At 42.1% G+C, this 72,089-nt stretch overlaps 1 protein-coding gene across 1 annotated transcript; it reads right to left on the bottom strand.

Annotated features, from left to right (window-relative positions):
* Positions 1-19,531: 19,531 nt before the first annotated feature.
* KBTBD2 (kelch repeat and BTB domain containing 2) lies at positions 19,532-66,739 on the bottom strand. Its single transcript, XM_075826950.1, has 4 exons — positions 66,352-66,739; positions 26,980-27,517; positions 24,112-24,277; positions 19,532-22,709 (listed from the first exon to the last, which is right to left on the bottom strand). The coding sequence occupies exons 2-4, from the start codon at positions 27,147-27,149 to the stop codon at positions 21,177-21,179; spliced, it is 1,869 nt and encodes a 622-aa protein (XP_075683065.1). The 5' UTR covers positions 27,150-27,517; positions 66,352-66,739; the 3' UTR covers positions 19,532-21,176.
* Between the last annotated feature and the right edge of the window lie 5,350 nt (positions 66,740-72,089).

Raw genomic sequence — 72,089 nt, 5'->3', positions numbered from 1 at the left:
GGCCCCATACAGCCAAGATGTCTGGGCCCCCTCCAATACCGGGGGTAGAGAACGGAAAGTGTGGTGCCCATGTTTGTACGTTATACGTGTTTACCGATTTTGGTGCAGACGTCAATTACAGTGAACGAAACCATGGAGCAGGCAGTGACCAGTTAATGTCCTGGATTTTGTTCAGTTTAGACAAAATGTACCCAACTGTAAGGCATATAGTGGGATATGTCGCCCGGTGAGTGGAGCTTTCCCAGGGCTGGAGTCCCCGGGCAAATCTTCTACTAGCACTCTGCCCAGGATCTCTGGGGCTGTTCCTCACGTCCATATATGTAAGGCTTCCCACACACGAGCATGTTCGGTCCGTGAGATACGAACCGTATGTCGCCAGTATTTCCATGACCGAACACAGTGCATGGGGCAGGGCTCCTAGCATTATGTTTTTTTTAAAACTTTTTTTATTGAACATTTTTTACCAAACAATTATATTTGTGGGGAAAACAGAAGGAAAGATGGGAGGAGGTACAATGTAATACAATCAGCAGTCCAGAGGATCAGTTAGATTTCCAGTAAACACAAATTACACATCATCAAGAGATTGACTTCAATGGTCAAGCAGGATAAGTAGATGGGAGGGGGGCGGGGAAGGGAGGGAAAGAAAGAAAAGAAAACGAAATAAATTTAAATTTTTATCTCGCTGTGCTTATGAAGGAAACCATGCAGATGAAACACTCACATTTGTTTTAAATTGTAAGCAATTCCCCACCCCATTGAATTTGAAAAAGAAAAACATAAAATCAGGGATGTCTGCGGGAACCAGCACACCGCACACATCCACGCCAAACAAAACCCATTGTAGCTATAAGGGGACAGGGGAGAAATAAGAAGGACATGAAGAAGAAGAAGAAGAAGAAGAAGAAGAAGAAGCATGGCTCTCGCCGACACCAGACAACTACCGGGATCCTGACTACATCTTACACGGGTGCATTCCCCAGGAGAACCTGTTCGTGGAACCAGACCGTTGGTTCAAAGCATTTCTGTATTTGTATTCTAATGTTTTGTGGGAGTAATGCAATGAATGTTTCCCATGTGTCAAACAATTGTTGGACCTGTAATTCCTTATGGAGAGAGGCCTCTACCCAGTCCATTTTCAATAGATAGGATAATTTATCCAAGAATAATTTGAAAGGTGGGGGCTGATTAGCAAGCCAGGTTTGTAATATGGCTTTCGTCCCCGCCGCCGCCACATAATGCAACAATTTGAGTGCCCCGGGGGAACACCCGTGAACTTCAGGGTCCACGTACCCAAACATCGCCCACAGTATCGTATCAGGGACAAAATTAGTGAGGTGAGTAGTAGTGAATGTTCGTATGCGAGACCAAAATGTACGAATGTGCGGGCACAACCACAAACAATGGTAGAGATTGGCTGCAGGTGCTTGACAATTGAAGCAACACGACGATTCATAGATACCAATCTTATACCCCACACTCGGAGTCAAATACGACTTGTGGGTAATCTTAAGTCGCATTTCCAGAAAACGGGCAGAGGGAAGAAGTGTATGTGCCTGCTCTAGATCTGCCAGTATCGTGGTAGGAGTTAGAGTCTGATCGTCACCCTTCCATTTAGTTAAAGGAGTATGGGATTGTGAGTAATCAAGGGGAACATGAAGGAATTGGTAGTTTCTAGAGATTTGGCCCTTTGAGGAGTTGGGACTGGCAAATTTTAGGCGCAAATAAGGATTCCATTCCAGGTCTGGCAGTTGCGGTAAAACCTTTTTTATATAACTGTCGACTTGAAGAAAACTAAAGTGATCGATGGGTAACTCGGGATATTTATAGCGGAGTTCTGAAAGTGTAAGAGCCCCACGTTCGTCCTTATGTACAAGCTGTTTTAGGGAGGGGATTCCCAACGTGTGCCATCTATGGAAAATTGCCCGTGGATTACCATCCTGAAAATGATTATTACAGATTAGTGGCAAGTGGAGAGATAACAGAGGAGAAAGCTGGTGATGTCGCCTGATTTTCTGCCAGGCTTTCCAAGTGGAAAAAGTAGCGGGTTAGCTCTAGTCTCTACAGATAATCCCTCATATGGTAGGTGCAGGAGTCCCGACAAAGCCCGTCCAGAAAATAATCTGGAATCCAGAGTGTACGAGGTATAATGAGAGGTGTTCCGAAGCCAGTCCGAGACATAACGGAACAAGGCCACCAGGTTGTACTGCCTAATGTCGGGGAAATTAATGCCCCCATTGGCTCTTGGTTGTTGTAAAATCTGGTAGGCTATGCGGGATCTCTCCCACACACACAAAATGTCCTGTATAAGTAGTTAATGCGTTTTTCATCTTTAGGGGTGAGATATGTTGGAAGGGTATGGAAAATATATAGAAGACGAGGGAACTCCGTCATCTTAAGAAGATTGGGCTTCCCTAGGTATGAAAGGGTGAAGTGTTTCCAATTTGAGAGAGTCTTTTCTAATTCCTCTATATAACGTGTAATATTAAGTCTGTAGAGTTTAGCAGGGTGTCTGGAGATTTGGACTCCTAATTATTTGATTGCCTGAGTGTTCCATCTAAATGGAAAGGCAACCGCCCAAAGGGGTTTAGAAGGCCCTCTCAACAATAATGTTTCTGTCTTGTCCCTATTAAGATAGTATCCCGATAAATCGGCCCACTCGGTTTAGTTCTTCAAGAAGGGGATTTAGTGTCCGCTTGGGGTCTGTAACAACTAACAGGATATCATCCGCAAAAGCGGCTACTTTTAGTTCCAGGTCTTGTACAGTAAGGCCCTGAAAAGTTGAGGTCTTAGAATGGTGACGCAGTAAGGGATCTATGGAAAGATTAAACAGAAGGGGGGACAGGGGGGCATCCCTGCTTGGTGCCTCTAAAAATATCTATATGGGTAGAGTTATGCCCATTGACCGCCACACAGGTCGCAGCCCCCACACGAAGGGACTGGATGAATTCGGTAAAAATAGAACCCACCCCCGTACGGACCAGCACCTCATCCAAAAACAGCCATGTCACAATATCAAACGCCTTCTCGGTGTCGAGACTCAACATAGTCACCGGCTGCGCGGGATCCTGTGCCGCGACCGTAGCGGCTATTGCAGATCTGATATTTTTTATACAAGTCCTACCTCGCGTAAAACCCGTTTGAGCATTAGACAAAAGATCAGGAAGGAAGCATTGCAACCTATCTGCCAGTATTCTGGCCAGCAGCTTGTAGTCGTGGTTAAGTAACGGGATAGGACGGTACGATTGAGTCAGAGAAAGATCTTTATGTGGTTTGGGTAAAAGCACTGTGCACTATTCTGTGAAACGGTCAATGCACATGGAGTACAAAAACGCGTCATTATATAAATTAGTCAAAACAGGAATCCGCTGCGGCGCCAAGATTTTATCGTATTCTGATGAAAATCCGTCTGGACCCTGAGTCTTCCCATTAGAGGCTGTCAAAATAGCTCGCCTCACCTCTTCTTCCCGAATCTCTGCATTCAATAAAGCTTGTTGCTCTACAGAGAGGGAAGGCAATTCAACCCTGTCCAGAAAGAAGTTAATGTCTGGAGGAGAGGCCAGGGGCCGCTCTATAAAGATCTTCATAGTAAGCGATAAATGTTTGCTATTTCTGTTGAGTCAGTAGAGACAATTCCTGTAAGGGGATTACGTAGGGACAAAATAGGTTTGTAGGGATGCTTTTGTTTCGCGAGGGTTGCGAGTAGCTTACCGGTTTTATTCCCCATCTGTAAAACCTGTTATCCGTAGATTTAACCTGCCAATGTGATTCAGAATGGATAAAAGCATCTAACAAATGTTTTGCAGTTTAACAAGTCTGTTGGTTGAGTGGGGTAGCATCATCTATGCAAATTCTCTGGGCCACTAGTAGATCCTTGTATAGGGCATCAAAACGGGCTTTCCGTATTCTCCCCTTACGAGACAGATATCCTATAATCTGCCCTCTCATCACTGCCTTGGACGTCGCCCACGAGAGCGGTATATTGTCCACATGGGGGGAGTTATCCAGATAGTTGCCCCAGTGCAGGCAGAGATAGTTTGAATTCCTCAGATTCTGCCAAGTAAGCGGGAAACCGCCATATTCTAGTTTTTGGTCAGGAGTGTGAGATTGATAGTGTCATAATGATCTGAGCATGATCCGATATGGTGATGGGGTGAATCCGGGAGGAAGAGTGGGAGTCGAACAAGGACGTTGAAATTAGAAAATAATCTATGCGCGAGAATGAATTATGAGCAACCGAGTGGCATGTGTATTCACGTGCTCCCTCATCCAGCACCTTCCAGGGATCGCATACATTGAGCAAATCCATGACGAGAGCAAGAGAGGAAGCGGCAGCTTGAGACTGAGGGGTAGGAGGGGACCTATCCACGGCGGGACATTGCACCAGGTTGAAATTGCCCCCGATAATTAGGCTATATCTAGGGAGACCCAATATTAGTTGAAGAATTTCTGGATAAAATTCCTGTTGGTCATGATTGGGAGCATAGATATTGACCAACAAATAAGGGACATCAGCTATCTTTACATGTAAAATGAGGTATATACCCTGTGTGTCATTGATTGAACTTTCCAGTGTGTAGCACAAGCCCTTTCTAAAAAGGATCGCCACCCCCCTTAAAGAGGAAGAATGCGATGTTGAGTAGCAATCAGATAACCAAGGGGCCATCAATCTGCTCTGTGTGCCCGATCTCCAATGAATCTCTTGTAAAAATTGAATATTGGGCGAGAGCCGTTTAAGGTGATTAAGCACCTTCTTCCTCTTCAAGTGTGTATTCAAGCCATCCACATTCCAGGAGAGGAATCGGATATGGGGAGAAATGCGATATGTGTCAGGAGGGTGCGTATGTTGGGTACTCATCGTGTCACAAAGCTGTATCAAAGTCAGATTACAAAACATCCGGCTGCACCCCACGGTCCCAGCAAGCCGTGTGCCCAGCCTAATCCCAGTGGAGTGTGTAGCGGCAAGAACCATGCCCACAGTCGTCTGCAAGAGAAAGGAGATTAGCACAACCGAGAATAGTAAATACAAAATAAATATGTAAACAACGTCGATGGCGAACACGGGTTGGGTAACAACATATTTGCCATCAAAGAGGTAGAACAGCTATAAGTAAAAAAAAATTAAACTAGAAGAATGAGTGTTCCTGTCATACAGTATACTGCAGATGGGGGCAAAAGCTTTGCGTTTCTGAGCGACCACTGCCGAGCAGTCCTGGAAGATTAGGATCTTAGAGTCATGGATTAGTTGTTCACTCTGTTGTCTGTAGGCCCTTAGGACTTTCTCCTTTATCGCCCAGTGAAAATATTTGGCAATCACCGGACGAGGTCTATTATCCCCCGCATTTCACCCAGCTCTGAGAGGGCCCAGTCTGTGTTCCCGTTCTATCATGAGTGAGTCACCGCCAAGCTCAATGTTCAGAGCAGTAGGGAGGTCTTTACAAAGATAATCCAGCAGTTGTTCACTAGTCACCTTTTCCGGGATGCCCACAAAACGCAAGTTGTTGCGTCTATCCCGATTCTCCAAGTCGTCCAGCTTGTCTCTTAGTTCTTGATTAGAGGCTTGGATTTGCCGAACATTTTCCTCCATTGCGGACATCGAGGTGTCTGTCATTACAACCCTCGTTTTCAAGTCCACAATCTTTTGGGAATGCGATGAAAGTTGTGCCACAGCTGCATTAATAGAAGTGTGCAATACCTCCAGTCTTTTGTCAAAAAGGGGCAACAATATTTTAGAGACCTCTTGACCTACCAGGGTGGCTTGGTGGTTGTCCATCTCGCCGCTATGCTGCGGACTGTATTGTGGAGACAACCTTGGTGGTGTAATGTCCACTCCCAGTGACAACTCTGGCAAAAACTGCGGCCGTGATGAAGAAGCTTCGGCAGACAAGGATTTGGGAACCGGTTTGTTCCCTTTGGTGCTGCTTTTGGACTTTTGCATGTCGAGAGGACGGGAGGAGTCAGATGACTGAGAAAGCTGGAATCGGGTGGGTCTTCCTTCTGTATGTTTCGTTAGGAATTTGTCTGACACAATCCCCAAACCTTGGGGAGGAGTGAGTGCGCCTAAGGAGCGCTAAAAGGTGCAATCAGATGGCTATGATGGGGAAGCAATTCAGTGATGCGTCACATATTCATTATGGCATTAGAAACATAGTGCTGCGATCCTAAGCATGTGAAATCATGGTGAATACAGGAGGGCCGCCCTAAACCCCCAGCCAGTTGTAGTAAGAAAAACAAACATACGTGCAGTAGCGTCCCACGTTTTTAGTCACAGGCCTGTCCAGCCTCTGTGCGTCACTTTAAATCGAGAGCCTAGAATACCTTGGCACGAATATAGTATAGACCACAAGAAGTAGGCAGAGGTGAAACTCACTGCAGCACAAGCTGACGCAGGGGTGAAACAGTTGAAATGGCGGGACACCGCAAAACGCACACGCTCATCTGAATCCGGCCTAACCGTTAAGTTCCCCCTCCCACAAGAAAAATTAATAATGAATCCCTTCCCCCACACATAGCATTGACAGCCAAGTCCCATCCTCCCCCACAAAAACGTTTTACACTATATCCCCTCCCCCACATATAGCATTTACAGTTAAGTTCCACCTCCCCCACAAAAACGATTTGTAAACGATCCCCTCCACCACACATTACAGTTTCTTACGCTTACCTGTCCTGGAGGAATCTTCAGCCTGGTACAAGTTGCAGGCAGGAGAGCAGTGTGTCACTGCTTCACTCCAGCTCTTTCTTCTTCCTCCGTCCTCCCTGTCTGGTGGGCGGCTCCCCTCACACAGAGCTTCTGTTTCCTGCTCGTGCAGCATCTTCCTCTCAGGGCCCCAGCGTATGTACTTCATAGTAAAGAACAGCCTGTTACATTGCAGGTTCCGTACCCTTCTCCAAGTAACTAACGCTGGGGCAATCAAGGAAAATGTTTAAAGCAGCGGACGGGCCCCTTACTTTCATCATATTGGCCGGGCCCCTGACTGGAATACCAGCAGTACTGCCCTGATGGCGGCCCTGACTATACCCAGTTCATAGAAAGTGTAAAGGGAAGTGTTCCTATTTAATGTGTATATATGATATATATATAATACAAATAATGTCTCATGAGCCAGGGCTGTAGAAACACAGCCCTGGTCATGAATACGGTTGTAAACAAAGCCGGACAATTAGCATTGCCCTGCTTTGTTTGGAAACGATGGAGACAGGAGATAGTTTGATCTCCTGTCTCATCTCCCGCACGCACGGACGGTCGCACGCGAGATTATGCGCGAGCGCTCATGAGTCGGCTAGTGATACATTATCACCATGCCGACCCATGCTAGCCGGGGGCGAGCGACACTCGTCCCCTGCTGCAAGCGTACCGGCAGGGTTAAATAGCCCTGCATCGGTACGCTCAGCAGCTGAAGACCACCTCACCACTCCACCAACGAGGAGCAGCTGGGACCTGCCTGCCTCCCACACCACCAACGTCAGATCACCTGTCCTGCGGTCTCCTGTCCTGCAGACCTGCTCCTGCTCCCCTGTACCACCAAACGCGAAGTATCATAGTGTAGCCACGGCTACACTTTACCTCTCCCTCTCTGCCCTGAGTTAACCCCTTGCTGTAAGCTTGCTGTCCCTGAGTAACCCTTGGTGCCCTGAATCCCTGTTGACCCTTGCTGCCCTGAGTTAACCCTTGCTTTGCCCTGAGTCCCTAAGTTAACCCTTGTTGCCCTAAAGTTAACCCATTGCTGCCCTGAGTTAACCGTTACTACCCCTTGCAGTCCCTGAGTTAATCCCTTGCTGACCAGCGCATCCCCTCTTGTATCCCTGGTTTAACCCCTTGCTGACCAGCACATCCACTGTTGTATCCCTGGTTAACCCTTGAAACATTTAACCCTTCCCACTGTTGACCCTTACCTGATTATTAACACTTAGTGTACAAGGACAGTTATATTAGGAGGGAGTGGGACAGAGATAGTGAGCGTGTGAGTTACAAGTAACTTATGTGTACTGTAATGTAACTTCTATGTATGTTTAGGTAAGTGGGTGGCGGTATAAATTAGGATTGTGATACCGTGTTTATACTGTACTGTGATTAGTTACTGTATTTTATATATGAGTGATTACTGTATGTTAATAAATATTACCTTTATAATGCGGTCTTATTCCCTTGAGTAGCAGCAAAACAATTAGATCAACGTTAGTATAAGGAAAAGGTAGGGAAACTAGGCATAACCCTAGTGACCCTGATTATAAAGGAGGTAGTAATAGTGGGGGATACGAGTAAGTAAAATCCGCAATTACCCCAGTCCTTTTACAGAAAGGATGTCCTTTTGTTGGAAAAAATACAAAAGAGCAACAAAGCTAATAAGGAGCATGGAGAATCTAAGTTATGAGGAAAAATTAAAAAAATAATTAAATCTATTTATCCTTGAAAAGAGACTAAGGGGGGACATGATTAACTTATATAAATATATTAATGGTACATATGAAAAATATGGCGAAATCCTTTTCCATGTAAAACACCCTCAAAAAACAAGGGGCCACTCCCTCCGTCTGGAGAAAAAAGGTTCAATCTGCAGAGGCGACAAGCCTTCTTTACTGTGAGAACTGTGTATCTATGGAATAGCCTACCACAGGAGCTTGCCACAGCAGATAGCTTTAAAAAAAAAAAAAAGGCTTAGATAATTTCCTAGAACGAAAAAATATCAGCTAATGTCAGTGTAGAAATTTTGTTTCATCCCTTCCCTTTTCCCATCCCTTGGTTGAACTTGAAGGTATTTTTTTTCGACCGTACTATGTAACGTATATTTATAAATTATACATGGAACAGAAGGAGAAAAAGCACCACAACATTTGTAAAGCAATTTCTCCCGATTGCGGCAATACCCCAATTGTGGTAATAAACTGCTGTTTGGACCCAAAGCTGGGCTCAAAAGGGAAGGAGCAATTTTTGCCTTTTGGAGCTCAAATTTAGCTGGGATGATCTTCGGTGCCATGTTGCCACATTTGCATAAACATTTTTTCCAATAAAAAAGTTGTTTTTCATTTTCACAAGGGACAGAGGAGAAAAAGCACCCCAACATTTGTAAAGCAATTTCTCCCGAGTACGGCAATACTCCACATGTTATCATAAATGTTTATCATTAGAAATTTATTAACTCTTTCAGGACTGATCCATTTTTTTCCATTTTTGTTTTTCACTCTCCAGCTTCCAAGAGCCATAACTTTTTTTTTTTTTTTTTACCATCAATAGAGTGGTGTGAGGGCTTATTTTCTGCGGGAGGAGTTGTAGTTTCTATTGACAGGATCTAAACTACCATATAATGTACTGGGAAACTGAAAAAAAACAAATAGCTCTTTGCACGCTGAATTTTTTAAAAACGGATTGCTATATTGTTTTTTGGGTTACGTTTTTATGACTTTCACTGTGCGGTAAAAAAAAAAAAAGACAACTTAACCTTATTCTGCGTCTCAATATAATTACGGTCATACCAAATTTATATAGGTTTTTTTTTTTTGATTTTACTACTTTACAAACAAAAATATTTGTTAAAAAAAATAATAATTGTTCTATTTCACCACATTCCGAAAGCCAGAACAGTTTTCATTTTGTGGTCGATTGAGTGGTGTGAGGTCTTGTTTTCAGCGAGGTGAGCTGTAGTTTTTATTGATACAATTTTTTGGTACATACAACTTTTTGATCATTTTTATTCCATTTTTTGCCAAGCAAGGTGATTAAAAACAAGCAATTCTGATAATATTTTTGATTCTTTTTTCACAGTATTCACCGTGGGCTATAAATGACAATTTTACTTTATTCTGTGGGTCGATACGATTACAGCATACTTTATGTATATAGTTTTCTTTATGTTTTGCTGCATTTGCACAATAAAATATATTTTTTTTTTTTTGCACCTGTACACCAGTCCAGCAAAATCTGTGCTCTAAAAGCCAAATGGCACTCCTTCCATTTTGGGCTCGGCCATGTGGCCAAACAGCAGTTTAGGGCCACACATGGGGTATTGCCATACTCGGGAGAAATTGGGTAACAGATTGTGTGGTGTTGATTCTATTACCCCTTGTGAAAATAAAAAAATTGGGTGCAAAACGACATTTTTGGAAAAAAAAAAATTCTTCAATCTATAAAACACCTGTGGGATCAAAATGCTCACTACACCCCTAGATGAATGCTCTGAGGGCTATAGTTTCCAAAATGGAGTCACTTCTCAGGGGCTCTGCAAATGCGACATAGCGCCCAAAAACCAATCAAGCAAAATCTACATGCAAAATAGCACAACTGCCATTCTGAGCCCTGCCGGGTGTCCAAACCGCAGTTTATGACCACATGTGGGGTATTGCTGTACTCGAGAAATTTCTTTACAACTGTTGGGGTGCTTTTTCTCCTTTATTCCTTGTAAAAATGAAAAAAAAAATTTACGTTTTAGTTGAAACAATGTAGGTTTTCATTTTCACTGCCGAATTCCAATAAATTCAGCAAATATACAGTGGGGTCAAAATGCTCACTATACTGCTAGATAAATTCCATGAGGGGTGTACTTCCCCAGATGTCACTTTTGCGGGGTTTGAACTGTTTTGGCCCCTCAGGGGCTTTGCAAATGTGACATGGCGCCGCAAACCATTCCAGCAAAACTTGAGCTCCAAAAGTCAAATGGTGCTCTTTCCTTTCTAAGCCCTGCGTCCAAACATCAGGTTACCACCACATATGGGGTATTGGTGTGCTCAGAAGAGCTTGCTTTACAAATGGTGTTTTTCTCCTTTATCTATTGTGAAAATGAAAAAATACGAGCGCTAAAACTACATTTCATTAGAAAAAAAAACTTGATTTAATTCCACAGCAGAATTCCAGTAAATTCTGCAAAAATGTGGGGTCAAAACGCTAACCCCTAGAAATATTCCTTGAGGGGTAGTTTCCAAAATGGGGTCACTTTTGGGGGGTTTCCACGGTTTTGGCCCCTCCAGGGCACTGAAAACTATTCTAGCAAAATCTGCTCTCCAAAATCAAAATTGCGCTCCTTCCCTTGTGAGCCCTGCCGTGTGTCCAAACAGCAGTTTATTACCACATATGGGTCATTGCCGTAATCGGGAGAAGATGATTTACAAATGTTGGGGTGCTTTTTCTCATTTATTCCTTGTAAAGATTTCAACGTTTTTATCAGAAAAAAACCAATTTACATTTTTACAGACGAATTCCAAAAAGTTTAGCAAAAAAACAAACTGTGGGGTCAAAATGCTAACTATACCACTAGATAAATTTCTTGAGGGGTGTAGTTTCCAAAATTGGGTCAGATTTTGGTGGGTTTTCACTGTTTTGGCACCACAAGACCTCTTCAAAACCTGACATGGTGCCTAAAATATATTCTAACAAATAAAAATAAAAAAAGGGAGGCCCCAAAATCTGCTATAGGTACTCCTTTGCTTTTGAGGCGGATGCTTCAGCCCATTAGGACACTAGGGCCACATGTGAGATATTTCTAAAAACTGCAGAATCTGGGCAATAAATATTGAGTTGCGTTTCTCTGGTAAATATTTGTGGTAAATAAAAAAAAAAAATGTATTACCAATGAATTTTTACAAAAAGTGTGTAAATATATACATCTTTAATTCCTGTGAAACGCCTAAAGGGTTAAGAAAATTTCTGAATGCTGTTTTGAATACTTTGATGGGTGCATTTTTTTTTAAATGGGGTGATTTATGGGGACTTTGTAATATATAAGGCCCTCAAAGCCACCTCAGACTGAACAGGTCCCTGAAAAAATAGCCTTTTGAAATTTTCTTTAAAATATGAGAAATTGCTGCTAAAGTTCTAAGCCTTGTAACGTCCTAGAAAAATAAGAGGACGTTCAAAAAAACGATGCAAACGAAGTAGACATATGGTAAATGTTAACCAGTAACTATTTTGTGTGGTATTACGATCTGTCTTACAAGCAAATAAACTTAAATGTAGAAAAATGCAAATTTTCACTGAATTTTGCGGTCTACCAAATTTTACCACTAACATAAAGCACATTATGTCACGAGAAAACAATCTCAGAATCGCTTGGATACATAAAAGCATTCCAAAGTTGTTACCACAAAGTGAAACGTGTGAGATTTGAAAACATTGGCTGTGTCCTTAAGGGGTTAAGGGATATGAAAAAAAAAAAATTAGGACAGTAATTGTACCTGAAAATTGGAGGGAACAAGCATGGAAAAGGGTTCATCAGATTCCATATGCCTTTATGCAGAAATATGGAAAGGATTTCTCATTACACTGCCCAAATTTAGATTTATATACAGCTATACTATATAATAGGACTGTCCATTTATAAATAATTTTTAGCAAGACACATGTAAATTGGTCAACAAGATATCAGGGTTAAATCCAATAGGGGATCCATGGCTATGTATTCTCCATACTCATTGTACACAAAATGGCAATATAGAAATTTAGCATTTTAATAATGTGAATTTACATTTGATATTATTGGCTGCAAAAAAAGCTTGCTTGAATTTATTTCCGATAGAGATTTTAAAAAATACAGAGATTTCTTAGTAGATGGAAGGAACTATTAAAGGAGATGTTCTCTACAGAATAAAATCAATACAATTTTTAGATATTAAATAACAATAGTATCTATGTGGTTTTGATGGCAACCTGGTGAGCATTCGGAAATGTCCATCACTTTTGGGTTGTCACGACTACTAGCCAAGCTTCTGGGGTGCCATGTTAGAGGACAACTCTTAAGCAAAAGAGTATCACTAAAAATCACCCGATCTCAGTGGTATGGGCTTTTAAAAAAAATCTCTTCCCAACACCAGTTTTTGTCTAGACATTTTTCTGTCCATTAACCATCATTCATTGCAGCTACCATAAAGTATCCACATCCTGCTGCACAGTCTATATAAAAACGCAGTAAGGAAGTATGTGCCTCCAAGAAGGTGGCCGCAGGGAGTTTAAAATATTAAACTAGTTAAAATAAACATAATTTACTACAAACTTAGGCTACATTCAGATCAGAGCGTCCGATCTGCGCGCGCATCACTTTTCCAACATTTCGTGTCCGTGTGTGTCAGCGTACATCAGTGTGCTTTGCGTGTGGCATGCATTTTTTCACGTCTGTGCAAGCAGTTTAAAAAAAATAAATAATTGTTTCTCTGCTTTTCTATGTAACAGATGCTGGAAACACGGACAGCACACGGATCTCATCCTTGTGCTGTCCTTGGTTTTCACACCCAGAGAGACTTCAATGGGCGACTAGGTGCACAAAAAAGCACTAATATAGGACATGCAGCGAGTGTCACGCAATGGACACTTGCTGTGTGAAAACTCACACGTCTGAATAGCCCCATTGGAATGAATGTGTCATGTGTGCTGTGAGTTAGTTCAACGCACAGCACACGGATGATCATTACGCTCGTCTGAATGAGCCCTTAGGCTTCATTCACATCTGCGTCAGGGTTCCGTTCATGGGTTCCATCAGACCTTTTTTTTTGTTCCATCTTATTCAAGAACCTTTCAGAAGAAAACTGGACTGTCTAAAAATATGATAAACCCCTTGAAGGAAACCTTGTGGGGTCTACTTGTGTGAATGAAGTCATTTATGGGGTGATTCTAATGTTTCAGCAGCATTACACCCCCAGAAAACAGTATGCTGCTATAAAATCAAATGCAAAATTCCTGGACCGAAAAGGCCAAAAAGCCTCCTTTTATGCCAAGCCCTGGCACATGCCCGCACAGTGAATAAAGCACACATATTTGGTATCCCCATGCACGGGAGAAGTGGAAGAATGTAAAAGGAGATTAATTTTGTCTGTGGTCTATACAGTGTGTGAAAAATGCTATCATAAACTGGCGCAATTGCAAAATTCTTGCATTTTTTTCCAATTTTGCCCACTTTAGAGAAAAAAATTAAAATTATGTATACTGACAAATGCCACTAAAACAAAGCCCTATCTGTCCTTTAAAAAGAGGGTAAAATTCAAAGATTATCTTTATTCACCTGCAGAGTTCTAGTCATCTAAAGCAAAATTTTCTCTGGTCATTTAGCTGTAAAACAGCCTAGTCCTTAACCGGTTAAATATCACATCCTTCCTGTTTGCTTCCCCCAGAAACTGCTAAGGTAAGCCCAGTCAAGTGGGATAGGCAAGTGAGAAGCACATGACCACGCCTTTCTTCTGACAGACTACATTTCCGAGCCTGCCTTAATGGTCAATACTCAATAAAGGAGCCCTCTACTAGCTATACACAAGACAGGTGATAAAGCATGGAGTATTGGAATGAAAGGGGTGTCAAAACTCTGATATACTTTGAAGCTTACTGAATCGAGCCAATTGTCTCTTGTGAGAGTGCCACACCGGGAAATGCAATCTCCTGACAGTGACGGACACAAAAGGGGGTAAGAGAGTATATCTGTAAAGGCTTGGCTAACAAATTCAGGGTGGTCATGTCCATCGGTGACCAAGAATATAAAACAAGGCTGCCATTAGGATGAGGTAGGTACATATCTCCAAAACATAAATATTCAACTCCTTCCTGCCACAGCCATTTTTTCACTTTCGTTTCTTCCACCCCATATGCCAAAAGCCATAACTTTATTTTTCAGTCGATATAGACCTATGAAGGCTTGTTTTTTGTGGAACGAGTTGTAGATTTTCACAGCACCATTTATTGCAACATATAATGAACAGATGTAGCCATCTTTATCTAGACTTAACGCATTAAATACACAGTAGCAAGAAACGTTAACTTGACTTGACTTTAATGGCTTTTGTTGTATGATATCACGCTGCAGCAAGTTATCGGAGTTAAGATAAACTTGGCTACATCTGTAGTGGGAAACTGGAAAAAAAAAATCTTTGTGGGGTGCAATAGGAAAAAAAACAGACTCCTCAATGTTTTTTTTTTTTTTTTTTGGGGGAATTCGTTTTTACGGTGTTCACCATGCGGTAAAAACGGCATCTTAACTTTATTCTGCGGGTCAAACAGATTACGGCGATACCAAAACTAATATAGTTTTTTTTTTTTATGTATTACTACTTTTACAAGGAAAAAAAAAACGGATAACTAAAAACAAAATTTGTGTTTTTTCACCATATGCTGAGGGGCATAACTTTTTTTTCTGTTGATTGAGCAGTATGCGGGCTTATTTTTTGTGGGGCGAGCTGTAGTTTCTATTGGTTCCATTGCGGGGGCACATGATACACTTTGATCACTTTTTAGTCGGAGAAGCAGTGACCAAAAAACAGCGACTCTGGCCGTTTCATTTTTCACGGCGTTCACAGTGCCAATTAAATAATGATATATTGTAATAGTTTGGACTTTCACAGACGAGGCGATGCCAGTATTTCTTTTTTTGTTTTTTTAAACTTTGATTGGGTGGGATTTTTAAAAAAAATATATTTAAAGGAAAACAAAAAAAGCCTTATTTAACTTTTTTTTTTCATTTGTCCCCCTAGGGGACTTGAACCAGTGATCGTTGCTTGATATACTGCCATACTAATGTATGGCAGTATATCGTTATTCTGACAGTCACCTATGCAGCCCTTCATAGGAGCACAAAGATTAAATGTTTCATGGGGCCGCCGTGTTTCTAACGACTTAGATGCCGCAGTCGCTATTGACCGCGGCATCTAAGGGGTTAAACATGCGGGATCCTGCTTGTTACACTGAAGTGTCGGCTGAAGTTCAGCCCTTTTCCACGGGGGCCAGGGTGTGACAGGGGAGCTGCATAAAAGGTGTGTTGCTATCCTGTATTATCTATGCCTCCAGCAGTACAATACACAGGTCATAAAACCCCCTCCCAGCACCGAAGCTTTTCAGGATGTACACACATCTTCAGTGAATAACTTAAAGGCATGGTGTCGCCCCAAAAACATGTTTTTTTTTTAAAATGTAAACATTTAGTGTGTCGGTGATAAAACATTGTTCAAATTTTTTTTATTTTTTTCGCGAGTCAGGAAATATTATAAATTTTTTCAAATTTATAATACTACCCATTTTTGGTCACTAGATGGAGCTGTTTGGAGCTAGTTCCCAAAATTGCAGCATTGCAACATTGGGTTAAAAGCTATCGCTCTAGTGAGCGCTCAGCATCCCCCCCCTCCTTTATCCTGGCTAGTGCCGGGATAAACGAGGGGTTTGAAAGGTTTAACCTCCTACACTGTGTGTCGCCATTTTTTGAGGTAACCCACAGTGTAGTAGGTTTACATGCAGTAGTAAACACACACAAACACTAACATACATTGAAATCGCTTACCTGCTCCTGCCGCCGCGGCCCGTCCGCTCCCTTTGCTGCCGCTGTTCCATGTGCACTTGGAAGCCGCGACCGGAAGTAGTAATATTACTGTCCGGCCGCGACTTCCGGTCCACAGGAAAATGGCGCCGGACGGCGCCAATTTCGAATAGGACTGTGTGGGAGCGGCGCATGCGCAGTTCCCACACAGACGCCGTACACGGCAGTCAATGGGACGGGAGCCGTTCGCAGTCCCTATGGGACTGTGGCTGCCGTATTCCATGTCTGTGTGTGTCGTTAATCGACACACACAGAAATGGAACAAAAAATGGCAGCCCCCATAGGGAAGAAAAAGTGTGAAAACAAGAAACAGTAAAACACAAACACACAAATGAAAATAAACGTTTATATTAAGGCACTAACATCTTTAACATATAAATAAAATATTTGTGATGACACTGTTCCTTTAAAGACTACGTAAACCTTTGGGGTGATTTTTTTTTAATTGAAAATTAATTTAGTCAATAAAATCACTGCTGTAATTTACTTATTTAAAAAGAAAAAAAAACAAAATTACCGTATTTTTACTTCTGCAACATCTATGCATCACAGTACATCGAAGCTGCAGAAATCCGTTCTGACGCGAATCAGTCAGTGAGCTGTACGGATGGCTCAGCTGACACCGGTTCCCGTGTTGCCCTGAATGATTTTCTAAGCACAGTTTTGATTGTCAAAGGAGATCCACGGATTCAGTTCAGAACTCAGAAGCTGCAGAAGTGAAACTAAAAATTTGTTTTAATAAAAACTCAATTAAAAGTGATTTAAATAACTAAATAAAATTTTATTTTAAAAAAACAAAAACATAAAAATTAAGATGTCCCTAAAAAGATTTACATAACCTTTAACCCACTGGCGACATGTGACATAACTGTACGTCAAGGGGTATTATTGAGCTGGCTCGTGGATATGCTACAGCCAGGAATTAGAGTTCTCTCTAAGATCCCAGGCCGTTGCAGTTAGGCATCTAACCACTTAGATGGTGCGGTCTATAGCAAGTGGGCGGTCCCCGCTTCTTCCCATTGGCCACAAGGCAATTATGGGGTGCGGATGGTTGTCATGGCAGCCTGGCGGCCTCGTGAAGTTGATTATAGAAGTTGAATGAAAGGATTATACACTGCAACACATAAGTATCCAATGATCGCTTGTTCAAGTCCCCAAAACATACCTTAAATTAAGAAAAAAAAAATGTACAAAAGAAACTAAAGTTAAAAAATCCCGTTTCCTATTTTAATGTATAAAAACAAGACAAAAACATAATTGATATTGCCGTGTCCATAAAAAACGATTCTAATATGTCACTAGAACAGTAGGCACCGTAGAACAAATAAACTTGCATGCACCCCAAAATAGTACCATTATAAATTACAGCTTTTATATAAATTGGGTATGGCCGTAGTTGTATTGAACCGCAGTATAACTTTAACATGTCATTTCTACCGCACGGTGAACACCCAAAAAAACAAAAAACTGAGGAATTACTGTTTTTTCCCCGATTCTACCCCAGAATTGTTTTTCAGCTTCCTAGTGCATTATATGGTACATTAAATAGAGCCAATACAACCTACAACTCTTGTCGCAAAAAAACAAAACAAAAAAAACACGTCCCAACTATAAAAAGGTCCTTCTCAATGAATTAGAAGATCAACAAAAGGTTACGTTTATTTCAGTAATTAAATTCAAAGAGTGAAACGCATGTTATATAGATTTATTACACAGAGTGATCTATTTTCAGCATTTTTTTTCTTTTAAATGTTGAAGATTATTGCTAACAGTTAGTGAAAACTCAAAATTTAGTCTCTCAGAAAATTAGAATATTGGGTAAAAGTTGAAGATCGTAGACTCATGGTGTCAGACTCTAATCAGCTTAACACCACAAAAGACCTGCAAATGTTTCCTAAGCCTTTAAATTGTCCAGTCTGGTTCAGTAGGCTACACAATCACGGGGAAGACTGCTGACTTGACAGTTGTCCAGAAGAGTCATTTACACTCTCCACAAGGAGGGTAAGCCACAAACGGAAATCACTAAAGAAGCTGACTGTTCACAGAGTGCTGTATCCAAGCATATTAATGGAAAGTTTAGAGGGAGGAAAAAGCGTGGTAGAAAAAGGTGCACAAGCAACTGGGATAACCGCAGCCTTGAAAGGATTGTCAAGAAAAGGCCATTCAAGAATCTAGGGAAGATTCACAAGGAGTGGACTGCGGCTGGAGTCCGTGCTTCAAGAGCCATCACACACAGACGTATCCAGGACATGGGCTACAACTCTCACATTCCTTCTGTCAAGCCACTCATGACCCAGAGGCAATGTCAGAAGCGTCTTACCTGGGCTAAGGAGAAGAAGAACTGGTCTGCTGCTCAGTGGTCCAAAGTCCTGTTTTCAGATAAAAGTAAACTTTGCATTTAATTTGGAAATCTCGGTCCTAGAGTCTGGAGGAAGAGTGGAGAGGCACTCAATCCAAGTTGCTTGCAGTCCAGTGTGAAGTTTCCAGTCAGTGATGGTTTGGGGAGCCGTGTCATCTGCTTAGTACCTGCCCACACTGCCAAAAGTACCAATACCTGGTTTAATAACCACAGTATCGCTGTGCTTGATTGGCCAGCAAACTCACCTGACAAACCCTATAGAGAATCTATGGGGTATTGTCAAGATGAAGATGAGTCACCAGACCCAACAATGCAGGCGAGCTGAAGGTCGCTATCAAAGCTTCCATAACACATCAGCAGTGCCATAGGCTGATCGTCTCCATGCCACGCCGCATTGATGCAGTAATTCAAGCAAAAGGAGCCCCGACCAAGTATTGAGGGCATATACTGGACATACTTTTCAGTAGGCCTACATGTCTGTATTAAAAATAATTTTTGAAATTGGGCTTCTATGTTATTCTAATTTTGAGACACAAAATTTTAGGTTTTCATTAACAATTAGCTATAATCATCACCATTAAAAGAAAAAAATGCTGGAAATAGATCACTGTGTGTAATGAATCTATATAATATAGGAGTTTCACTTTTTGAATTGAATTACTGAAATAAATTAACTTTTTGATGATATGCTAATTCATTGAGAAGGACCTGTACTACTAAAAAAAACTGAGGCTTATTACTATAATACTTAGTATAACCTACCTATTTTGGGTACGTTTATAAATCATTAGTTTGTGGATTGATGACCAAATACTGTAATGAAACCGTAAAAAGTAAAATATGAAGCATGTTACAAAGTATAGAAAACGATGCTTATTTATACAAAATCACAACACAATTTATTTTAATATTTTTTAATAAATTAAGGTCATTCAAAATACAGTGCCAGAACATGATGCAGCTGAACATGCTAGTAGGGTTTGTCATGAAGCACCTGTGCTCATGTTGAGTTGGCGATGGTGCCCCTCTACTGATAGTGGTTCCTGGGATTGATAGTAATGCCAGAGCAGCACAAGGGCATCTGCTCTCTCCTGCACTTAAGAGTGCCGAGTAAGTAATTCCTGAACAGTTCTTTTCCCTTCCCCAGAAAAATAAAAAAAATAAAAAATAGGGTATACTAATACACAATCACACTACAGTAAATGCTTGTTAAGTTAAAAATTATATGAGACCTGGTATCAACACAATGTACAAATGTGGGAAGGGAAAGAAAGACAGCAGCAGTTTTTTTGAATGAGCGAGCTCACATCACTAGAGGGTGAGCGCTCCATTTGTTTAATCCCTTTACTGCTAAGTTGCCGTAAAAGGGTTAATGCTCCACAGGGACCCGTACTATGAGGGGCTGGTAATTAAGTTGGATGCCCAGTTATGCCAGAAAGAACGTTACAAGGCCATATTGGAAGACCTGTATTCTACAACAGAAAGGTACAGGTTATTGACAACAGAAACACATGCTCCTTGCACAGCCTGACTGAGCCTGCAGTCATTTTATGGACCTGTGTTACCAAGTGAAACACTACATTTCCGCAGCAGGAAAGTTTGAATTTTGCAAAAAAATATATTTCTATGTATATGTGCATATATATATATATATATATATATATATATATATATACACACATACACATACATACACACTAGGTTACGTGTTAAGTGGGACTTTGATGATAAATCACTCTGTAAAAAATAAACGTTTGCAGGTTATATGCACATTTCATTGACCACTTCCAAGTCAAGCTTGCTCTGGATCATTATTTTATATCACACGCTTTAAGTTTGTTACATAGCACGGAGAGAAAACAAAGCTTGAGATATGTTCTTTCTGGAGATGAGATCACGCCACTAGAGTTATTCCTCTTTTAGGAGTAAATATTACGTACTGGAAAAGCTATTTATACAGTAGTAAGTGTATGGAGGAGGCAATCTTGAGGTTTCATGAACGCAAAAAGTCTGATTTAAGTAAGCACATTTATCCCTGGAGAGATAGATACATAATAGATCAGGTCACACTGCACATATTGTATAATCCAGCACACATCTAGATAGCTAACTAAAAAGAAACATTGATAATGGAAGATTTTTTCAGAAAGCATCTATACTTACAATCCCATTAATTGTGTCTGGATCTAAAAACTTGCACTTGTCATTTTTTACAATGAAGGAAGGACAGAGGAAGGAAAAACATTGCAGGGATACAATTTAAATGTTTTGGTAAACTGAATGAGAAGGCTGAAATATATATATATAAAAAAAAAAAAAAAAAAAAAAAGTTTTCTTTTCCCATTAGCTGGTCAAATATTTCTGATAATGGAAGCATATCTCCCTATATAAATTCATTAAAGATTACAAATGTTACGTAGGAAATAAAAATAACGTTTGAATAGTAAGCAATGCAAACTTATTTCTCCAAGCCCACTTTACGTAGTTCTAAGGTATTGTCATTGCGGAAATAGCCATGCATACAGTCTCTTGCTTGCAAATAGCTATACTGGGGGTAATGTAACCATGTTTCCATCAAGTTCAAAGTCATCTGAGCCATCTTGTGAAAAAACATGTGTTAGAGGTTTCCATGGAGATACTTCTAGACATGATGGGTAGAGCTTTCCTACAGTGCATCGAAACTCTTTTCCTAAATCCCAAAGAACACGCTCTGATATCTGCTGGCGCAGAAACCACTGGTCAAGGTCCACATCATATTGATAAATGGCATATTTTGCTTTTTCATTCATGTGAGTCTCTCTGATAAACACACACAAGGAATTAGAGATTACCACTGCTCGAACACAGGGATCAGCATATCGTTTGGCGGGAATATTGGCTGCCATGTACCATTCGTTCTTATGCACATCGTAGACTTCAACTGCAACGGAAGAGCCATCCAAAGTGCTGGATGGTAGTCTTACTCCAGAGTTGTTATCTGTTTGCAGGCCTCCGAGGTAGAAGATTTTGCCAGCAAAGGCTGCAGCAGATGCAAAACATCTACTGGTTTGCCTCTGTGCCATCTCTACCCAGATACCAGACCGAGGAATGAAACAATACGTCAGATTATAGGCCATTACATAAATGCAATCGTGTACAACAACAGCAACACTCCACTGAAATGCACTTGGAAGAGGGCTCACCATTGTCCACTCATCCTTCTCACAGTCATATCTTTCAACGGTTCTTCGATTGAGTTCTCCACCTACACTATCTCCTCCTATTGCATAAATGTAGCCATCACACCACACCAAAGGCGGCTTTGCACGGGCACACAACATGGGGGTCTTTGGAATCCAAGTATTCTGCTGGGCATCAAACCAGTAAAAACTATTGACAGTCCTGAAAGCAGCCGGGAATTTACCAGGCTTGTTGTGATTGCTTTTGGCATTCTTTAAGGGCACTTGCCCTCCAGCAATATAAATATCATTATCAGGGGACACGACAGCCCCCACTTTAAGTAGCTCAGAGGGTGGATTGCAAAGCTTGTAAACCTTCTCTGCCTGAGGACTGTAACAGATTGTGGAGTAACAACCTGGATTTTCCAGAGCAGCTTCCATTATTATAATAGTCTCCTCTTTCGTCATGCCAAGCCTTGGTTTAAAGAATTTGGGCATTGATTTGTAAAGTCCTTGAACTACTACAGATTTATCATTTGGTGGCAAGCCTTGGAACCATTCTCGTTGAATAACTTCCGATAGAGCATCAATACGTAGGTGGCTTAGAACGGTGGACAAGTATTGTGAGCGTGACACGGTGTTGTAATCTAGCCATGACATTGCAGCCTCTCTAACAGTTTCTTCCTTTTCCACATTCAGATTGTCACTGCTTACAAGATCTATCAAAAGTTCACTCGATAGCTGCATAAACGCATCCTGGCGATATACACTAGTAAACTTGTGCTCTACCATCCTTTTGGCGCTCTGCTTCAACTCTTCACAGCTGAACAGATCAGCAAAACTCATCAGCCGAACACAGTTTTTGGCATTGACTTTTTTAATTAAATATTCTCTACAGAGTTGCAACACATCATCCACCTGTAAAACAAAATGACATGAAGTTAAATTTAGCTTAGAATTAACAAAAAATAATAATTATAATATATATATATATAAAATGTATAGACATTGAGGCAGATTTATCAATGTATTTACACCAGTTTTCTGAAATAAATACATTGAACGATATGTAATTTGGTCTGAACACCATACAGATCAAGCCGCTATGACCCTTTTTCCAACAAGTACGAATGTGTCAGGAAACTTGGCTGCGAATCATACACATTTTTAGACAAATTTCTAACTACAAAATTGAGAAACACCACAAGGGCCAATTGATCAATCTGGCGCCTTTTGCTCTGGGGAAGAGACTGGCGCTTCATTCTATCATTATTTAATAAGGAGTCTCCCCTAATGTCGGTCTCATTTTCCTGCACTTAAACATAAGATCTTACTACTTAAAGGGAACCTGTCACCAGCATTTCACTTATTGAACTTTACTTATCCCTCACTGGCCGCTGCTATCAAAAGTTCATTACCGTTCTCCCCTCTCCTAAACTCCACCACCGACTGTAAATAACAGTCCGCAAACATTTTGCGCCTTTTATCGTAATAATCCGGTGTCCCTTTGTACGCACACATCAGAGGAGGACATCCACGCACAAGCGCAGTATTTTGTGTGCTGGGGGAAGGCGAGGAGCTGTCAATCAAATGTTAGGAGGTGAAGTAAACTCGGAAAGACTTGAGGAATGAAGATATGACTCTTTTCAAAAGAAGATTTGACTCTTTTATGCTCATTAGCATACGGTGTGGGAACACTAAAAAACTGAATACTAAAGCTACAGAGTCGACTAAGAAGACAATTATAGGTTATATAGAAATTATTTTTCACCCACTACCACCAGGTATTGCTGGTTTAATAGGTGAAATGCTGCTGACAGGTTCCCTTTAAAGGGGTTTTCCAGCTTCTGACAACTGATTACCTATCCACCGGATAGGTCATCAGTACATAATCTGCAGGGGTCCGACACCCGGGCCCCGCACAGATCCGCTGGTCCGGTGCCTCCGTGCACCGGACATACAAGCCCGAAGCAGTTAGCTCTGGCCACGGAATAGCGGCCGAGCTGCAGCTCTGCTCCTATTCAAGTGAATAGGAGCAGACCTGCAGTTGTGCAGCATGGCCGCTATGCGTCGTACGGAGCCAACTGCTTCCAGGCTCCGTCCATAGCATTATGAGCCACAACATCCGGTGCCCGCAGGCCATCGGAGAGGCTTATCGGTACGGGGTCTGGGTGTCCGACCCACACCGATGACATACTGATGACCTATCCGGTGGATAGGTCATCAGTTGTCAAAAATTGGACAACCCCTTTAATGGCAATTTAACAAGTTATTTTTGAAAAGTCTATTAAAATCAGAATATAAAAAAAGTATTGTTTACCTGTAAGAAGCACGCAGTCTCATATAGTTGCTCAACAGTGCTTTCATTTATTGCCAAATTACCCGTGTATGCATATGTTATAATAATCTGCAAAGAAGCTGCATCTACGTTTCTCAAATGTACATGTGTTTGCTTACTTTCACTCAGTCCACTCATAAACATTGCCCTGCAAAGAAGAAAAAAAAAAAAAGTCAAAACGGTGAGCAGATCGTAGGCATTCAAATCAGAACAACCAGATAGAATATAGAAAAAAGTCCATTAATGTACATGAAAAATTAGAAAACCGTGGGTTACAGATAATTTAGGATTTTACCTACACCGCATCCATGATGGAGTCAAACAAGTTGTACTTTTACATCTTTTAGGGGTCGTGCAAGAGCTGGGGTAGCATAGTGACTTTACAGGCAGCTCAATGTTTCCAAAGAAATCCGGCATAGAACATCTTCCGTAACATTTTTCCCTCCTAGGTAATTACGGAGGTTGCCGTGATTTTACAAGGTCTTAAGGGCGACTGTCACCCTAACCCTGTGTAATTCTAAATAAATACGTTGCAGCTTGTGCTGAAGTATATCATGAAAAAAATACACAATTCCTTCCAGCTGCTGCAAAAGTTCAATGAACACATTAACCCCTTAGTGACCACCAATACGCCTTTTCACGTGAGTCACTAATGGGCTTTAGGCTAGGCTGACGCCTTTTCACGTCAGCCTAGTCTAAGTCCTGCACGGGTCTCCCGTGCAGGCAGGAGCCGGGGCTCTGCTGTCTGATGACAGCTGAGCTCCTGCTCCAACGCCCGCGATCGAAGTTTACTTCGATCGCGGCCGTTTAACCCGTTAAATGCCGCCGTCAATAGCGACCGCGGCATTTAACTTTGTTTACAAAGGGAGTGCGCTCCCTCTGTCACCCATCGGCGGCCCGCGAATGCAATCGCGGGTCTCCGATGGGGTGTCATGGCAGCCGGGGGCTTGATAAAAGCCCCCAGGTCTGCCCTGGACATATGCCTGTTAGGACGCGCCGGAGGCACGTCCTAACAGATTGCCTGTCAGATTTACACTGACAGGCAATAATGCTCTGGTATACGAAGTATACCAAAGCATTATAGCAGCGATCGGATGATCCCCTAGTGGGACTAATAAAATAAATCAAAGTGAAATAAAGATTATTAATAAAAAGTACAGTAAAAAAATAAATAAAATCATTTTTTTCCATAAAAAGTGGTTTTATTTAGTAAAAGTGTAAAAAAAAAAAAAAAAAGTACACATATGTGGTATTGCCGCGACCGTAATGACTCCATTATTAAAGTTAATATGTCATTTAAACCGCAAGGTGAACACCGTAAAAAAAAAAACGCAAAAAACCATGGCAAAATTGCAATTTTTTTCCATTGCCCCCCAAAAAAGTCATAATAAAAATCAATAAGTCCCATGCACCCCAAAACAGTACGTCTTGTCCCGCAGAAAACAAGCCCAAAAAATCACTACATTGATGGAAAAATAAAAAAATTACGGCTCTTGCAAAGCGATGATGCAAAAACAAATAATTTTAGTTCAAGTGTTTTTATTGTGCAAAAGTCGTAAAACATAAAAAAAACCTCTACATATGTGGTATCGTCGTAATCGTACCGACCCATAGAATAAAGGTAACATGTTATTTACGTCGCACAGTGAACGGCGTCAATATAAAAACGTTTTTGTTATAATCCCCCCCAAAAAGGTTAATAAAAGTTAATATAAAAATTATATGTACCCAAAAATGGTGCTATTAAAAAGCACAACTAATCCCGCAAAAAACAAGTCCTCATACAGCTATGTAGACGAAAAAATAAAAACGTTATAGCACTTTGAATGCGACTATAGAAAAACGAATAAAATAGCTTGGTCATTAAGGCCTAAAATGGGCTGGTCACTAAGGGGTTAATAGGAGACAGGAGAAGCCTAGGAGACAGAGGCCGCACTTGGTCATGTTTTCTTCGTTTTATGACCAATGTCGTTTATGACCAATAGGCAGTTCTTGCTGTGATATCACAGCAAGAAAGAAAGAAAAAAAAAAAAGACTCAAGTATGCTCTAAAAGAACACTACATATGTTGAATCACAGATTTATTCATGAATCTGTCACTAGAGAGACCCTTTCATATTATTGCAGGTACCCTAAAAAAGTTAAACTAGTGTGTCCCATTAGGCAAAACTAAGAATAACCGTATGCTAAGGTGGCAACTAAACATAATCCTGGTACTCCTAACAAGTCTAAGGCCGGGTTCTAACGGGTCGGAAACGCTGCTTAAAAGTGAAGCAGCGTGTCTGACCTGGAACCCTCAGTTCATTCAGTCCGAAAAATCGCACCACACTGTGGAGTGGTATTTAGATTGGAAATTTCCGCTACGGAAGAAAGCGCTCATACTTACCCCCTTTGTCTTCTCTGCGCGTAGACCGGCCTCCAACGATGACGTTGCAGGCCATGTGACGCTGCAGCCTGTGATTGGTTGCAGCGGTCACATCGGATGAAACCTCATGCCAGGAGGCCAGACTGCAGGAAGGAGAGGGTTCTACTGTATCTAGAGGAATTCTTTAAAAAAAATATATATATATATATATATATATATATATATATATATAGAAGAATGGAAGCAACCAGACTAGCAGGAAAACAGTGTCCCTTCACGTCCTGGTGCTAGCCATAATCAGAAGGGTGGGGACTTCTTTACTTGCACATAGTATTGTGGGAAGATATCGGAGGTAGCAAGCTGCCTCCCAGGGTCCGTCCCTTTTCATACTGCTTTTTACAGATAGGATAAAAGGATATTTAGCCCGTAATACTTATTTATTTTTAACTTTCACATTCCTTAAAGCAACATGTAAACCCCACATACCTGAAATAGGAGCTGCATGTAGCAAGAACCATTTTGTGACATGGAAATTCAGTGCCTTCAACAATTAACACTATGTCCGTTAGCAACTGCTGTTCATAGAACAATTTCAGCTGTTCCAATAAGGAGACCGCATATTCAGTATTGATCTGCCTTTCGTCCTGGGTGGACATGACTGCATTCCATTAATAGCTACAATGATCCAAAAAGCAAAATTTATAACGGTATGTAGTAAAAAAAAAAAAAAAAAAAAAAAAAAAAAAAATACAGCGGGGTGAAAAAAAATTAAAAAATAATCAATGCTTCATAGGTATTGGCTATTTAAATACAAAAACAATTGTTAGCAGCTTTTATAAGAGTCAGCAGTGTGATAAACACAGCTTAAAAAAAATTGATCCTAAGAATGTCAGACTTCATAATGGTCGTAAAATCTGTTAGAGACCCAGGTGTAAAATCCAGTGCCAGTTTTAGAGTAGATCCATTAGAGCGTAGACCGCATGACAGCGGTTTGACGGAAACAAAACGGCAACATTTTCTGAGCCTAGAATAAAAAAAGTTTAATACCATTTATTATAATACAATTGCCAATGATAGGACAGAATAACTTGCTCAATACCCTGCCATACCTTAGCCAGAGTAGACAGCTGCTGCAAAGATCCTCTCACTTTGGAAGGATTGGTCCAACTATCTATTACACGGTCACTAATTAATGCTACAAGCAACGTGGACAAGCGTTGACAGATTCTCCCAGGAGTAACAGCAGGTCACCTAGGATACCAGAAGGCTCACTAGAAGGGCACATTCAGACATGGCAGAATTTTTCTGCGGCAAATATTGGTGCAGATTCGCGGCAGTTACGCAACGAATCTGCAACAGCATTTGCATATTTGACAGGTAATTCAGACGCTGCGGATATCACAGCGGACTTGCCGCAGATTTCAGTTTTTGCATTGCATTGAAATTCCGCTGCTTCACTGCAACAAAATGTGCACGCTGTGGAGTGAAAATTCTGCACCGCAGGCTAAATTCCGCACAATTATTTTATGGACCGTCCGCAGCGGAATTCAACCACCATTCCACCACGTCTGAATGTGCCATAAGAGGGGCTGTCTACATTTGAAGGGTTTGTCCATCAGGTCACCTTTTTTTTTGTTAATTTACTTTTATCGAAAATTACAGGGAATAGCAGGATAATTTACTGCACTCTAAATAGTTTTTTTTGTGTGCATTCAGCTTTAATAGTACATGAAATGTACTGAAAAAAACAAAAACCAAAACCGATAAGTTATACATGTGAGAATAAGGGTATGTTCACACGGCCTAATTACGGACGTAAATCGGGCGTTTTTGCCCCGAATTACGCCCGAAAATAGCGCCTCAATAGCGCTGACAAACATCTGCCCATTGAAAGCAATGGGCAGACGTTTGTCTGTTCACATGAGGCGTATATTTACGCGCCGCTGTCAAATGACGGCGCGTAAATAGACGCCCGCGTAGAAGAAGTGACCTGTCACTTCTTTGGCCGTAATTGGAGCCGCTATTCATTGACTCCAATGAATAGCAGCGCTAATTACGGCCGTAATTGACGCGGCGTTCAAGCGCCTGCACATGCCGGTACGGCTGAAATTACGGGGATGTTTTCAGGCTGAAACATCCCCGTAATTTCAGCCGTTACGGACCCCCGCCGTGTGAACATACCCTAATAATAATTTACATAGCACCAACATATTCCGTAGCGCTTTAGAATTGGATGTCAAAATTAATTAATTCTACGTAGAAATAAAAAGGAAAACAGTCAGTGTACTATTCACCATAACCAGGAATAGGGGGAAACATAACAAAATTTAAACCGTAAATCCAGGCAAAATCTGGAATGTCAGAGTTCGGCATTGGACCGTCTCTCAGCTGGCATTGCAAAGATCTCCTGAGTCTTTCTGCCAAGCCACCGCCAGGCAAAATTGAAGTAATAAGCCACCCAGAAGTTTGCATTGGAAAGCCCCCTCTCTGTAGGGAAGAAGAGAATACAGCAGAGGTAGCATTTGTTATGCAGACTGCCAGGTGGCTCAAGAACTTAATCTAAAGAAGTCTACAAAAGATGAATTAAATTTTACATTTAGCCAGTTGCCTTTTTTTCAGAAAAGCAAAAAAAGGACAGATGGACGGTACACGCAATACCGACAGCATATGCACTCACGATATGACGACATGTGTGGAATGTCATCAGCATTCAAGGTATCACACGAAGCAATGACTGCAACAAGATCCTACATGGATTTGCTTAGCCTGGAATTACCCTTTGCCAAAAGATGAGGGATAATCTCAAAGTAACGTGACACTCTTACGAGGAAACATTGAAATAAATACAGACATTGCCATATCACATGAACTCAGCACAAAAGGGTTTTACTTGTAGAGTTTCCCACTCAGAATCATTGACACCGTATATATGGTTTTAGCAGTGCATTTTCCCGTCAGAGACAATTAAAGGGTAACTAAACGTTTGACAAACATCTGACATGTCATAGTGACATGTCAGAAGTTTGGATTGATGTGGGTTCAAGCACTGGGACCACCACCAATCGCTAGAACGAAGCGGCAGAAGCGCTCATGAGCGCACAGCCATTTCGTTTCGGCTTTTTACGGAAACTTTCTATTGACCCCGTACTCCGGATATATTGACTTCCAGAAAAGCCGAACAAACACGAAGCGGCTGAGCGCTCGCACGAGCCTATCTGCCGCTTCGTTTTAGCGATTGGTGCTCGGACCCCCACCAATCAAAACTTCTGATACGTCACTGACATGTCAGAAGTTTGTCAAACGTTTAATTACCCTTTAACTCAGTCTATTCTATTTACATTTGCCATGCATATACAGTTGGGCCCAGAAGTATTTGGACAGTGACAAAATATTAATTTAGCCTCTGTACACCTTTTAGCCTCTTGTTTTTTGCAGGACGAGTTGTAGTTTCATGGCACCATTTATTGTACAAGTAAAGCTAGGGAAAAATTATTGTGTGTGGTGAAATAAAAATAAAAAAAGTTTTCCGATTGTTTCTTGGGTTTTATTTTGACGATGTTCACAATGCGGTAAAAACACCACGTTAACTTTATTCTGCGGGTCAATACAATTAACCCCAAAAAATATATTTTACTACTTTTACAAAGAAAAAATAAAATAAAACTTGTTAAAAATCAATATATATATTTGGTAGATTTTCGCCCTATTTTGAAACCCATAACTTTTTATTTTTCTGTTGAATGAGTGGCATGTTGGCTTTGTTTTTGCAGGGCGAGCTGTAATTTTTATTTCTACCATTTTAGGGTGCATGTAACTTTTTATCCCATTTTTGTGAGACACAAAAAAACAGCAATTCTAGTGTGTTTGTCTTCTTTTTATTACAGCATGTACCGTGCGGGTTAAATATACTTGATTATTCTTCTCATTACTTTTGGAGAAGAAAAAAAAAAAACACCAACACACACACACAATTTCAAGGATAGAAGTGTTAGGCCTCATGCACACGGCCTCATGTGCAAGGCCGTGATTTTCGGGTCGGCCGGCCACGGAGTGACAGCCGCGAGCCGCCCGCAAATCGCAGGCTGGGCACATGGCCACGGCCATTATTTTCAATGAGCCCGGACCGCAGAACACGGCCGTAATAAGGCTTGCCCGTTCTTTCTGCGGTGCGGCTCCTGTGCCATGCACAGACCGTGAAAACCACGGTCGTGTGCATGGCCCCATAGGAATGAATGGGGCCGCAATTGTCCCGTGGATTTTCGGGGGAATTGCGGCCGCAAAAGCACGTTCGTGTCCATGAGGCCTTAATAGTTTTTATCATCAATTAACAAAATGTAAAGTGAATGAACAGTGAATGAACAGAAGAGAAATCCCAATATTTGGTGTGTGCACCATTTGTCTTCAAAACAGCATCAATTCTTCTATGTACACGTGCACACAGTTTTTGAAGGTCAATTTCGGAGCGGAATCCCGTTGCGGAAAATCAGCAGTATTTACGCATCGTGTGAACTGACCCTAAAAGTACCTTTACACTTGCCCACTTTTCTTGCTTCCAACACATCAACTTCAAGAACGGACTGTTGACTTGCTGCCTAAGGGTCAATGCACACGATGCGTATTACGTCCAGTTTTGCCGCACTTATTTGCGCGCGGCAAAACTGCAGCGTGATACAGTACCAGCATAGTCAAGGAGTCCAGGAAATCTCACGTACACGCTGCAGTGTTTTTCCGCACATAAATTGACCTGCGGTGCGGATTTTTAAATCTGCAATATCAATTTATCTTACAATTCGCAAGCAGAAACACATCTGTCCAGTGCTGAGGAAAATGGCACCAAAACTCGAAGCATGAAAACAAGCCGAAAAATGCATCAACAGGTGAAAACTGCATTGAAAAACCAGTTTGGGTGCGGTTTTTATCTGCGAATTGCCTGCGTATTATTGCGGTTTTGGAGTGTATTTTCCGAGGCAAAATACGCAACGCGTGCATGTAGCCTTAGGGTCCATCCACACGTTTTGGTTAGGCGTAATGAGATAATCAATGTTATTTACTTACCCGGTCAGTGGTTTTAATGCTATAGCTGAATGGTGTATACGTAGACCTAACACACCATATACTCTAATCATAAGCATATTGGGAGAGATTTACTTTGCAAGAAGCAACAGAATTGTCAAATTGGCCAAAAAAAGTGGAGTACATGATGTGTGCCAAATATTATGTATTTTAGACACGTTTATGCCTACCTCGAAAGTTTGAGAAAGTATTTAGAAAAAGCTGTGCACCATTTTTCAGTGAAAAGTATTGGCGAACATATACGCCAGGCATGAGGTGATGTAAGGAAGTGTGCTATAAATTTTAAGCAAGTTGCACCAATTTTAATAAATCTTTATGTCCAATTTAGCCCCAGAAATTACCTTTAAAAATGTACAAATGTCCCCAAATTGCAAAGATCAGATCCCATCTGACATGCAGAAAATATACAAACCTGATTTGGATAGCAAAGTTATGCCCAATAAAACAACTGGTCACTAAAAAAGTATGGTGTGTTTTCACGGGTTAATAATCGGGACAGTACGGGATATGCTGCACGGGTAACCATACTCTACCCATATCCTCATTACAACCGCAATCATTTGGAACATTTCAACGAGTTGGGGCTTTAAACAGTAAACCCTGACGTACGACACTATTATTGTATAGCATAGACATGGCACAGCGTCCTTAAAAGACCGCATGGATCACACCACCCTTCCATAGCATAGACATAGCCGTGTGTCCTTACATGGCCCCTCATGTCATGCTGCAAGAGAGAAGAAGCTTTTAACAGAATAAAACAATCCATTGAAATGTCAGAGGGGAGACGTAATGCAGGATCTCCTCACCCACACACACTTCCATTCACTTCCTGGATACATAAAAACCAAGCATGTAACTACATGAACCCACGCTATCCCCTCCCCCAACCACCTTTGGTCAGCCTGTCCACATTCATACAGCTCCTGTCCTATATATTTTATTCTAAAATGATCTGTAATAGCTTTAAAATCTACCATCCCTATAAGCAGCAATAAATCTGCGAAAAAAAATTTCCCCCCATAACACAGGATAATCCTGACCTGCGTCCAGCATATTAACCCAAATACGCACTCATAAACCACAAGGAAACTTGCACACAGTCTAAGGCCTTATTCATACGGACATCTCCGTTTTGCGCGTGCAAAAGGTCCATGTGGCATCAGCATATGGTGCGCGGCTGCGTGATTTTCGCACAGCTCGCATCATGATGACACTCTGGTTTAAGGGCTGATTCACACGAACGCATAATACGTCCGTGCTACGCGCGTGATTTTCACGCGCGTCGCACGGACCTGTTACTGAATGGGGCCGTTCAGACGGTCAGTGAATTTCACGCAGCGTATGTGCGCTGCGTGAAACTCATGACATGTCCTATATTTGACCGTGTTTCGCGCTGCACGCACTCAAGTCAATGGGTGCGTGCAAATCGCGCTCCGCACACGGAAGCACTTCCAGGTGCCGTGCGTGATTCGCGCAACAGCAGTAAAAACAATGCATGAAAACAGAAAAGCACCACGTGCTTTTCTGTTTGTAAACATAAAACCAGAGTGTCATCACGCAGCCACGCACCATATGCTGATGAGACACGGACCTTTTGCTCACGCAAAATGCAGCGTTTTATGAAAGTGCAAAACGGACACGCTCGTGTGAATCCGGCCTAAAGCGGAGTTTTCACACTGTGGACTTGGTGCGCGTTTTCATGGTAAAAAAAACAAAAAAAAAAAAAAGACCACGACCCCAGTTTTTGCCTCAATTTTCTTTCAGACAAATCCATAAGTGGATCCAAAGAGCATAAGAATACTGATGCATCTGCTTTCTGTGGCGTCCACTATGGTGTTTAGCTTAAAAAACAACGGAGTCAAAGACTGCATCAAAACGGTGTGTGTGATCCTGTGTTTTCTGTGGCTCTTTCTTGGAGTGAACTCAAATTCTATAGTGATCTACACTGTATAAATGTACTACAACCCATGCTTTTTTTTTGTCTGTGCAATTTTTCTAGCCTTTTGGTTCATTTTTTTTGGATCAGTGGTGTTTTTTCAAATCGCAGCATACTCTTGGAAAATACCCCAAGTCGGCCTGTCCGCTTTCATACAGCTTCTGTCCTAGAAATTTTATTCTAACAATCAATATCTGCCATCCCTGTAAGAAGAAATAAATCTAACGGTATGTTCACACGGCCTATTTTTAGATGTAATTCGGGCATTTTACGCCTCGAATTACACCTGAAAAGACGGCTCCATTACGTCTGCCCATTGCTTGCAATGGGTTATAGGATGTTCTGTTCAGACGAGGTGTAATTTTACGCATCGCTGTCAAAAGGCGGCACGTAAAAAGATTCCCGCGTCAAAGAAGTGCATGTCACTTCTTTGGACGTTTTTCATTTACTCCATTGAAAAACAGCTCCAATTACGTCCGTAATGGACGCAGCGAAAAACGCAAGTACTTGCAAAAACGTCTGAAATTCAGAAGTAGTTTTCGCCTGAATGGAAGGAATGTCTATTCACTGTCTAAACACTTCAGTAACGTTAATATGTCCATATAAGACAGCACATATAGTGAATAACGCAGTGTCACTATGCGCTGACTAAATGAATGGAGAGGAGTGTATGACGCTGATTGGTCAGCGTCATATACTCCTCTGTACAACACCCACTTGGGCATTAAGAAACTAATTAGCATAAAGCTAAAAATCGTTCCTAACGTGGTAAAAATAGATAGGTTTTCTAAATAAAAAGCACTGCTGTCACCTACATTATAGCGCCGATCTCCTTATGTAGGAGACAGGACACTTATAATGTGGTGACAGAGTCTCTTTAAAATGGGTTTTCCAGTACCTAAAAATGTATTGTCTATCCCCAGGATAGGCCATCAATATTTGATCGATCAGGGTCCAACTGCCGCCCCCCCCGCCGATCAGCTGTTTTGAAGGGGCTGCAGCGCTCCTACTAGCATTGCTTTGCCTTAATTTCCCTTATTGCTCACACTGCAGCGGCGTTTCACAGTATTACAGCCTTCTCCCATTCACTTCAATAGGAGAATGCTGTAATACTGTGAACCGCTGCTACTGCGGTGTCGGCGATACACCGTGTGAGCAATAACTGGAATGAAGGGGAAACAGCACTTATGAGCACTGGAGCCCCTTCAAAACAGCTGATCGGCAGGGGTCCTGGAAGTCGGACCCGACAATCAGATATTCATAGCCTATCCTGAGGTTTTAGGGCTAGACAACCCCTTTAAGGATTAGAGGTATTCTTTAGTTTTTACGTTCATGCAGCTGTCTGTGCGCCATTTTGCAGTACATAGGAGTTAACTTTAATCTATTTGTATTATAGGTGAGAATTTTAATATTAATTTACTTTATTAAACTGTATTAACAGTTGTGGTAATACGAAATCTATTTTTTCAATGTGTTAATTTAAATAAAGTGTGTGTGTGTGTGTGTGTGTGTGGCTTGTGTCAAAACAATGAGACTATTGTCAGAAAACTTGTTGAAAAGTGCAAAGGGGAAAGCCAGTCTTGTTTTTTTTTTTTCTCAGCTAATTTCTGCTTACCAAACAAGTACTGGTGTTTGGAAGGCCTTTTAAAGCCATGTGCCCACATACCTGTGTATGGCTTCCTAGCATTTTCTTTTTAAAGATAATCCAGTTTAAGTAAATGAGGTGGTGCCACCTGGGCAGTCTAAATCCTGGCAAGTGCTCATAGTCTCAGCATCTAACCCTGCCAACTTCCTCCCCCTAGGTCATGAAGGACGACACCATGCTTTGGTGACGTCACGGTTCGCTTCACTGAACTTTCATGGTGCATGTGAAAACGTTACACCACAGAAGGTGACAAACTGTGCATGCCATAGTACGAGAAGTGCATGCGCAAGAGTTCAGCCTACCAAACGCTAGTACCGGTTTGGTAGGCAAAAATTAACTGGCAGATTTCGTTTAAAGAAAATCTCGGACATAAAACATTCAAACCAAAGGGGTCACTCATTTTAATGGGCATTTTTTTAGAATACAATACCAAAGACTGTGACAGATAGAAAGAGCAATCTGCGGTGGGGTGTTTAGTGGACTTCAGAATTATTATCTTTTAATACTCACGATCTTATGGGTTACAATTTTTTGACGACCACTATGACAATTACAATCACTGCCCGTAGCTGGCATAGATCTGACTGTATGGTGCACGGGCGGCCACACGTGCCGAATTTATTAACAAGTGTGGACCTCTTCTATAAATTAGGCCCATCTGACTTCAGCAAGCTCTATATTCGAGACAGGCATATGAAATGTCAGTCTTAATAAATTTCCTATGTGTGAAGGTAGCCCTATACAGATGATGTGCTTAGTGCTGAAGCTCAGTACCATTCTTTTTAAATATATCTTTGTATTAAGTTTTAACAATACAAAGAATACACAGTATTAACACTGCCAAGCCAGCTTCAAAGTGAATACAATTATTAGCTGGAGACCACTTCGTAGCAAAATCCAATGTGACAGCAAGGTGTACAGCATCACTGTGCTTAGGCCTCAGTGTAATGTGATGGTGAAGCCTTTTTCCTTTAAAATGATGTTGGCACGGATAGTACTGCCTTCCTGTGTAGTGAGTGATTCTGCAACCTATCATTTATACCCACAACATTATATGAACACTAAAAAGCAAAACGGATATACTGTGTTACGCCTAATGCAGGGCCTGAGGAGGCTTGACGCTATTCTCCTAATCTCTACGCAGGAAAGCAGAAACTTGGCTGTAAAAAAAAAAACATGGCGATTAAAAATGAATATCATTGGGATGTGTCGGGGAGTTAGAAGGGACAAATGGGAGAAAACTTTAACTCCTTAACGCCGAAGGACGGATATATCCGTCCTCAGCAGCTGCTAGTTCGCGCAGGAGGACGGATATATCCGTCCTGTGATGGCGCGGGTACTGACACTGTACCCACGCGATCAGCGGCAGGAGCACGGCTGTTATACACAGCCTGGCTCCTGCTGCAACTGCTGGAATCGAAGCGCGCGCCGATCCCGGCAGTTTAACCCATTAAATGCCGCTGTCAATAGTGACAGCGGCATTTAATGTGTTTGACAGAGGGGGGAGCTCCCTCTGTCACCCGATCGGCGCCCCCGCAAACAAATCGCGGGTCGCCGTCGGGTTTCCATGACAGCCGGGGGTCTAACAAAGACCCCCAGGTCTGCCTTCAGCATCTGCCTGTTAGGCGATGCCGGAGGCATGACCTAACAGGTTGCCTGTCAGTTTCACACTGACAGGCAATAATGCTTTGGTATACTAAGTATACCAAAGCATTATATATGCGATCGGCACATCGCATAGTGAAGTCCCCTGGTGGGACTAAAAAAAAAAAATGTAAAACAGTTAAATAAAGTTTGTGAAAAAAAATAAATAAATAAATAATTACAGTCAAAGTCAAATAAAACTACTTTTTTGGCCCAAAAAGTGGTTTTATTTAGTAAAACGGTCAAAACAAAATCACACATACACATAAATGGTATCCCCGCGTTCGTAACAACTTTACCAATAAACTGAACATATTAATTAAACCGCCGGATGAACGGCGTCCAAAGAAAACGCAAAAAACAACGTCAAAATTCTCTCTTTTCTCCCATTCCCCCCATAAAAAATAAAATAAAAGTTAATCTATAAGTCCTATGTACCCCAAAATAGTACTAATAAAAACTACACATTGTCCCGCAAAAATCAAGCCCACGTACGGCCACATCGACGGAAAAATAAAAACGTTACGGCTCTTGGAATGCAGCGATGCAAAAACAAGTAATTTTTTTCTAAAAGGGTTTTTATTGTGCAAACGTGGAAAACATATAAAACCTTTACATATTTGGTATCCCCGTAATCGTGCCGACCCATAGAATAAAGTTAACCTGTTATTTACGCTGCATAGTAAACGGCGTAAATTTATAACGTGAAAATTAATGCTGGAATAGCGGCTTATTTTCAATTCTCTCCTAAAATAAAGTTAATAAAAGTTAATCAATATGTTATAAGCATCTAAAAATGGTACAATTACAAAATACAACTCGTCCCGCAAAAAACAAGCCCTTATACGGCGATGTCGACGGAATAAAAAAAAGTTACGACTCTTGGAATGCGACCGTGAAAAAACAAAAAATAATCCTTGGTCATTAACGTGCAAAATGGCCCGGTCATTAAGGGGTTAAATGAAAGGCTCTAAGTAAATTTGAGAAGCAGTGGGGCAAATGGAATTGATGAGAGCACTGGATAGATTTATGCTGGGAAACGCGAGACAAAATAACTTGATATTATCATTGGGTGGAACACGAAATGATACCAAAAATGCAGAAGTGAAAAAAAAACAGAAATAGAGAGGACTGTGCTTTGGATAGGGGGGGGGGGGGGGTTGAATAAGTTGAGGGAAGGGAGAGTTCATATGTATTTCTGCTGAGTGTTATATGTGATGCTATGACATACAGTTAGGTCCAGAATTATTTGGACAGTGACACAGTTTTCATGATTTGGGCTCTGCTGCCACCATGTTGGATTTGAAATGAAACAACTGAGATGCAATTGAAGTGTAGACTTTCAGCTTTAATTCAAGGGGTTGAACAAAAATATCCTGTGAAACGTTTAGGAATTGCAACCATTTTCTACACAGTCTCCTCATTTCAGGGGCTCAAAAGTAATTGGAAAAATTAACATTACCATAAATAAAATGATTTTTTTTAAATACTTTGTAGAGAATCGTTTGCAGGCAATGACTGCCTGAAGTCTGGAACCCATGGACATAACCAAACGCTGGGTTTCCTCCTTTGTGATGCTGTGCCCGGCCTTTACTGCAGCTGTCTTCAGTTGTTGCTTGTTTGTGAGTCTTTCTACCTTAAGTTTTGTCTTAAGCAAGTCAAATGCATGCTTGATCGCGTTGAGATCTGCTGATTGACTCGGTCATTGCAGAATATTCAGTTTCTTTGCCTTAAAAAACTCCTGGGTTGCTTTCGCAGTATGTTTTGGGTCATTGTCCATCTGCACTGTGAAGTGACGTCCAATAAACCTTGCTGCATGTGGTTGAATCTGAGCAGAAAGTATATCCCTGAACACTTCAGAATTCATCCAGCTGCTTCTATCATCAGTCACATCAATAAACACTAGTGACCCAGTACTTTTGGCAGCCATGCATGCCCACGCCATCACACTGCCTCCACCATGTTTTACAGTAGATGTGGTGTGCTCTGGATAGTGAGCCGTTCCAAGCCTTCTTCATACATTCTTCCTCCCATCATTCTGGTACAGGTTGATCTTCGTTTCATCTGTCCAGAGAATGCGGTTCCAGAACTGGGCTGGCATCTTTACATGTTGTGTGGCAAAGTCTAATCTGGCCTTTCTATTTTTTGAGGCTGATTAACTCTTTAATTACCAAGCAAGATTTGTTAAATCTGGTATGTCTGACTATCATACTGTACAATTTTTTTTTATTAAATATATATTTCCATCTCTTTACTCTATTTTGGCAGCACTTTTGAAAAAAAAAAATTTTTGGGGAGCAATTTAGGAGACTTACAAATTTAGTAAGACTTTTATACATTTTGAAGTACATTTTGTTTTCCTGCACCAAGCCAGGTTCTCAGAGGCTCATAGGTGTCAGAATGGTGGAAACACCCACAAGTGACCCCATTTTGAAAACGACACCCCTTAAGGTATTTATTAAGGGGTGTTGTAAGTATTTTGACCCCACAGTTTTTTTGTAAGAATTCATGCAAAGCAGGTGTAAAAAAAATATAATTTCACTTTTTTCATAAAAGTATCACTTTGAAGACAGATTTCTTTGTAAAGCGACCATAAGAATGAAGAAACACACCCCAAAATCTATCACCCTGTTCCTCCTGTTTTCAAACATGCCCATATTGTGACCCTAATGCGTTGCCTGGACACACGGCAGGGACTGAAAGGAATGGAGCACCCGGAGGCTTTCAGGACTCATTTTACTTGAAAAGGTTTTAGGCCCCACTGTATATTTGGAGAGGTTTTGAACTACCAGAACGATAGAAACTCCCCATAAACTACCCCATTTAGAAAACTAGACCCCTTAAGGTACAGTGAAGGAAATAAGTATTTGATCCCTTGCTGATTTTGTAAGTTTGCCCACTGTCAAAGACATGAACAGTCTAGAATTTTTAGGCTAGGTTAATTTTACCAGTGAGAGATAGATTATATAAAAAAAGAAAAAAAAAAGGAAAATCACATTGTCAAAATGATATATATTTATTTGCATTGTGCACAGAGAAATAAGTATTTGATCCCTTTGGCAAACAAGACTTAATACTTGGGGGCAAAACCCTTGTTGGCAAGCACAGCAGTCAGACGTTTTTTGTAGTTGATGATGAGGTTTGCACACATGTTAGATGGAATTTTGGCCCACTCCTCTTTGCAGATCATCTGTAAATCATTACGATTTCGAGGCTGTCGCTTGGCAACTCGGATCTTCAGCTCCCTCCATAAGTTTTCGATGGGATTAAGGTCTGGAGACTGGCTAGGCCACTCCATGACCTTAATGTGCTTCTTTTTGAGCCACTCCTTTGTTGCCTTGGCTGTATGTTTTGGGTCATTGTCGTGCTGGAAGACCCAGCCACGAGCCATTTTTAATGTCCTGGTGGAGGGAAGGAGGTTGTCACTCAGGATTTGACGGTACATTGCTCCATCCATTCTCCCATTGATGCGGTGAAGTAGTCCTGTGCCCTTAGCAGAGAAACACCCCCAAAACATAATGTTTCCACCTCCATGCTTGACAGTGGGGACGGTGTTCTTTGGGTCATAGGCAGCATTTCTCTTCCTCCCAACACAGCGAGTTGAGTTAATGCCAAAGAGCTCTATTTTAGTCTCATCTGAGCACAGCACCTTCTCCCAATCACTCTCAGAACCATTCAGATGTTCATTTGCAAACTTCAGACGGGCCTGTACATGTGCCTTCTTGAGCAGGGGGACCTTGCGGGCACTGCAGGATTTTAATCCATTACGGCGTAATGTGTTACCAATGGTTTTCTTGGTGACTGTGGTCCCTGCTGCCTTGAGATCATTAACAAGTTCCCCCCGTGTAGTTGTCGGCTGAGCTCTCACCTTCCTCAGGATCAAGGATACCCCACGAGGTGAGATTTTGCATGGAGCCTCAGATCGATGTCGATTGACAGTCATTTTGTATGTCTTCCATTTTCTTACTATTGCACCAACAGTTGTCTCCTTCTCACCCAGCGTCTTACTTATGGTTTTGTAGCCCATTCCAGCCTTGTGCAGGTCTATGATCTTGTCTCTGACATCCTTAGAAAGCTCTTTGGTCTTGCCCATGTTGTAGAGGTTAGAGTCAGACTGATTAATTGAGTCTGTGGACAGGAGTCTTTTATACAGGTGACCATTTAAGACAGCTGTCTTTAATGCAGGCACCAAGTTGATTTGGAGCGTGTAACTGGTCTGGAGGAGGCTGAACTCTTAATGGTTGGTAGGGGATCAAATACTTATTTCTCTGTGCACAATGCAAATAAATATATATAATTTTGACTATGTGATTTTCAGTTTTTTTTTTTTAAATATAATCCATCTCTCACAGGTAAAATTAACCTAGCCTAAAAATTCTAGACTGTTCGTGTCTTGGACAGTGGGCAAACTTACAAAATCAGTAAGGGATCAAATACTTATTTCCTTCACTGTATTTATTTAGGGGTGTAGTGAGTATTTTGACCACACAGTTTTTTGATAAATTTAATGCATAGCAGGTGAAAAAAAAAAAAATATATCACTTTTTTCATAAAAGTATCAGTTTGAAGACAGATTTCTTTGTAAAGCAACCATGAAAATGAAGAAACACACCCCAAAATCTATTACTCTGTTTCTCCTGTTTTCAAAATTACTCCCATTGTGGCCTCGATCTGCTTATTAGACGTGTGGCTGGGCCAAAAAGAGAGGGAGCACCCTTTGGCTTTCAGGGCACAATTGAATAAATTCTAGGCCCCATATCATGCATTTAGAGGCATTGAGCTGCCTGAACAAAAAAAAAAAAAAACCACGCAGAAATGACCCCATTTTAAAAACTAAACCCTTAAAAAGGTATCCATCTAGTGGTGTAGTGAGCATGCGGACCAAAAAATTTTTATAGGAGGAAAATAGGAATTAGACCTACCGGTAATTGTATTTCCAGGAATCCATCATGACAGCACCAAAGGAAGTTGCCCTATTGACCTCTGTAGGGACAGGAAGACAGAGGTTAAAAGGCCCCTCCCACCACCCCTTGCCAGTGTTTTTCAATTACTACACCAGGATGGATGCAACCCTATTTTATTTCTAGGGATAATAACCGACATGTTAATTGCACAAATCAGAATTTCAATAAGGGAGGGAATGTAAGGGTGCTGTTATGATGGATTCCTGGAAATACAATTACCGGTAGGTCTAATTCCTATTTTCCAGTACATCCCTCATGACAGCACCACAGGAGCAATACCAAATTATAATGCTCAGGGCGGGACTACGGATTGGAGGACTTTCCGTCCAAAACTTAAATCCGTATCGGACAGCACATCTAGCCTATAATGTTTGCAAAACGTATGATGGCTTGACCAAGTGGCAGCTCTGCAGATTTGGTCCATAGAGGCTTCTCTTCTTTCTGCCCAGGATGTCGAAACTGCCCTCGTTGAATGGGCTCTGATGCCCTGTGGGGCACATAGTCCTTGGGACTTGTAGGCTTCTTGTATGGTAGTTTTTACCCATCTCGCTAGAGAGCCCTTTGAGGCTTTCTTTCCTCTATTCTTTCCCCCAAACAGGACAAATAGATTGTTATCTTGTCTCCAGGAGGAGGTTCTTTCCAGATACTGAAGAATTGTTCGCCTGACATCCAGGCAATGGAATTTTTCTTCTTGTTGGTTTTTTGGATCTGGATAAAAAGGAAGGTAGAATTATTTCTTGTTCTCGATGGAAAGCGGTAGATACCTTTGGAATAAAGGAAGGATCCAGCTTTAGGATGATCTTATTCTCTTGTACTTTTAGGTACGGTTCTATGACTGACAGAGATTGGATTTCTCCAATCCTTCTTGCTGAAGTAATAGCGACTAAGAATGCAGCTTTTAGAGTTAAAAAATGCATACTAATTTTGTCGAGCGGCTCAAAGGGGGGCTCACAAAGAGTCGTTAACACTACATTCAAGTCCCAGGTAGGAAATGATTTCTTTAGGGAAGGTTTCAGTTTAGAGACCGCTTGAGTGAATCTTCTGATCCACCGATGTTCAGCCAGAGGAGTGTTAAAAAAAATTACCTAAGGCTGAAATCTGTACTTTCAAGGTACTAGGACTAAGCCCTTTCTTGAATCCCGATTGTAAAAAATCTAGGATTTTCGCGATGTTGGGAGAAAAGGGGTCTGGTCCTGGGTCTCCATACCAGGAACAGAATATCTTCCAAATTTTTTGATAGATTTTTGAGGTAACTTCTTTATGACTTGATAAGATAGTTGAAATTACCTCATCTGACAGACCGTGGTTCCTCGAGATCTGCCTTTCAGGATCCAGGCTGACAATTTCAGAGTTTCTATTCCCTGAAATAGGGGACCCTGGGAAAGAAGATTCTCCCTGGTTGGGAGCATGATAGGGTCTTCCAACGCTAGGTATTTTACGATTGGAAACTTCTTTTTGGCCAATAGGGAAGAATAATGATGAGCTTTGTCAAATCTTCCTGGATTTTTCTTAATACCATTGGTATTAGAGGAAACAGAGGAAAGGCATAGGCCAGATCCATGCCCCAGGGTTGGGACAATGCATCTACTCCCAATGGGTCGTCTCTGAGAATTAGGGAGAAGAATGTCTCTACTTGGGAGTTTTTCCTCGTGGCAAACAGGTCTATTTGTGGATAACCCCATCTTCGGGTTAAGGACAGAAAGACTTCCCTGTTTAGGGACCATTCTCCAGGGTCTACTTTTTCCCGACTCAGGAAATCTGCTGATAGGTTCTCTGAGCCTTTTAGGTGGACTGCAGAGACTGATAGGACATTTTCTTCTGCCCAACTGAAAATTTGTGTAGAGAGGGCCTGGAGAAGAGTGTGTCTTGTTCCCCCTTGATGGCGAAGAAAGGACACCGCTGTCGTGTTGTCCGATAAAATTCTTATATGCTTCCCTTTTATGATGGGTGAAGCTCTTATAAGTGTCTCCCATACGGCTTTTAGTTCTCTGAAGTTTGAGGACATCCTCTTCATTTGAACAGGCCATGTGCCCTGAAAGTGCTTGTCTTGGATTACCGACCCCCAGCCGTGTTTGCTGCCATCTGTGGTAATCACTACATAAGGAGAAGTTCTCCAGGGGACTCCCTTGTCTATGTTGTTTGTACAGAGCCACCACAGGAGGGATGATTTCACAGTCTCGGAAATTTGAATTCTTGAATTCAGGGAGTTCTGTTTTCGATCCCACTGGGACAAGATCAGATTTTGTAAGGGTCTGGAGTGAAATTGACTCCATGGAATAGATTGGATGCAAGACGTCATCATTCCCAACATCCGCATACATTCCCTTATGGAACAGGCGTCTTTCCCCAAAAATTTCCTTACTTCTGCCAGTAGGAGTATTTGTTTCTCTCTTGGGAGGAAGGAATGTTGAAGGGAGGAGTCTAGTAGTACTCCTAAGAAGACCTTCTGTTTTTGGGGAGGAAGACTCGACTTCTGAAAGTTGATTATCCATCCCAATTCCTGTAGTAGGGAAAGAACCTGTGACCGATGACTGTCTAAGATAGACGGAGTATCTGCCGTCAACAAGAAGTCGTCTAGATATGGGATAATTACTATGCCCTGACTTCTTATGAATGCCATGATCTCTGCCATAATTTTTGTAAAAATTCTGGGGGCGGAGGAAATGCCGAAAGGGAGGCAGACAAACTGGAAGTGGAGAATGGAAGGACCGTCCTGAATTGCGAATCTGAGGAATCTCTGGTAAGCGGGGTGGATAGGAAGGTGATAATACGCATCCTTTAAATCGATCGTACACATTGACGCCTCTTCTCTTATTAGAGGAATAGTCGATCTGATAGACTCCAGCTTGAATTTTCGATATTTCACCCACTTGTTTAGGACCTTCAGGTTGATTATTGTCCTGTAGGAACCGTTTGGTTTTTTGACTAAGAAGATTTTTGAATAGTGGCCTTTGCATTTTTCGTTGTGGGGAACTGGAGAAATGGCCCTCAATTTGAGTAGTTTCTGGACGTCCTGGATAAGGATCTGATGAAGGTCTTTTGCTTGGTACTGGGTTATTAGAAGTTTCTCTGGAGGAATGGAGGAAAATTCTATTTTGTACCCTTCTTCTATGATCTTTAGAACCCAAGGGTTCTGGGTTATTCTCGATCATTTGGGATAAAATTGTAGGAGTCTTCCTCCTACGCTCTTGGCGTCATTGCTTTGAGGGCGGAAATGAATTATTGGGGTTGAGATATCCTCGACCCCTTCTTCCTTTGGGGTAACTCCAGCGACCCGACTTCCCTTTCCCGCTGTAGTTCTGCAAGGTAGGATCCCTCTGTTGGCGAAACCTCCCAAAACTGAGGGGGTTTTTTTGGTTTCTCTTCAGGAAACCCCTTTTTTCTATCTGCTGCATTCGCCAGCATGTTATCCTGGAGAGGACCGAACATCAGAGACCCTGTAAATGGAATAGAACATAATTTGTTCTTGGACTTCGTATCTCCTGACCACATTTTGAGCCATAATGCTCTTCTAGCAGCATTTGAGAGAGCCCCATTCCTGGCAGCAAATCTAATAGATTCCGCTGAGGCATCTACCAAGAATCCGGTTGCCATCTTTAGTAAGGGTAGAGATTCTAATAGATCTTGTCGTGATGTCTTCATCATCAAATGGGTCTCCAGCTGGTTTAACCATATAAACATTGCTCTTGCTACTGATGTGGCCGCGATATTAGTCGAGATCAATGCAGAGGAAGATTCCCACGCTCTTTTCAGTAGCCCGTCTGCTTTTCGGTCCATGGCGTCCTTCAACTGAGAGGAATCTTCAAATGGGATTGCGTTTTTTTTAGCAACCCTGGCTACTGGGACATCTACTTTTGGGATCTTATCCCAAGGTTTAGTGTCTTCTGGATCAAAGGGAAGTCCGTTTTTAAAATCTCTTGAAATGAAGAGCCTTTTTTCAGAATCTTCCCATTCAGTTGTCACCATTCTTTTGAGATTTTCGTTTCCCGGAAAAACCTTTGTTTTCTTTTCCGTTAGACCTCCAAACATCTCATCCTGGATGGTATGTGGTTGGTCGTCTTCGGGAATATCCATGGTTTCCCGTATTGCCTGAATTAAGGTATCAGACATCTCAGAAGAGAAGAAATTTTTTTTCTCTGGAGTGGAAGAAGTTGAAGGTAAGAGTTCCTCTCCTAACTCACCCTCCGATAGGTAATAACACTCCTGCTCCGAGTCAGACCCCTGAGAGGGAGGACAATATTTTTGATCCACTTCCATCCGTGGTCTTTTTGCCCGGGAGTGAGAGGGAGTCTCTTGAGGAGGGGCGAGGGAGGCTACTGACTGACTCACTTCTTCACGAATCATAGCCCTAAGTTCAGACATGAACGTTGGTTGTTCCTCTTTTAGTATTTTTGCAATACAATCCTGACACAATTGTTTCCTATGTGACTGGCAATTTTTTTGCACAAGTCGCACATTTTTTTAACCTTTTTATCAGTTTGTCTCTGAGAGGGATCTTTATCCTAGAGAAAACAGAGGGTAGGTAAAGTATGGTGCGCATACATAAGGAGTCATAACCCTTACCCCAAGGGTGAGACTCACGTGACCCTGGGACATATCTGGAGTTCCGTCAGGACGAGGAAGTTCCATACCGCGACAGGTAACAGGCAATGCAATATGCAATCCACAAAAATAATCCAAGTTAGAGTTATCAGCTCTAAGTACATACCTGTGCGTGTCCCTTTAAAATGCGGGCGTTTTGAATTTCCCGCCTTACAAGATGGCCGCGGACAGGAAGTAGCCCGACGTCATTTCCGGTCGGCTATTCGTTTGAATGCAGCCGCCATAGCCGGCGACTGAGGCTTGCTATGCGGAGCAGCGAGGATCCCTGCCGGTGCGTCCAAACTTATGGAGCTGCCGGTCCCCGCCTGGTCACGCGGCCAGGCCGAAGAATGCTTGGGAATCCCCAAACCCCACACACTACCCGAACCCTGCCTAGGATTCCTCCGGTAGGTGTCTTAGGGTGGGAGCTAAGGGACCTCTCGTTCGAGGGGTGTTAGCCTAGGCTTTTAGGGGGAAGAGAAGGGGGAGTGCACGGACCCCCCGATCTTGCCCCCTGCCCGCGTTTTTTCCCTGCAGCAACACAGGAGCGATGTCTCTGCTCCTGACCCTGTAGGGACAGGAAGAACACTGGCAAGTGGGTGGTGGGAGGCGCCTTTTAACCTCTCTGTCTTCCTGTCCCTACAGAGGTCAATAGGACAACCTCCTGTGGTGCTGTCATGAGGGATGTACTGGAAATAATGGGTATTATTTCAGACACTATGGGTATATAATGTTTTCTTCAAATTCTTATTACGTTTCCAGATAAAATAGAGGAGACGTGGTAGAAGGTTATTTTGTTAGAAATATGCCACATTAATAAATTTGTGCAGCATACAGAAGAGAAGTGAAGCCGTGTATTCATAATGGATACATGTCGCTATAGACGTATTTGCCTGTACTTATGACTATGTTTTGCTGAAGAAGCAGTTGGTGCCATTATGATGTCATTGTGGACAGAATTCTGTCCTAATATAAAATCAGTCAGAGAGGAAAAAATAAACTGTACTGGAGTGACGGGCAATATCTTCAAACAAATGGAGGAAAATGTATCCAACTATGTTGCAAACTCGAGTCTGTTCACTAGATAGAAGAACACCTGTAGGGCTGTCATGACAAGGTTTGTTTTTTTCAGTGACTGGTTGTACAAACATCTCTTTAGCTCCATCAATCCTTATGAGGGACGAATGTGCCAAGTGACGCGGTACACAATAACAGGCCCCTGCCCCGCAAGGTAGAAACCGCTATGTGCACAAGACAACCAATCACCTACAGAATATATAAAGGGGCAGTGTCCAAAACCATCTATAGGAACAGTAAAGGATCACTAATCCCCAAAATGATGTCAGTATTTCCAGAACTGTAACAAAGCCCATGGTGTATTGATAAGGAACAGCTCAATTATTAGAGATCCTCCAAAAAAAAATAATATCATGCCCGTATCACGGTACAGAATTAGGAATGTAACAGCCGTATGTGGCAGGACGTAGTCATAAGAAAAAGGAAATACATCCCCAATTTATTAAATATTGCTAAAATGCACGACTTCCACTAATTCAGGGGCGGCACGGGCCGCAGGTGTTGGATTTATCTACTAATAAATGCAATGCCCACATTTATTTTTTATTTCAAGAACACTTGTGGGGTCCATGTTCTGAATAGACAGATGTGGGCTCCTGCACAATAAACTATTAATTTGTGAGTGATCAAGTCCAGGATTTAAATTGTCCAAGAACTCTATAAAAAAAAAATCATTAAGGGGAAATTTAGTTTTACAGTCTGAAATAAATAAACCTCCCCATGAGAATCCCTCCCTCCCTTGGAAAGCCCAGAAACGAAACAAAAAATATGTATAAATGAAATGGACTCCCTAAAAAGAATCCCCCCCACCCCACCCTTTTTGGTTTTCCCTAAATTATAGATAAAATTAATAATTAGAAACGGTGTGGTAGGTCTCAAAACAGGGGTAGTTGCACAGGCCTGGATTTGAAGGGCACATGGGGTAGTAAAACCGGGAATCGCTCCTCCTTCCGTGTTTACTGCACACCCGGCATCTCTTTTGGGGGTATCTTTGGTTCACAGAGGCAGGGACGGGGTGAAGGAAGTGGCGCTCAGTGAGCCTTTTGACATTCTCTGACTCGAAGGATTCTCTAGGTGCGGGGGAGTCAAACAGGAGGTGCTCTATAATTTTCTCCTGATACTGGAGGAAACTGAGCGTTCCCTGGGTCTTATAGAGCACATAGCTGTTGTAAGTGGCCATCTGGATAAGGTAGATCGCTACCTTTTTATACCAGGCCCTAGTTTTGCGCTTGACCAGGTACGGTTGTAGGACCTGGTCAGATAGATCGACTCCCCCCATGAACTTGTTATAGTCCACCACGCAGACCGGTTTCCTCTTATCAGAGGTAGCGCCCCTCTCTCTTACTGCCACTGTGGTGTCCTCGTGCACAGTGGAGAGCATGTACACGTCCTTTTTGTCACGCCATTTGACAGCGAGCAACTGGTCACTTGCAAATGAGTGACGCACCCCTTACTAGTCGCCTGGACACCAGTCGTTGAGGGAAGCCAACTATTTTTGCGCACCGTCCCACAGGCCCCTGTAATCGCAGCATGGAGGGACTTATACAGGGGGACACTGGTGTAGTAATTGTCGGTGTACACATGGTACCCTTTTTGTAGGAATGGCACCATGAGTTCCCAGACAATTTTCCCACTAATGCCAATATCCTCTGGGCATCCTGGGGGATTAAGGTGGCGGTCCCTGCCCTCATAAATGAAAAAGCCACAGGTGTAGCCCGTTGTGCTCTCGCACACCTTATAGAGTTTCACTCCGTATCGGGCTCTTTTGGAGGGGATGTATTGGCGAAACGATAGACAGCCCTTGAAGGACATAAGGGACTCATCTAACGCTAGTTTTTGGCCTGGGGTGTATAAATTGAAAAATGAGTCACTTAGGAGGGAGATAAGGGGTCTCAGTTTGTTGAGGCAATCATAGGCTGGGTCACTTCTTGGGGGGGGGGGGGATTTGTGTATTGTCAGAAAAATGCATGAAACGCATTAGAGTCTCATAGCGCGTTCGGGCCATAACGGCTGCAAATACAGGCGTGCTATGGATAGCGCTGGTAGCCCAATAGGAGCGGATAGAGTTTTTTTTTACTATGCCCATGTTTAGGGTAATTCCCCCAAAAAAAATTATTTCAGAAACTGTTGTGGGGATCCATCCTCTGGCATAGCAAGACCTGGGATTTTGGGTGCCAAATTGCCTGGCGTATAAATTCGTCTGCTGGACGATTAGTTCCAGGACCTGATCGCCTATAAACAAATGAAAAAAATTATAGGGACTAAAATTTGAGACATCTGCGTTGATGCCTGGAGTCACTGTAAATGGCAAAACTTGGGGGGAGAAAGCAATTGCAGGATCCCAAATTGCGGAAGGGACTGCAGTACTAGGCCCGTCTCCTGACGCTTCACCGGTGACCGCTGCGTCCACCACCATAGGGCTGGGGGGTCCAGTGGCAGAAGCAGAACTTGTGTCGCTTTCTGAGCCAAGTTCTGCTTCTGACGCAGTGTCCGTATCACTGCCGGAACCGCTAGAGCACAGCATGGCGTATGCTTGCTCTGCAGAGAACATTCTGCTGCTTCTGCGGTTCATGTTCACTACACTAATAACTTTTTTTTTATTTTTTTATTTTAGAAGACAAACCAAAAAAACGGGGGTGATTACGTGTAATCTGGGGTGATTACGGACAATATCGTAACACTGGAGAGTATGTGGTGTATTTTACAGTATAATACAGCACAAGATTTGTATAGTATTTCTCTCTCTCTCCTCTCACAGATCAACTACAGCGAGAAGAGGGAGGGAAAGAGCACAAATCCTGTGCTGTATTTTGAAAATATGAGACTATGGTCACTGTGATAGGTATATCACAGTGACCAATTATAACGGTCCCTGATCAGTTTCTATGTACAGGCAGAATAGCTGCCTTTCACTGACCGTGCATGCGTGCGCCATTTATTTATTTTTTCCCGGCAGTTGGGGGGTGGGGGGGGCACGATCGGGGGCCTAACAAGTAGTTTTTTTATCTCCTCTCACCAAACATTCATGGTGAGAAGAGATAAAAAGTTAGATTTATACTGCTACACTAATTGTAACGGCGATCGCCGGTATTCGTTGAATACCGCCGATCGCCGGTTTGGGGACCGCAAACGGTCCCCAGATTGTGCTCCAAGCCCTCAGCTACCTCTGGTAGCCGAGAGCCGGGAGCTATCCCTCTGCACGGCGCCGCAATCTTACTGAGATTGTGTGCGCAAGCGCAGGCGCCATTTTTTTTCTCTTCCCGGCAGCTGGGGGAGAAGAGAAGGGGGGCACGATCGTGGGCATCGGAGGCCCTTCAGGTTAGTTTTTTATCTCCTCTCACCAAACATTCATGGTGAGAGATAAAAATGTAGATTTTCCACCGCTGCACTCATTGTAACAGCGGTCGCCGGTATTCGTTGAATACCGGCGATCGCCGGTTTGGGGACCGCAAACAACGGTCCCCAGACTGTGCTCCAAGCCCTCAGCTACCTCCGGTAGCTATCTCTTCACCAGGCCGCAATTTTATTCTGATGCAGCGCCGTGAAAAGGCGTATGCATCAGAATAAAGCCCGTTAGTGGCCGCCGTGAAAAGGCGTATTGGCGGTCACTAACGGGTTAATGGTTTGCACCTTGTGGTGAACCCTCTGTATTTGCTCTCATGAAGTCTTCTCTTTATGGTAGACTTAGATACTGATACACATACTTCCAGGAGAGCGTTCTTCACTTGGGTAGATGTTGTGAAGGGGTTCTTCTTCACCATGGAAAGGATTCTGCGATCATCCACCACTGTTTTCTTCCGTGGACGTCCAGGCCTTTTGGAGTTCACGAGATCACCAGTGTGCTTTTTTTTTTCAAGAATGTACCAAACTGTTGATTCGGCCACTCCTAACATTTGTGCTCTCTTTCTGATGACTTCATTTTTTTTTTCAGCCTAATGGCAGGTTCACACACAAACTCAAATAAGTTTCAAAATACGGAGCGGTTTTCAAGGGAAAACAGCTCCTGATTTTCAGACTTTTTATGCCACTCGCGATTTTGGCAGCGTTTTTGGAGCGCTTTTCAATAGAGTCTATGAAAAACTGCTCCAAAAACGTCCCAAAGAGTGACCTGCACTTTTTTCGCGGTCGTTTTTTTTTACGCGGCCGTCAGAACAGAACGCCGTTTTTCCCTTTGTAATCAATGAACAGATGTTTGGAGACGTTCTGCCTCCGATTTTTTGGCCGTTTACAGCCCGAAAATAAGCCGTGTAAATATACCCTATTGATGGTCTGTTTCACTTGAATTGATAGCTCCTTTGCCCTCATGTTGTGGGTTCACAGCAACAGCTTCCAAATGCCACACCTGGAATCAACTCCAGACCTTTTACCTGCTTAATTGATGATGGATTAACAAGGGAATAGCTCATACAGCCCATTAAATAGCTTTTGAGATAATCGTCCAATTACCTTTGGTCCCTTGAAAAAGGGGCAGCTACATATTAAAGAGCTGTAATTCCTAAACACTTCCTCAAATTAGGATGTAAATACCCTTAAAGTAAAGAGGAGAGTCTGCACTTTAAGCCCATATTGATTAAATAGCTGTATATTCAACATGTTTTAGTAAACAGCTAAAATGCCAAAACTTGTGTCACGGTCCTAATAATTCTGGACCTAACTGTATATGAATGTAATGCTTTACAGAATGTAATAAATTAAAAGTTTTGATTTAAAAAAATGATGAATATTTGAAGGCCCCCGAGCAATCAGCTGTAATCTGTGGGAGAACCCGGCAACAAGCGTTCAGTTGTCCTACAGCACCACCACAGGGAAAATGAAGCATTACATAATGGGTCCTAAAAAGAAAGACACACTTTGTAGCCTCTAACCACCTGCAATTGACTCAGAATTCCTCAATAGGTTAAACTTTTTTTTTTTTCTTAACTCCTTTAACTGGTCAAGACCAGCCAGCAGTTCCAGACACTGTTTAGCCATTTTAAGTGCATAGTTAACCAGCTATATCTTTATTTGGGGAACCAGCGATGCGATTTTTGCGATCATTTTTTCGTGAACAAATCAGATTTCCTTTTTCATACACAATTTTATTTTTTTTAACATTTTTTTAGGCTTAGGGTATGTTTACACAGGTCGGATACGCTGCAGAAAAGTAGACAGCGTATTCGTCCTAGAACCCACAGGGAATGCCGTCTGAAAGACTGCACCAAATGGTGGTGCAGATTTTCGTCTGGAATTTCTGCTGCAGAATGCAAAGCCAAGAAAAAAAACAAATCAAAACTTACCTCATTAGTGTTGCCATCGCGACACATTCGAACTACCCACGTCTGGGGAGCCCGGCCTCCTGTGATGACACTGCAACCCATATGATCACTACAGCCTGTGATTGGCTGCAGCAGTCACATTTGATGAAACGTCATCCTCGGAGGCCAGCAGCACGGAGAACAGCCAGGGTAAAAAAGAGCTGTCAGTATGGCAATGCCAGGGAGGCAAGTATGGATTCTTTACATTAAAGAGGCTCTGTCACCACATTATTAGTGCCCTATCTCCTACATAAGGAGATCGGCGCTATAATGTAGGGGACAGCAGTGCTTTTTAGTTAAAAAAAACTATCTATTTTCACCACTTTATTAGCGATTTTAGCTTTATGCTAATGAGTTTCTCAATGGACAACTGGGCGTGTTTTACTATTGACCAAGTGGGCGTTGTACAGAGGAGTGTATGACGCTGACCAATCAGCATCATGCACTCCTCTCCATTCATTTACTCAGCACATAGGGATCCTTTTAGAACGCTATGCGCTGTCTTATACTAACATTAACAATACTGAAGGGTTTAGACAGTGAATAGACATTCCACGGGATGTCTATTCACAATCCCTGCACTTCGTTACTCTGTCTGTGGTAGTTACAGCAGAGCAAGCGCAATCTCGCAAGATTACGCTGTAAATTACAGGTTACAACGAGATTACGCTTGCTCTGTTGTAACTACCACAGAAATAGTAACTAAGTGCCGGGATTGTGAATAGACATCCCATGGAATGTCTATTCACTGTCTAAACACTTCAGTATCGTTAATGTGTTAGTATAAGACAGCACATACTGATCTAAAAGGATCCCTATGCGCTGACTAAATGAATGGAGAGAAGTGTATGACGGTGATTGGTCAGCGTCATACGCTCCCCTGTACAACGCCCACTTGGTCAATAGTAAAACACGCCCAGTTGGGCATTAAGAAAGTAATTAGCATAAAGCTAAAATCGCTAAGTGGTGAAAACAGGTCGGTTTTTTTTTTAAAATAAAAAGCACTGCTGTCACCTACATTATAGCGCTGATCTCCTTATGTAGGAGATAGGGCACTTATAATGTGGTGACAGAGCCTCTTTAAATTTAAAACGGAAAGCTTTTTTTTTTTTTACTTTTCCGGATCTGCGATTTTGCGGCAGAGTCGAAGCTTTAACGACGCAAAAATATCAACATTGGCCATTTGTTGCAGACTTACCTCCCCAAAGAATTCAATGGGGAAAACCCACAAAAAAAAAAAAAGAAGAAGTGCAACGATTCCGCAGCATAAATTGACATGTGGATGAGATTTGGTCAAACGTAAGCCACTTTACTGCTACTGTATTACCCTGCAGATTTATAGCGGAAAATCCAAGACTAATTTATCTCGTGGGCACATACCCCATGGGTTTGAAGAAAACAGAAAAAACTAAAATATGGTGTTTTTTTTTTTTTTTTTACTTTCTAGCTAATTTTTTGCAGTACTTTAGTTTAGATATTTTCTACTTTTCTTTTTTGTTATGGTTTGTCCCTCAAAAGGTCAGAAAAGACCCTTAGGGGACTTTATTATTTCACTTTTTTTTAACACTATATTTCTCCATTGTGACCGTAGTATTTCTTGGGCAATACCCTGCAGTACCTTAGCAACACTTCTGCAATTATAGACGGCTACGTATACACATCCGTAGCCATCCGAAATTTTGCATGCGCCCAAAGTCTTCTATGGGCGAGTCCATGCCGCTATTACGAACAGGAATAGGTCATGTTTTATATTTTGCAAATCTTTTCTAAGGCCTCGACACACATCCGTAAGCATACGGAAAGGTGTCCGTAGCCTACAGAAATAAATGGGTCCGCAGATTATCCGTAATTGGGAATCCATAATTACGGATGAAAACTATGGTTGTGTGCATGGGGCCTTATAGTGACTATTTTCACTTATAAAGGATATGCTGGATCTAGTTAGACCCTGCAGCAGCCTCCCATTAACGGCATCCCAGCCTCTATTCTATACACAGCAATCATTGAATGAAAACCACTTCGGTCTTCTCTTCAGGGTCCCTGGCAGTCTCTGATGGCTCAGGCAGCTAGCTTAAAGAGGCTCTGTCACCAGATTTTCAAACCCCTATCTCGTATTGCAGCAGATCGGCGCTGCAATGTGGATTACAGTAACGTTTTTATTTTTTGTTTTTTTAAACGAGCATTTTTGGCCAAGTTATGATCATTTTTATATTTATGCAAATGAGCTTTCTTAAGTACAACTGGGCGTGTTTAAAGTTAAGTCCAAGTGGGCGTGTATTGTGTGTACATATGGCCGTTTTTACTTGTTTTACTAGCTGGGCGGTGAATAGAAGTGTATGATGCTGACGAATCAGCATCATCCACTTCTCTTCGTTAACACCCAGCTTCTGGCAGTGCACAGACACACAGCGTGTTCTCGAGAGATCACGCTGTGACGTCACTTCTTGCCCCAGGTCCTGCATCGTGTCGGACGAGCGAGGACACATCGGCACCAGGCGACAGAGGCTACAGTTGATTCTGCAGCAGCATCAGCGTTTGCAGGTAAGTCGATGTAGCCTCTGTCGCCTGGTGCCGATGTGTCCTCGCTCGTCCGACACGATGCAGGACCTGGGGCAGGAAGTGACGTCACAGCGTGATCTCTCGAGAACACCCTGTGTGTCTGTGCACTGCCAGAAGCTGGGTGTTAACGAAGAGAAGTGGATGATGCCGATTCGTCAGCATCATACACTTCTATTCACAATGCCCAGCTAGTAAAACAAGTAAAAATGCCCAGATGTACACACACAATACACGCCCAATTGGACTTAAGAAAGGCTCATTTGCATAAATATAAAAATGCTCATAACTTGGCCAAAAATACTCGTTTTTGCAAAAAACAAAAAACTTTACTGTTATCTACATTGCAGCGCCGATCTGCTGCAATACGAGATAGGGGTTTGAAAATCTGGTGACAGAGCCTCTTTAAGCCTGTACCGAAGACGTACTGTGGAGCGGGCTTTAAGACGTACTGTGTATACAGCGGGCGGTTGTCTACCAGTTAAATCAATTCCCTAAAATACACTTTAAAACCGCTATAAATGTGAAACTTAAAAAGCAACTGCACTTTCACAGATCTTTTGGTAGGTCAGAGACACGTCAAAATTTAGAGATCAGTGGGGTCCGGGCACAGAGATCTCCCATCGTTCGCTGAAACGAAGGGGCAGAAGCACTTTGCACCTTCGGCTGTGATCGGCTTTCATCATTAGCTGAAGACGGGCTTCATAGTATGTATAAGAGAGTCCACCTTCAATTAATGAGAGCCAATCACAGCAGAAGGGGCTGAGCGCTTCTATCCAATCGTTTCAGTGAATGGTGGGGTCTCAGCACCTGGACCCCACCGATCAAACATTTGGACAGGTCTCTATTACCTAGCAAAAATTTTGTGAAAGCGCAGTTGCTCTTTAACGTTAAGGCCCTGTTCACACAGTTTTTTTTGCCGTGGTTTTTGCCACTCAAACCGCGGCAATAAAAATGGCCGAAATTGCCTTCCATTGATTTCAATGGGAGGTGGAGGCGTTTTTTTTACCGCAAGCAAAACAAAAAAAGGCTCACAGGAAAAAGCGACATGCCGCATGTTGTCGTTTTCCGCCTCAAAAATCCCATTGAAATCAATACGTCTGACTCATTTTTCTGTAAAAAACGCTCGCGGTTATTCCATCTTTCTTTTGGAGATAGCTAAAAATTTTAGATTTATGCTAATGAGTTGCTTAATGCCCAAGTGGGCATGTTTTTACTTTAGACCAAGTGGGCGCTGTACAGAGGAGTGTATGACGCTGACCAATCAGCGTCATGCACTCCTCTCCATTCATTTAGTCAGCGCATAGGGATCCTTTTAGATCGCTATGTGCTGTCTTAGGCCTGATTTACACGAGCGTGTGCATTTTGCATGCGCAAAAGGCACTTAACAGCTGCGTGTGTCAGTGTATGATGCGCGGCTGCGTGATCATTATGATACTCCGTTTGAATGTTTGTAAACAGAAAAGCACGTGGTGCTTTTCTGTTTACATTCAGAGTTTGACAGCTGTTGCGCGAACCACGCAGTTCGCACGGAAGTGCTTCCGTGCAGCATGCGTGGTTTTCACGAACCCATTGACTCCAATGGGTGCGTGATGCGCGAACAGCGCACAAAGATAGGACATGTGAGTTTTACGCAACGCACTCGCGCAAAATTCACGTACTGTCTGCACTGCCCCATAGACTAATATAGGTGCGTACGACACGGGTGAAAAGCACGCGTGTCGCACGGGCGTATATTACGCTTGTGTAAATGATGCCTTATAGTTACACATTAACGATACTGAAGTGTTTAGACAGCGAATAGACATTCCACGGGATGTATATTCTCAATCTCTGCACTTCGTTACTCTATCTGTGGTATTTGCAGCAGAGCAAGCGTAATCTCGCAAGATTACGCTGTAGATGACAGGTTACAACGAGATTACGCTTCCTCTGCTGTAACTACCACAAAAATAGTAACGAAGTGCAGAGATTGTGAATAGACATCCCGTGGAATGTCTATTCACTGTCTAAACACTTCAGTATCGTTAATGTGTTAGTATTAGACAGCACATAAGGATCTAGCAGGATCCCTATGCGCTGAGTAAATGAATGGAGAGGAGTGCATGACGCTGATTGGTCAGCATCATTCACTCCTCTGTACAACGCCCACTTGGTCTAAAGTAAAGCCACGCACACTTGGGCATTAAGCAACTCATTAGCATAAATCTAAAATCGCTAATAAAACATTTTTCAATAAAAAGCACTGCTGTCACCTACATTATAGCGCCGATCTCCTTATGTAGGAGATAGGGCACCTATAATGTGGTGACAGAGCCGCTTTAAAGAAAAACGGAGCTGATTTTTCAGTGTGAACATACCCCAAGAATGTGTCTATTTCTGCCCTTTTAAAGTATTCAAATCAGTATTAAGAAAGTTTCATAACCCTTTAGGCCTTTCACATGAATTTAAGGCAAAGTAGGTGAAATTTACAAATGTCATTTTTTATGTGGAAAATACATTTTATTAAATTTTTTCTGTAAAACAGAAGAAGATTTTACCAGAGAAACTCAACTCAATATTTATTGCCCAGATTCTGCCGTTTTTGGAAACATCTCACATGTGGCTCTAGTGCGCTAATGGACTGAAGCACCGGCCTCAGAAGCAAAGGAGCATCTTGAGAACTTTGAGGTTTCCTTTTCATTAGAATATATTTTAGGCACCATGTCAGGTTCGAAGAGGTCTTGTGGTGCCGCAACAGTGGAAACCCGCCAAAAGTAACCCCATTTGGCAAACTATACCCCTCAAGGAATATATCTAGGGGTATAGTGAGCATTTAGACCGCACAGGCTTTTTGCTGCATTTTGTGGAATTAGGCTGTGCAATTGAAAATCACATTTTTCCGATAAAAAGGTACAAATTTTTAATTTCTAAAAGGAATAAAAGGAGAAAAAAACAGCCCAATATTTGAAAAGAAATTTCTCCCAATTACGGCAATAACCCATATGTGGTCATAAAGTGCTGTTTGGACCCACGGCAGGGCTCAGAAAGGCAGGAGCACTATTTGGCATGTAGATTTTGCTGGATTGGTTTCTGGGAGCCATGTCGCATTTGCACTGCTTCTGAGGTACCAGTACAGGGGAAACCCCCTTAAAAGTGACCCCATTTTGGAGACTAGACCCCTTGAGGAATTCATTGTAGTTTTTATAGGGTGCATGCGACTTTGTGATCAGATTTTATTCAATTTTTTTTTTTTTTTTTTTTTTTTTTTTTTTTAAGAGGCGCGGTGACAAAAAAAAAAAAAAAAACAGCAATTCTAATATTGTTTTTTCTTTTTTCTTAGTGTTCACTATAAATGACATTCACTTTATTTTGCGGGGCGATACGATTACGGCAATACATTATGTTTATAGTTTTTTTTACGTCTGATGACGTTTGCACAATAAAATACTTGTTATAAAAAATCATTTACTTTTTGTGTTGCCATATACTAAGAGCCATAAGTTTTTTATTTTTCCATCAAGAAAGCCGTGTGAGGGCTTGTTTTTTTGCATAATGAACTGTAGTTTTGATCAGTACCATTTTAGGGTACATGCGACTTTTTGATATCTTTTTATTCACTTTTTTGGGAGGGGAAATGACAAAAAAAAAAAAGATGATTTTGGTATTGTTTATTATTTTCTTTTACGACGTTCACCGAGTGGGATAAATAACGAAATACTTTTGTAGTTCAGGCCCGTTACGAACGCGGCAATAAATATTACTGTTAAGTTTATTTTATTTTTTCGATAAGAGAAAAAGAGGGGATTTTTACTTTTATTACTTACTTAAAAACTTTTTTTATACAACTTTTTGCCCCACTAGGGTACTTGAGGGCCCTGATCGTAAATCTAATGAACTGCACTACACATGTATTAGAGCTGTCAGATACTCAATGACAGCAAGCATAGTGGGTCCTGACTTTGTCAGGACCCACTAGGCTTTCGTAGATGGCATTGCCAGAGGTCATTATTAGGCCTCCGGTAGCCATAGCAACCATCGGCGCCAGAGATAATGTTGCTGGACGTCGATAGTGTTTTAACCCCTAAGAAGTCGCGATCGCTATTAAATGCGACTTCTAAGGGGTTAATCAGCGGGGACCACTGCGATCTGTCCCTGCTGAAGGAGCTGCGGCCACTGCTGTACGAGACAGAAGTTGTCACAGCTCCTGTATGTGCCGGGAGTACATCCTTAGTACATGATCTAATAGTACGTCCAGGAGCGGGAAGAGGATAATGTGAGGCACATGGAGGTACTAAATTCAAAACTCCTCGTGCCTCACATTAATAAGTGAAAGAAAGCAGTTTTTTGGTCCCACTAGGGGAATTGAGGAATCCCTGGTGTCCGATCGCTCGGTGCCATGGATTCCGCTACTGGAGAAGCCGCTGGCGTCACTATCCGTATATGGATTCCGCTACTCCTGGAGCCGAATCCCCGGCCATAGCGCTGCCAACGCTGAGGCAGGGGATTCCACTTGTAGAGTTAACCCCTAACTTCACTGTCCACATTTGGACAGAGACATCAAGGGCTCCGTCTAGGTGCGGAATCCCCGGCAATATGGATTCTGCTCCTACAGGGAGTTACAGTGGTGTTATTTACAGAAAGGGGTGCCAATTACAGGGAGAGGGGGGCGGTGCGGATCCATACAGGGGAAATGGCGCCATCTGCAGGGGAACTGTGGCATTATATGGGCACTACCTACAGTGGGAACTGTGAGTCACTACCTACAGTGGGCACTGTGGCTGTGGGAAAAAAAAAACAACGAATAAATTTTATTTTATTTTTATTTATTTTTTTTTTTTAACGTCCATGAAAAATGGATGGCAAATGTTGGTGAAAAACGGTCAGACAGGGAAACGGATTCAAATTTTGAGACACATTGATGCAAGATAGCCATGAAAAACAGACCGTTGAGAGGGGAGAGGGGGAGAAAAAAATATAGAATAAAAAAATTCCCCTTTCCCATTTCTCCTCTAAAGTAATATAAAAAAATTGGTATCGCTACATCTGTAAAAGTCGTAACAGTTACAATATACCATTACTTAACTCGCACTGTGAACGCCGTAAAAAATAAAGAATTTAAAACGCCAAAAATCACTGTTTTTTGGTCACCTTCGTTTTTTTTAAAAAAAAAAAATCATAAAAAGTGATCAAAAAGTTGTATGTAAAAAGAAAAAAAAATGGTACCAATAAAAATTACAGCTCGTCCCGCAAAAAATAAGCCCCAACACCACTCAATTGACCAAAAAAATAAAAAAAAAGTGATGCCTCCCGGAAAGTGGTGAAACAAAACGTTTCGTTTTTTTAACAAATAGTTTTTGCTTTGTAAAAGGAGTCAAATATATGGGGAAAAAAAACGAAAAAAAATAACTAAATTTGGCATCACCGTAATCGTATTAAGTTGTTGTTTTTCCGCATGGTGAAAGCCGTAAAAATGAAACACAAAAAACAATGGAGGAATCGCAGCTTTTTAAAATTTCAGCCCGTAAATAATTTTATTTTCAGTTTCCCAGTGCATTTTATGGTACTTTAAATGGTGTCACTAGAAACTACAACTGTTCCCGCAAAAAATAAGCCCTCACACCACTCTACTGATAGAAAAATAAAAAAGTTATGGCTCTTGGAAAGCAAAGAAGGAAAAACTAAAATGTAAAAGCAAAAAATGGATCACTCCTATGACCACATGTGGGGTATTCCCGTACTTGGGAGAAATTGCTTTACAAATGTTGGGCGGCTTTTCCTCCTTTATCCTTTGTGAAAATTCAAAAAAAATAAAAAATTCAACATTTTTGTGGAAAAAATGTTGATATTCAATTTCATGGCCTAATTCTAATAAATTCTGTAAAAGACCTGTGGGGTCTATATGCTCACTATACCCCTAGATAGATTCCTTAAGGGGTATAGTTTACCAAATGGGGTCAGTTTTGGGGTGTTTCCACTGTTTTGGTACCTCAGGGGCTTTGCAAATGCAACATGACACCCAAAAACTATTCCAACTAAATTTGAGCTCCAAAAGTCAAATATTGTTCCTTCCCTTCTGAGTCCTGCCGTGGGTCCACACAGCAGTGTATTACCACATATGGAGTATTGCTGTAATCAGGAGAAATTGCTTTACAAATTTTGGGGTGCTTTTTCTCCTTTATTCATTGTAAAAATTAAATATTTCTATGTTTTTTTACAAAAAAGTAGATTTTAATTTTCACGGTGTAATTCCACTAAATTCTGCAAAAAAACTGTTGGGTCAAAATGCTGACTATACCCCTAGAAAAATTCCTTGGGGGGAATAGTCTCCAAAATAGGGTCACTTTTGGGGGGGTTTCCACTGTTTTGGTCCCTCCAGGGCGTTGCAAACACGACATGGCACCGAAAAGCAATCCAGCAAAATCTGTGTTCCAAAATCCAAATGGCGATCCCTCCCTTCTGAGCTCTGCCGTGGGTCCAAACAGCAGTTTAGTACCACATATGGGGTATTGCCGTAATCGGGAGAAGTAGCTTTACAAGTTTTGGGGTGCTTTTTATTATTTATTCCTTGCAAATATTATTTTTCCATTTTTTCAGAAAAAAAAAAAAAAGTAGATTTTCACTTTCACAGACAAACTCCAATAAATATAGCAAAAGACCTGTGGGGTCAAGATGCTAACTATACCCCTAGATAAATTCCTTGAGGGGTGCAGTTTCCAAAACCGTGTCACTTTTGGGGGATTTCCACTGTTTTGGAACCGCAAGATCTCTTCAAACCTGACATGGTGCCTAAAATATATTCAAAAAAAAAAAAAAGGAGGCCCCAAAATCCACTAGGTGCTCCTTTGCTTCTGAGGCCTCTGTTTCAGTCCATTAGCACACTAGGACCACATGTGGGATATTTCTAAAAACTGCAGAATCTGGGCAGTAATAATGAGTTGTGTTTCTCTGGTAAAACCTTCTGTGTTACAGAAAAAATGTATTACAAATGAATTTCAGCAAAAAAGATACAATTTGTAAATTTCCCCTCTACTTTGCTTTAATTCCTGTGAAACGCCTAAAGGGTTAAGAAACTTTCTTAATGCAGTTTTGAATACTTTGAGGGGTGCAGTTTTTAAAATAGACCCCCATAAATCACCCTATCTAGTACATCAGGCCCTCAAAGCCACTTCAGGACTGAACTGGTCCTGTAAAACCAGCTTTTTGAAATTTTCTTGAAAATGTGAGAAATTGCTGCTAAAGTTCTAAGCCTTGTAACATCCTAGAAAGATAAAATAATGTTCAAAAAACAATGCAAATATAAAGTAGACATATGAAATATGTGAAATAGTAATGCCACACAAAATAGTTACTATCTGTTTTACAAGCAGATACATTTAAAATTAGAAAAATCATAATTTTTGCAAATTTTCTTGAAATTTTGGTGTCTTTCCACAAATAAGCTATGAATTTATTGACCAAATTTTTCCACTAACAAAGTATAATATGTCACGAGAAAACAATCTCAGAATCGCTTGGATAGGCAAAAGCATTTCAGAGTTATTACCACATAAAATGACATGTCAGATTTTAAAATATGGGGCTGGTCCTGAAGGACAAAATGAGCTCGGTCCTGAAAGGATTAAAGAAGTGCATATCAGAAATGGAAAATTTGACCTGGAGACAGGGGTATCAATGACCCGTGGTCATGAAAGGGTTAGTGTACTGGCATATATCTATATAGTACACAGGCAGTTGTTAGGACATATCCAAGTATGCCCTAACAGGAAATATGTTCAGACAGCCCTGGGGTCCTTCAATCGACCCTGGGCTGTCTGACCATATATGGTATGTCCCTCAATGGTGTCACAGGGATTCCCTGTGACACAATCCAAGAGGCATCCCCCTTGAATGCTGCTTTCAAGGGAATAGCAGCAGAGATGAGAGGTTTCTCTGATCTCCGCAGTAGAGCAGGGCTGCGGCTGTGTAATACACCCATTGCCCTGCTCCTTACAACAAGTGTGCGTGCGCGGTCAGCATAAGATGATGCGGCCGGCACTGCACTAATGAGGGGCGGTGCGGCACTGAAGACAGGACATGGGGGTGTTTTGCAGTGCACCCACCATGTTCTTTGTCTTCAGTGCTCATTAGTGCAGCGGCAGTCGTGCGCACACTTGTTGTCAGGAACGGCGCAACGGCGGTATATTACAAAGTCGCAGCCCCGCTCCGACTACATTTATGTATTACAATAATAACCTGTGTGGCTGCACAGCTTAGTATCGAAAAACACAAATTAACGGTATTGCAACGTTTGAGGGTGCACGGCATCAAAATAGTATCAATATTTCGATGCATTGTGCAGCCCTACTTAGTACATTACAGGTAAATTTATAAAAAGGGTTATGCCTAGAGCAGGACCTGTGGGGCTTCGACATAGGGATGCAATCTCTGTGTTCTTGCAAATCTTGTGTCAAGCACCACCCCCTCCGGCCCTACACTAGCTAGAACACAGTGAATCAGATTTAATCAGAGTTCCTTTAGGTCTTCTTCACACACTAGCAATTTTGCTGGCAATTTAAACTTAATCAAAATGCTTCTAAAAACACTATTAAAGGTTATTAAAATGTAACATGCAATGTTTTATTTGGTATCATTTAGTTTATTTTTTTCTGCCGTTTAAGGGCTTGTCCACATGTAATGGATTCGCTGCAGAAACTAGCAGGATTTTTGCTGAGGAAAAACCACACCATTTCCTGCGTTTTTTACTGCAGAAAATAGTGCTGATTTTGCAGCGTTTTCTCAATTTCAGGAGATGGCGATATCTCCTCTGAAAAACGCAGCAATTCAGTTCACTTTCCACAGAAGGAAAAATACGCTCCGCAGGTAAATTTCTGGTCGGAAATTTTTCACAGTGTGTTGATGAGATATGTTAAATCTCACCCACTTTGCTGCTACTGTATTCTGCTGCGTATTTTTTATCCGCAATTCCGGATAGTAAATACGCAGCAATTTCGCCACGTGTGGACAAGCCGTAAGTCTTATAAAGAAGCCTATGGGAAAGTGCCTGAAAAACGCCATAACCAGAGATTGCTGTGTTTGGAAAAGAACATCACTAGCCACAAGATTGCCTCAAAAAACACCACAAACCAAAATGCGCTGCTCACGCATTACCGGACACAAGAGCCCGACACAGACCCCGGAAGTCCCATGGTTCCTATTGAGCACTTCGGGGGACTTTAGGTCCCCATTCTACTTATCGCTGGGGGTCTCTGCGGTCGGACCCAGTGTGATCACACATGTAGCCACCGACACTTACGGGTCGCATTTTCGTGGCGTGCTCACGTACAAAGTATGGGGGCACGGCTCGTAAAATCCGAAAAGTAGAACATGCTCCATAATTCCCAGCACGGTGTAAATCATAGACACATGCAGCGGCGATTCACAGTATAACTGCCTTCTCCCATTGAAGTGAATAGGAGAAGAAGGCTGCAATACCTGTGAATCGCCACTACGTGTGGACAATTCACAGTAAGCAAGTACAAATGAAGGGGAAGCAGCGCTCCCTCGAATGATGCACTGCGGCCTCTTCAAAACAGCTGATCGGCGGGGGTGCCGGGAATCGGACCCCGACATCACATATTGATGGCATAACTGGAGGATAGACCAACAACTTTTGGGGATTGGAGCACCCCTTTAAAAGTGTTTTCTGGTGAGATTTGTGACTTGTCAATTAGATAAACGTTATATTGATGGAGGTCAGGCAACTGCAATTCTTCACCATAAAAAAATAAAGGTGCTATACAGTTTCACAATTCGGGTGATTCAAGTCAAATGAATTAAAAGTCATTTTTATTTAAAGAGGCTCTGTCACCAGATTTTGCAACCCCTATCTGCTATTGCAGCAGATAGGCGCTGCAATGTAGATTACAGTAACGTTTTTATTTTTAAAAAACGAGCATTTTTGGCCAAGTTATGACCATTTTTGTAATTATGCAAATGAGGCTTGCAAAAGTCCAAGTGGGTGTGTTTAAAAGTAAAAGTCCAAGTGGGCGTGTATTAGGTGCGTACATCGGGGCGTTTTTAATACTTTTACTAGCTGGGCGCTGTGAAGAGAAGTAACATCCTCTTCAGAACGCCCAGCTTGTGACAGTGCAGATCTGTGACGTCACTCACAGGTCCTGCATCGTGACGGCCACATCGGCAGCAGAGGCTACAGTTGATTCTGCAGCAGCATCAGCGTTTGCAGGTAAGATCGACTTACCTGCAAACGCTGATGCTGCTGCAGAATCAACTGTAGCCTCTGGTGCCGATGTGGCCGTCACGATGCAGGACCTGTGAGTGACGTCACAGATCTGCACTGTCAGAAGCTGGGCGTTCTGAAGAGAAGAGGATGTTACTTCTCATCAGAGCGCCCAGCTAGTGAAAGTATTAAAAACGCCCCGATGTACGCACATAATACACGCCCACTTGGACTTTTACTTTTAAACACACCCACTTGGACTTTTGCAAGTCTCATTTGCATAACTACAAAAATGGTCATAACTTGGCCAAAAATGCTCGTTTTTTTAAAATAAAAACGTTACTGTAATCTACATTGCAGCGCCTATCTGCTGCAATAGCAGATAGGGGTTGCAAAATCTGGTGACAGAGCCTCTTTAAGAATGAAACTTGCAGCTTCTATTCATGAGATATTAAATGAAAGCCCCTCATTTTTGGGACAGGTGGAGTACCCCAGCTTCTGGAATCCCACGGACATGACTTTTCTGACATGTCATAACTGTCAATCATTAGGGGGGAAAAAAAATACCTTTCCTTGACATAAAAAAAAAACAAGCAAAAGTCAATTCGTGAACCCCTGTGCCCCTGTACGGAGTATTATCAGATCAATACAAGAGCGGTTTGGAATATGCCGAATTCTGTAAAATAGGCAGAGCCCCAATCACCTGGACTCGCTATATAAAGTATGATATAGGGTTAATTGCAGCTATTGTGTAATAGTCTTATATCACTACAGCAATAATTATGGGCTGATGGACAGAAATATAGTTACATTCTGATTACGACTCTGATAGTACAACACACCGTTGTTATGCAGCAGACAGGACTGATGATGATGATGATACTCACCGGGTGAATGCGGCGCTGCTCACAGACGTACAGAGACTTCCCCGTTGCCCCTGTCTGAATCCACCGTCTCTTCAACCCTTTCCTCTTCCTTCCGGGTGTGACCTCGCCGTACAGTTGTTGCCACCGCCGCCCCCTTCCACCAACCAGCGGTGCGTGAGAGAGGAACAGAACAGAGAAACACCGAGGCGGAGATTGCAGGAAGGCGGTGGTGCAATTTGGGGACTATTTTGTGAATTTGCAATAAAGTTTTATTAAAATTAAGGGAAAAAAATGGGAAGATGCTTTCGGAAGTACGCAAGAGCGTCTGCAGCCAGTGATTGATGGTCGCCAACGGCCTAGGCCACGCCCACTCCCCAATTGCTGTTTGTGGCAGATTTCATTTCAAATAAAGCTGCGTTGCTGAGGCGGACATATTTGATGAGGGAAAACCCCCACCGTTATTGTGCGGTTTTTATGAAATAAGGTCTAATTATGTATGCAACACTTTGAGTGGAGATCGAGTCGTGTACATATTGTTTCTGACTTTACGCAGCATCCACCTGAGTTCTAGAATGTCCGTCTCTTGTAGAGCGCGGTTATATTGCCTTCAGCAAAATGGCGCCGGTAGGAACCTTAGGGCGGGGATTATCTAGCGTCACCTCTAGGGTATTTCAATGTTCTCTGCAGCTTGGATGCAAATTACGTCACGAAATTCCTAGCGTCGTTCCTTACCTCCTCCAGGCCTTCGTTTTACGTCATTTCATGACCATGTGATTCCCTCTACCTTCCCTCCCGCGCTGGAGTGTTGTGGACTCAGTTACGCCGTAGATGAATCATGAGTCACTAGTTACTGTGACCAGATGGCGCATATAATTGTTATCTTCGTAGGTTCTCTAATGAAACATACAGTAATAGGGTGTTTACAGTTGAGCCGTCTCCAGGCTTTTCTTTTGTCCTTTATAATTAATGTTCATATTACGCAGTTCTTACTATGTGGACATTATTCATATACTACTGACAACAATAAGGGTATGTTCACACGGCAGCGTCCGTAACGGCTGAAGTTACGGGGATGTTTTCAGGAGGAAACATCCCCGTAATTTCAGCCGTAACCGCATGTGCAGGCGCTTGAACGCCACGTCCATTACGGACGTAATTGGCGCTGCTTTTCATTGGAGTCAATGAATAACGGCTCCAATTACGCCCCAAGAAGTGACAGGTCACTTCTTTGACGCGGGCGTCTATTTACGCACCGTCATTTGACAGCGGCGCGTAAATATACGCCTCGTGTGAACAGACAAGCGTCAGCTCATTGCTTTCAATGGGCAGATGTTTGTCAACGCTATTGAGGCGCATTTTTCGGACGTAATTCGGGGCAAAAAAGCCCGAATTACGTCCGTAATTTGTGTGTGTGAACATGCCCTAAGGCTGGATTCACACTAGCGTGTTCTGTCCGTAGAGGACGGAACGTATTTCGGCCACAAGTCCCGGACCGAAAACACCTCAGGAAGCCGCGCTCCTAGCATCATAGTTATGTACGACGCTAGGAGTCCCTGCCTCTCCGTGGAACTACTGTCCCATACTGAAAACATGATTACAGTACGGCACAGTTGTCCAGCAGCGAGGCAGGGACTCCTAGCTTCGTACATAACTATGATGCTAGGAGCCCGGCTCCCTGCATTGTGTTCGGTCCGGGACTTGCGGCCGAAATACGTTCCATCCATTACGGACCGAACACGCTCGTGTGAATCCAGCCTAAAGCTCTGTTCACATCTGTGTCGGTAGAAATGTCAGACACAATAGCTTAGCATGCTGCACTATTAACGGACCAAAACCCAATGTTACCTATCAGGCTGGGTTCACACGACCTATTTTCAGGCGTAAACGATGAGTATTATGCCTCGTTTTACGCCTGAAAATAGGGCTACGTTACGTCGGCAAACATCTGCCCATTCATTTGAATGGGTTTGCCGACGTATTGTGCAGACGACCTGTAATTTACGAGTCGTCGTTTGACAGCTGTCAAACGACGACGCGTAAATGGACTGCCTCGGCAAAGAAGTGCAGGGCACTTCTTTGCCACGTAATTTGAGCTGTTCTTCATTGAACTCAATGAAGCACAGCTCAAGATTTACGAGCGTCTCAGACGGCTCGCAAAATGCGAGGAGGAGCATTTACGTGTGAAACGAGGCAGCTGTTAACAGTCTGTCTTTTCACACGTAAATGCCTCTCATCGTGTGAACATACCCTTAAAGTCAATAGGTTGCATCGGGTGCCGTTGGTGTCCAACATGTGATGAATCGGGCGCTTTCGGTATTTTCGTGTTCTGCTCCTATGACAGAGAAAAACAAAGGGAAAGATCAAACACAGATGTGAATGAAATAATACTCATTCTCGTCCTAACCTCTAGATTGACACAAGATGTATTAACACTGCAACGGTGTCTAAGCGGTGCACCAGTCTGTTCCTCGGTGCAGCATGCGCTCTATTCATCAAGAGCGGCCCTGCCATGTTGATGAGTATGGCAAAGGGTTTTCCCATAATCAATATTTATCACCTATTTACAGAATAGATATCTGAGGATAGGCCATCAATATCAGATTGGTGGCGGTCCGAATTCCCGACACCCCCGCCAATCAGCTGATTGATGGGGCCGCAGTGCAGCCTTTTCCCAGTTTACAGGCACAGCGCCATACACATCTATAGCGGCTGTGCCCAGGATTGCAGTTCCGGTCTCATTTAAGTGAATGGGATTGAGCTGCAACTGCTACGAATGTGTACGGTGCCTTGCCTGGTAAACACTGAAGAGGCTGCTGTGACGAACGCCATGGCCCCTTCAGTCTACTGATTGGCGGGGATGTCGGGAGTCGGACCCCCACCGATCTGATATTGATGGCCTATCTTAACCACCATCAATATAAAATGCCTGGGGAACCCCTTTAATATATTTTTATAGTGGTCGGAGCTCGGTTTTTCTGATACTAAGCACCAAGTTCACTGCATAGAGATTGGGGGAATTTATTAACTTTTCTAAAAAGTGGGCAAAAGGAGCTGGGCCACCCGCGGTATGACAAATGTACCATAATTTAGTCCGGACGCTGGCGTAAATTATGGTGCAAATCTATGGCAGCTTGTGGCTGGAGTAGACTAAACTTTCTTGCGCACGGAGGGAGCCTCTTAGAAAATTAGGTGCATTTTACTCCAACTTTCTTTATATTAAGACTAACATATGAAACGCCAGTCTTAACCCCTTCAAGACACAGCCTGTTTTGGCCTTCAGGACACAGCCAATTTTTTCAAATCTGACATGTTTCACTTTATGTGGTAATAACTCCGGAATGCTTTTACCTATCCAAGCGATTCTGAGATTGTTTTCTCGTGACACATTGGACTTTATGTTACTGGCAAAATTTGCTCGATACATTAAGTATTTAATTGTGAAAAACACCAAAATGTAGCGAAAAATTGCAAAAATTTGCATTTTTCTAAATTTATATGTATCAGCTTGTAAGACAGATGGTAATACCACACAAAATTGTTGCTAATTAACATCACCCATATGTCTACTTTAGATTGGCATCGTTTTTTGAACATCCTTTTATTTTTCTATGACATCACAAGGCTTAGAACTTTAGCAGCAATTTCTCACATTTTCAAGAAAATTTCAAAAGGCTATTTTTACAGGGGCCAGTTCAGATGTGAAGTGGATTTTAGGGCCTTATATATTAGAAACCCTCGATAAGTCACCCCATTAGAAAAACTTCACCCCTCAAAGTATTCAAAACAGCATTTAGAAAGTTTCTTAACCCTTTAGATGTTTCACAGGAATTAAGGCAAAGTAGATGTGAAATGTTCAAATTTCTTTTTTTTTTTGCAGAAATTCATTTTTCATCTATTTTTTTTGTAACACAGAAAGTTTTACCAGAGAAACACAACTCAATATCTATTGCCCAGATTCTGCAGTTTTTAGAAATACCCCACATGTGGCCCTAGTGCGGTAATGGACTGAAGCACCGGCCTCAGAAGCAAAGGAGCACCTAGAGGATTTTGGGGCCTCCTTTTTATTAGAAAATATTTTAGGCACCATGTCAGGTCTGAAAGGCTCTTGCGGCACCAAAACAGTGGAAATCCCCCAAAAGTGACACCATTTTGGAAACTATACCCCTTGAGGAAATTATCTAGGGGTATAGTAAGCATTTTGACCCCGCAGGTTTTTTGCAGAAATTATTGGAAGTAGGCCGTGAAAATGAAAATCTACATTCTTTCAAAGAAAATGTAGGTTTAGCTAATTTTTTCTAATTTCCACAAGGACTAAAAGGAGAAAATGCACCACTACTTTTGTAAAGCAATTTCTCCCGAGTAAAACAATACCCCGCATGTGGTCATAAACGGCTTTTTGGACACACGGCGGAGCTTAGAAGGGAAAGAGCGCCATTTGGCTTTTGGAGCTCAAATTTAGCAGGAATGGTTTGCGGAGACCACGTCGCATTTGCAAAGCCCCTAAGGGACCAGTGAAAACACCAAAAAAGTGACTCCATTTAGGAAACTACACCCCTTGAAGAATCTATCTAGGGGTGTAGTGAGCATTTTGAACCCACAGGGGTTTCATAGATTTTATTAGAATTGGGCAGTGAAGATAAAAAAAATCATTTTTTTCCAATAAGACGTAGCTTTAGCTCAACATTTTTCATTTTCTCAACAAATAAAGGAATAAAAGAACCCCAACATTTGTAAAGCAACTTCTCTGGAGTACGGCAATACCCCATTTGTGGTTATAAACTGCTGTTTGGGCACACGGCAAGGATCAGAAGAGAAGGAGTGCCATTTGGCTTTTGGAGCACAGATTTTGCTGGATTGGTTTCTTGACACCATGTCACTTTTGCAAAGCTCCTAAGGTACCAGTACGCCCCAAAAGTGACTCGATTCACGAAACTACACCCCTTGAGGAATCCATCTAGGGGTGTAGTGAGCATTTTGACCCCACAGGTGTTTCATAGATTTTATTAGAATTGGGCAGTGAAAATAAAAAAAATCCTTTTTCTTCAATAAGACGTAGTTTTAGCTGAAAATGTTTCATATTCTCAACAAATAAATGTAAAAGAGCACCCCAACACTTGTAAAGCAACTTTTCCTGTGTATGACAATACCACATATGTGGTCATAAACTGCTGTTTAGGCACAGAGTAGGGCACAGAAGGGAAGGAGCGCCATTTGGCTTTTGGAGTACAGATTTTGCTGGATTGGTTTCTGGGCGCTATGTCGCATTTGCAAAGTCCCTGTGGGACCAAAACAGTGGATCCCCCCCAGAAGTGACCCCATTTTGGAAACTACACCCCTCAAGGTATTCACCTAGGGGTGTAGTGAGCATATTAACCCCACAGGTGATTGGCAGAAATTGGTGTGCACGTGATATTGCAGAGTGAAAATGGTTTTTCAATAGATATGCCAATATGTGGCGCCCAGCTTGTGCCACTGGAGACACACACCCCAAAAATTGTTAAAAGGGTTCTCCCGGGTATGGCGATGCCATATATGTGGAAGTAAACTGCTGTTTGGGCACACTGTAGGGTTCAGAAGGGAGGTAGATCCATTTGGCTTTTGGAGCGTGGATTTTGCTTGTAGTAGTTTTGTTTGGAGTCTTACTGGTGTTTCCGTTTATAATGTGGGGGCACATGTAAGGCGGGCGGAGTATATAAGGGGCATAGTCAGGTGGTATAGTGGGGTAAAAAAAAACAATAAAATAATCCATAGATGTGTGT

The sequence above is a fragment of the Rhinoderma darwinii genome, chromosome 5, assembly GCF_050947455.1.
Source record: "Rhinoderma darwinii isolate aRhiDar2 chromosome 5, aRhiDar2.hap1, whole genome shotgun sequence".
NCBI lineage: Eukaryota > Metazoa > Chordata > Amphibia > Anura > Rhinodermatidae > Rhinoderma > Rhinoderma darwinii.
This window is presented reverse-complemented; position numbering and strand designations above follow the sequence as displayed.

Excerpts from the sequence above, each read along its gene's own strand:
- KBTBD2 (XM_075826950.1), bottom strand. The coding sequence starts at position 27,149 with ATGTCCACCCAGGACGAAAGGCAGATCAATACTGAATATGCGGTCTCC. Across the intron at positions 24,278-26,979 it reads ACATGCAGCTCCTATTTCAG|GGCAATGTTTATGAGTGGAC; the intron begins GTATGTGGGGTT and ends TCTTCTTTGCAG. Across the intron at positions 22,710-24,111 it reads AGACTGCGTGCTTCTTACAG|GTGGATGATGTGTTGCAACT; the intron begins GTAAACAATACT and ends TTTGTTTTACAG.